Below are 72,089 nucleotides of genomic sequence, written 5' to 3'. Positions count from 1 at the left end.
CAGATTCAGTGACAATTTGGAAATTTTACGCTAAAGTTGTCTCTTTGTAAATATGTGGCAGAATAATTTCCACTGTAAAATTTTGTCGCTAATTCTACATTTTGGCCAAGGATTTAGTGATGGGTTTGATTTTTTGTCGCAAATGTTGCGGGCCAACAAGTTCTCTCTCTACATGGCAAAAACAACTTCATGTTGATAAATTATTTTTAGACTATTTTATTTTGGTAAATAGTTTTATTTATTATTTATTATATTATTTAAAAAACTAGTTTCCGTGACAGTTGAATGAGTGCAACAGAGGTCGGATCATACGACCCAGAACAAATGTGATCGACAAACGACATTTGAAAGATACATCAATTAGAAAACGAACCTCATCCAACACGCTTTGTCCTTACTCTCGTGCTTATTGAGAAAACTTACCAAGAAGTCTCTCATCTCAATACTGCTCCAAGGCAAGCACACTTAACCTTGGAGCTTTTATGAGTTGGGCTTCTGAAAAGAAGATACAACTTCTTTTCATGAGCAGTACCAATTATATATTTTATGCTTCCTCAACTGTATAGTCTTATACATATACAACCTTAGAGTATCTCTTGTTCGAGTGTAAGATCGGTCCATTCATTTGTCCCTCCTCCTAGAAGTCTTTCATGAGGCCTCCTTGTCTATGTCTCATTGCAACGACGACCGTAGTCCCTGCCCTCATCAACTCCAAGTGTCACATGCACACCAGCTTCTGCTTGGTTCATTCCCGTACCACACCATACTTGGAGAGGTTGGCTCTGATACCATTTGTAATACTCTGACTCGACGACTGACATCACGGTAACAACATGAGTCTTTCCATCACGCTTTGTTCTCACTCACGCGTTTCCTCAGAAATCTTCCCAGGATGTCACTTATCCAAATATTTCTCTGAGAAAAACACACTTAAACTTGGAGTTTTTTATGAATTAGGCTCATGAAAAGATGATGCATCTTGTTGTCATGAGTAGTACCAATCAAATCTTTTGTTTCCTCCTCAACTGTATAGTCTCATACCTATACAGTCTCAGAATATCTCTTATTCGGGTATGAGATACGTTCATTTATTTGTCCCTCCGCCTAGAAGCCTATTAGAAGCCGCTCCTTGTCTGTGCTTTATTACACCACTCATCGCTCCCCGACCTCATTGGCCCAGTGCCACACACTCCTCTACACTTCCCCATAACTTCAAGCATATTCTCTAGCCATTCCTTTGAACCCTTCAAAATATCTTCTAAATCATCGTGAGGCGGGATGTGAGAAGATCCATGTTCCCCCCTTTCAAATAAAGCATTATTGCAAGGATTGGAAATTCTCTACATTTTTAAGTATCTCCACCATACTTCAAGTTAATCAATCGTCTGACCTTCCTTCAAGAAGTAACTCAAGACATTTCTTGCGTAGCTACTATAGTATTATACTATCCACCCTTCTCCTTATGCTCTATAAGCTTGTGTTCTCTGCCTGCTTGCATAAGGGCATGAAAACAATATTTCTTCTCCCCTCTGTCATCCATGACTCCCTAATGCCTCTTACCTCCATATGCAACTTGAATCTTACCCAAATGCTCCTAATCATTCCCAGCCAAGTGACGGTTAATGTTTTGTTCGCGTTCTCTAGGCTTATTTGTACGTTGGAAGGTTGACTTGCATTTTCATATTGCGTGTTAGGATCTGATTAAGTCTTTCCTCCAATAATATGAGATCACTAACATCTAAGAATCTGACAAAGCCAAATTTGTTCCATGCCCCTCCTATCTGTTAGGAACGAACACTCCCATACTCTACCTCATTTCGGGAATATTTTCAATAGACCAATCTCCCCAAAATTGTAAGAAAAATGTGAGAAGTAGAATGGTGTTGTGAAAGGATAGTTCCTTTGACATCTTACCCACTCACTCTCACTATTTCCCTCACCCACCCATTGTTTCTTGCACTCCTTGTGTCCCTTGCTCTATCTCACTCACTCACTCACTTCCTCCCCGATCCCTCTCTCCTACGCATTGTGTTACGTTTATTGCAAGAAATGTTTGATAAATATCACATTGGATTAAAAGGTGTCGAAAGAATGGTGTTTGTATTGAAAGGTAGAGAATAGTATAAGAGCATCTCCAATGGAAATATCTAATGTTAAATACATACTCATATGAGTATCTATAACCATTGGAGTACATATTTAATTCCAACATGGCAAAGATGAGTATGTGGGAATAAATACTCCACACTAGACTTGAAATGTGAGCTTGTATTTATTACAAGCACTTACAATTAATTAAAATGTAGATAAATAATAAAATATACAAATGTGATGTTGATGGTGTGATCCACTATAGAAATTTTTAAGAGTTGTTGGGTTGGAGTAAAAAGTTAGTAAAATGGGGTAGATGATGTGGCATTATGGGAAATTGAAAAAATGATGTATAGATATTTTAGTGAGTATGATAGTTATAGATGCTCTAAGAATATGACACGTCATGTCAAAAGTTCATGTGGAGACTTTTGCTATTGTGGTGAGAAAGATGATATGGCAATGTAAGATTCAACATCTCAAAACAATATAATATAAATAGATATAGTAATTTATATTAGACGCGAAAGCTATTAATTTACATCAAAATTCATCAATCAAAAAATAATTTTCAATAAAAAATTAGAATCTAAATTTCCCCTATCTTATAAATTTCTTCAAAATTTATTAAAATTTCACTATTTTTTGTTTACTTTTAAAATTGTATCATATTTGAAAAGAAAATGAAGTTTTGATGATTTTTTGTATATGAAAATAAATAAACAAATTTACTAGTGGAAAAAAGACTGGGTCAAAATCACACATTGTGTAAACTTTTGGTGGGGGTAATCAATTGAGCCACTAATATGAATCATATATAGAGGGGAAGTTACATGTTGACCTAATAACTTTTATTACCAATTATGAAATATCCAGAATTATTGTTCATTGAATCGAATTCCTCTTTCCCAGTTGAATTTTTTAACAGGACCAGCTAGCACAGCCTAATTAGCTTTATTCCGAGACAAAGTATACAGAAGGTGTAAGTACTCTCTGAACTTCTGCATTCTTGCTCAGTTTTCTGTAACGTACTGTAGTACTACTATACAGTTATGATTAATGTCAAAATGTTCCCTAGCTAACACTAACCAATCTCTGGGCTTGAATTTTGTTGCTTTCGACAACAGTTTAAGATCTGTTATTTTCATGTACCTTTTAGTGACTGAGAAGGACAGTGACAGTTTCACGGTTTTGATGAAAGACCAATCCATGGTTGATGCGCATGCATGAGGAAGAAACTAGATAGGTCTTTTCTTTTTGCTGTATTTCATACAAACAAAGATTGAAGAATGAAACAATAGTACGTCACACAAAGCAGAAAGCACTTGATTAAAGCAGTTTTGATTTATTTACGCCTCATTTGTCTTTCTCCTTTCCATTAAGTTTTCTTATTATATCGCTCGGAATCAAGTGTTAGAGTCGAGTCCCACATTGGAGAAATTAGGGCAAGAGGGAGAGTTTATAAGGAGATGAACCATAAACCTAATGTCTTAAGATTTTGGGTTAAGATGTGGTGTCCAATATCTCCTTAGTGTTTTCCCTTGGCCTTGCCCAATGGGTCCTCGCCGTAATTCTTCCCAACAATATCTCTTCTTATTTCTCAATTTTGCTTTTATCTCTTCTTATCAATTATATCTCTTATTTCTCTCTTTTATGTTCTTATCTCTCTAAATAGGCGCCTTTTAAATTAAGGATAATTTTATGGTAAAAACCATATTTTTACTACTAACCTTTAGTATATGTTATTTACATTATGCTCATTCTATACTAAAATTAATTTCTAAAGATGCAATTAATTTCTAGAGACGTCATTTTAACTCGTGAATCATATTTTTCTTGATTCAAAGAAGATCAACACAGCCCTAAACTGATTGAAAAAATTTCATTGCATGAGAGTAAACAGATCTACATATGTCGAAGTTATTACATATAGGAGAGCAGAATCTTCCTACGATTAGAAAGCCATTCACTGCATATGGAATATGTATTCAAACTAAAGGGAAATTCAAGGGCAACCTATAATAGCAAGAGAAAACAGTAGCTAAATCAAAACATATGCATTCTCAAACAAAATATTTATTCAAATCCCGCCATAAAGTGGATTATCTAGTAACTAAATCAAGGAAAAACGTTCTCATCTAGAAGAGCTAGAATTTAGATAACCTTTGTTACTTGGAAGTGAAATCTTGGTCTCTATGTGATGATGATGGGTTTTCATTGCTGTTGGGAGAATGGAGAAGCCTAGGAGTCATCATAGCCAAGCTGAAAGATGGATTGAGAGAATTATTCACTAACAGATTTTGAGAACTCAAACTTAACATCTGATAGTGGTTGATTTGCCTTTGATCCACATCCATTGCTGTAACATGTGAAGGAATATAGGACTGTGAAATTTGAGAATTCCCAGTTGACAAAGCCAATGTTGATGGGAAAGGCACAACACTAATGTTTGTTTGGTTTGAAAATCCATGGTTTCCTCCCAGTTGAGAATTAACACCACCTGAATTCTCCCATTGGTTATAGGCATAGCCAAGTGGCATATTATTCAACAAGCCAAGGAATGAAGGATAATGATTGGCTCTTTGTAAATTATTTGGTAAAACATGTGCACTACCACCTTCATTGTTGTTGCTTCCTTGCTTATTCATCCAATTTTCTTTATCAGTGACCAATTCTTCTGAAACTTCTTTAGCCTTCAATTTCCACATAGAATTTTGGCTTGAACCTTCCCACTGGTCAACATTCCCACTTCTATTGATGTTGAAAAGTTGTTCCTTACTCATTTTTTGGCCTCTGACAGATGTTCCTTCCCGTTCATGAAACTGTAGTTGTTCATTACTCTGAGATGCGGTGTTAGCTTCATGATGATGAGGAGTAATAAGAGAAGATGGATAGCCACTAAAAGTGAAGTTGCCTGGTTGTGGAAAATTTGGGAGTGGTGGGAGTTCATCAATTTCATGCTTAGCTACATTGAGCAACCAATCAACAACCTTGCTTGGTTGGTTGAGCCCTAGCCTGTCTTGAAGGTCATATAATTGAATAGCTGTTGGCACTGATAGCCTCACCCGCCTGTCTCTTAACCCTCTTATTGTGCAAACCTTGCTGTGCCTGTCTTTTCCTCCAAAGGCTCTGGAAACTCTAACAATCCTTGGATCCTTAAGCCTTGACCATTGTGCTGGTGATGTTGATGCTGATGGAGGCTTTGGTTTTTCATGATCATCACTTGAATGACCCTCCAGTTTCAGTGGAATATTATCTGCTTCTTTTGGGATCTTATAATCATCTTGTGTGTCTCTCATTGTTGATTGTTTGGTGGTGCAGAATTTTGTCCTTCCACTTTTGTTGGATGGTTAAGTTTCTGCTCCATCATCAGCAATGAAACTGGTGAATTCTTTTTAAGCTTTTTGGATTGCTGGTTGTGTCTAGATATCTGCAAAAGAAATCAGTGTCATGAATATATTAGGAATTAGGTGGAAAATCTGCTTCTTAATTCATGAAATATGTTGAAATTTAAAACTGGAATAAAATTCATAGTTCATATATTGCCTTGGAAAGTGGAACAAATGAAACTATTACATAATATCATATAATTAAGTGAATTTTGATTTTGAAGAATTCTTTACTGCAGAGGTTGTCTGTAGCCCCTTCTGCATAACTATAACTATTGTTTTTCTCGTAATCAATAACTAAAATTGATCTAAATAGAAATTTTTTTTTTAAATTAAATAGTCTATGGGGAGAAACTGAACTTGATTTTGAAAGGATTAAAAAAAATAAAAAATGAAATGGAAGGCAAAATGCTACTATTTAACAATAATTCATATAAGTGGAGTAAGTTTACAACTGAAATATGTAATTAAAAGTGAACACATACAAATACAAACCCTAGTTAATTATAGTTGAGAAGATAATATATTTGGTAAACCCATGACATGGAAGAGCTATATATATGATACCATATATTCACCTTAAGGCAGAAAGAAGGATGGAATTTGCACTGTGTTTTTGGATACCAAGGTAGAACAAAATTTGAACATTTTTCCAAGCTTGGTTTGGCCTTGATATATTTGCAGAGTAAAGAACTTGGTGAAGAAGTTGAACCGGAGCTTGGAAAAAGGAGAAGATGCTGGAATTGAATCAAACCACGCCAACACTGAAAGATAAAGCAATGGCGCATGGGTGGACCACGTGGCACATATCCCCTATTGGTCAAGCTAATATGGTAGTCTACATCTTATCATTTATATTCAGGCATAATGAGCAATCATTTGCTTTATTACCCTAATTATATTATATATGGTTGTTATTTTTTTTATAAGATAAAAGCATATAATGAAATGAATTACAAATGGTACTTCAACCTAATACAAGAAGAGAGAGGAACAGTAAAAAGAAATTTACATAAGAAATAAATCTAAGGGGAACTACCTTTGAAGCAAGACTTTGAAAATAAAGCCTTATTAAAACTTTGCTAGTAAAACTTCATTGGAAAAACCTAGTAAGAAAAAAGAGTACAATATTTACAAAGCCAAGGGAACACCTCTAAGGAGCCAATAATACAACAAATAGAAAACTCAAATATATATGGTTGTTATATTCTGTCATTTAGTTCTCACAACCTTATGTGCCAAGATATGTGGAAAATTAAACAACTTTGACAAAGATTGATTGATGTATGTTACAATTGATCTTAATATATGTATTATATATATATATATATATATATATATATCATCATTTTGGTTGGATTTCAATTTAGTTTATGTAATCATGGGTTTTACCAACAATACCTTTGGTCGATATAGTTTATTTTTAGATTTCAAAAAAAAGATATAGTTTATTTTTAAGTATTTAATTGAGAGTTTAATTTTTAAATAGTGTTTATGAAGAATATTTTATTGTTAGAGATCTAAAAACTTAATGTTATCTTCAAGCCTCAAGATAATTAGTGTCTCATAGATACTACTTGTGAATATATATATATATATATATATATATATATATATATTATATAATACCAAAATTGTAATGATGGATTTTGTCTACTATGATTTAAGAAAAAGCTGATTTAGAAAGAGTTTCTTTCACTACAAATTAGTTTATATGCATGATTTATAGTTGGACCAATTTTCTGCACGTTCTTCCATAGAATTGACCATAATGATGACAATGAAGTTTTAACTTACTATCCTATGCAAACTATCCAATGACCTTTTGCAAGATATAATCATATGTTTGGGTGTTATGTATTCAATGATACTTATATTAATTGGTAGGAAAAGGCTAAATTAAATGAACTCAGTTAATTAATAATCTCAAAAGGGGACCATTGTTACACACTTCGGAAAGCAGCTATACACACTTTATCGGCAACCACAAAAGGTTTCGCGACTGAGCACATCACATGGGGGTTCTATAGAAGCCAAACCATAACAGCATTAAGGAAAACATTTTCCTTATAGCAAAACTTAAAAAGGTCAAGATGAGAGGGCATCAAATGCACTGTGAGAGACAAATAGCATGCAGAATTATAACCTCATTAATTAGCAGGTTTCTAATTAGGATTCACTTAATGTTGTTTTAAGTTACCATGCTTTGGAGGGCAATTTATGTAAATTGATCAACTGACGGACCATATTTTTACTACTAACATTTAGACTTAGTAAAGAGCTTGTAACCTCTTTGTAAACGCTCCTTCGCAGGGTGTGGCTGCCGCTTCCTCTGCATGGTTTGGCAGTGTTTCATCATCTCTGTTGTGTGTCGGTGTGGTTCTTGTTTGGGTTTTTCCATTCTGGTGTGTTCTTGACTATGTTTGCCCCTGTTTTGGGTTAAGGTCTACGACACGATTTTGTTTGGGAATTTCGACTCTGAGGGCCTTGTTTATCCTTGTTTCGGTCCTGCTCGTTCCTTTTCCTAGCGTGTTGTTGTTTGTGGCTGACGTTGTTGGTTGCTTTCTTGCGTTCGTGGTTTCTTTTTTGCTCTATTTCGTCCTTGTTAGCCGTTGGTTTCTTGTTGTTCCAGTCGTGATGGTTTCCTTGGGTGTTGATGGGTTGGTGGGGTATGATGAGAACTCCTCTGGTTTGGGTACTGGGAGTGAGGCTAACACTGGGGTTGTTGGAGGTTTCAACGGCATGGAGGTGGAAGTTTCTGATGGTGGTGGAGCCAAACAACATCGGCACGATGACGATTGTCGACGTTCTTCCACATTGTTCCTTCATGGCATCTCGACGATGGTGACATATATATAATCAGGTAAGATATTTGTTTTGTCCTTATAGTAGACTAATGTCTGTTTTTGTTCAACAGCGGCCAAAGCGTGGCCGAAAGTCAAGGTTTGGTTTCGTGCAGTTTTCAAATTCGAATTCTGCTTTGGAAGCTCTCTTTCGGCTGTTCATGGAAAGTGCCTAGGTGGTGCTCCTTTTTTTGAAAGAAAAAATAGGTGGTGCTCGTATCTCTGTGTCTATGACTCATTTTGCTTTCAAAGGGCAGCGTAAAGTCATTCCTACTGGATGGAGATGGAGAGTGAGTCAACTCTGGTTGCGACAGAATTGGGATTGTTGATGAAACTATGAAGATTGTGTTAGACTCTTTCTGTGGGGAGCCGACTTGTTTTGGTTTTCCTTCTTCTTCGGGTCCTGAAGGAGAAATGGTTGTGTTTTCAGTGATTAGGTCTTGGTTCTAGAGGAGCAGGTTCCGGATGCATTTCTTTGGCCCATAAACTTGAGTTAGTGCATGGTTTTTCGAAGTTCCTAATAATGTGATGGTATCTTTGCCTGACGCTGGTGGTGGCTCTTCGAGGAATAAGGATGAGGGCTCGTCATATTTGGCCTTGTTTGAGAAGGCTCTGATTTATTTGTGTTTGGTTTGAGGTGTTGGTGATTCGTATTAGTATATCATTGATGGTGAGATAAAGTTTTTTGTGGGGCCTAATTTTTAGTTGTGTTGGATGTAATGGATTGGACTACATTATGGGGGTTTGACTACCTATGTCGTGCTGAAGATTTTGAGACTAGGACCGGAGAGACTATGTTTCATTCGAGAGTCATGAGGTTTTCTCTCTCCAAGGTGATTTTATTGGTGATGGCTCCTTTATGGAGATTGAGTGTCCATCAGATACAGGGTTGAGTGGTGGTTTAGTTGTTGGTGTAGACCATGAGTTGGGTCATGGTCATGTTGCTTATGAGGTAGTAAGATGGTCTGGGGATTGCACTCAATCAACGTCTAGTGTCAGGCCATGATGTTCCCTCGATGTGATTTTCTCTCGATTTGAGCATTTATCTTGTTGTCCTTTTGTAGAGAAGGAGTACGTTAAGGGCCCAGGTTTTTATGTTGGGAGAAAAAGAGGTCAACCTAAGAAAGTCACTAAGAGAGGAAGGAAAAAACAAGGGTTTCAGGTTGTTGGTTCTGATGTCGTAGAGGCATCAGGTGTATCTTACACTGCGTCTAGTAGGGTGGATCCTGTTGATGTGTCGTTTTCTCAGTACAGGATTGTGTTTATGAGCGCGCACGTGAGATGTGAACGGTTGGTAAAGAGTTGAGTCTTTTTTGAGAATGTTCTAATGAGGAGGCCATTGAGGGTTGTGTGCGTATCCACCAATTATATGGGTCCCTTTGAGGCTTTAGTTCTTTGTAGTTTGGGTTGTTTTCCTCTCGTCTTGTTTGTTTCACTGTTGCATTTAGGGTTATTTTTAGTTGGCTTATTTTGGTTAGATTTGAGTTGTTCATGTTTTATTGTATTTGTTACTTTTTTTTCCTAGAGTTACTCAATGCACTTCTAAGGGATGATGTACTTTTTTTCCTTCATTAGGTATCTATCACAATGATGTTTTCCTTTAAAGATTTTAACGAGACACGTTCCCTAGGTGTGGTCTTTAGGGTGGTTTTGTTTTGTGGGATTTTGTTGATTTGTCCTTTTTGTGAAAGAGTTGCTCTCATGATATTTACTATATCGATCTTTTGCTGTAAAAAAAAAGGTTTACATTTAGTATATGTTATTTACAATATATATACTTATTATGTGATAAAAATAATTTGTAAAAAATACATTTTTAATACGTGAACCAAATTTTTCTTAATCCATAGTAGTTAAAACTGATTTTTTAGACAAATTTAATTCCTTTAAAATGAAGTGGTCATATTAAAGATTAAAGTAAGTCACCACCACCTTTAATTGATAAGTTAAGGGTCTATCGATTAAGGGTTGATAATTGATATTGTAATCTAAGTGCTTAGTGCTTACATATATGTGGGTTAGTATTTTATATGGAGGGTGGAACGTTGTTTGTATTTTAATTTATATCGAGAGAGATATTCTCAGAAATCTTAGAATAAAATTAATACTGGTTTTCAAAAAAATGTACAAAAACATTGGCATGTTATTTAAATTTTAAAAATTAATTTATAAATTAGTCAATGATTGTAATTACTTGGTCTAAAATGACTAAAAGCTAAATCCATTTTGAAATATAGGGGCATTAGATTTTTGTCTAAAATAACTACTTGTTTTTATCTATTGTTGATAAAATAAATTTGGTTCACAAATTAAATTTATTCATAAATTAATTATAATAAATTATATATATACTAAACGCGCGTCAATAATAAAATCATGTTGCATCCATCACATGTTGAGGTCGATCTGCGTGGGAAGTGAAGCTTAATTGTATTCCTCGCGAGTGTAATGGCGTAGTTGACTACTTGGCTAGGAAGGGTGCAGTTGCTCGGACGTCTGGAGCGTGGACCCTTGACTCCCCTGATCCTAATGTGGAGTACATTTTGTTGAAGGACTTGCTTTATATTCCTTAGTTGTCTTTGTTGTTGGTAGTTTTCCGATGTATAAAAAAAAGGGGCCCATAGAATTGCTGCGCTCAATAAAAAGGAGAGGTAAAAGAAAAAAATGGAGATAAAACAAATTGAATCACGCGAGGGCATATGATCACATGGAGGAGGATTGAGAAGACAAACAGAGAAAATCCACTTTAGATAATAACTAACAGTGAGACTCAAAAAGTTGTGGTGTCTAGTCCAAGAGCATTGTCATGCATGATTAATTGTATGTGTGTATGATAGCTACTTTGGAGAAAGGATAGCTACACATGTAGGTGATGAGGGACCAATTATATCTTTTAAAAACACCCCCACTGAGCCACAAGCAGGGCCACATATATATCTTTTGCAGAGAGATATGCATAGGGGTAAGGTGAGGCTTTTGGCTCAGCTGACACACTCACAAGGTTTTTTTATCGCATGACGCATGCTTTCTTCACGACAAAGTCAATTAATCATGTGTAAAAGATGGGATAGACACACTATTTGTACAAACATATCCTTTAGACATATCGACTAGTTATGATTTTAAGCTACTGTAAACTATATCATAATTAAAAATCTTCAGTACTAATTAATATATCTAATGAATGTCTAATACAAATAGCATGTCTATCTATATATAAGCACTAGCTAGTAAAGTATACAGAAGCAAAATGCCAATTTCCTTCTCTTCTCCTTTTGGCAAAAGACGGCACATATGCTTTCACCTTTGGAAATGGTTATATGTTCACCCTTTATGTATTTCAAGAATTTGAATAAAGAAATGGTTTATAAATTACAAGAATTTATTGTACATTAATTCTAACATAAGAAACATATTTGTGTAATTGTTCTTACGTTTTGGGGTGGAAGTTGTTCTTGTTTTTGTTCCGATTTTAACGTTTTTAAGTTTTTAAAATTTTCACTTTCTTATTCTCGGCAGTGTAATGAGATGCTAGGCGATTAGTTTTTTTTCTTTTCAAATAGCAATTTTTTATTTAAGTGATAAATTCTTGAGAACAACTCTGTTAAGTAAGTACTAGTATTTAGCCCGCTGACCCGTGCGATGCACGGGGAATTTTAATCCGAATCAACTACTAATCATTATAATTGAGTATAGATGAGTATTGATATATATGAAATAATACAATGATGTATTTACTGATCGTAATTATTTTTTATTGATGTTTTTCATGTCATATTCAGTGTGGACATTAATTGAATAGCTTTCCAATATGAACTGTGCTTCACGCTCTGTGTGTGTTGTTAGGCACCATCTTGCATATAAATGGCAAGCAAATAATGTATAGTGACAGTTATTTTTATAATTATTAGTTGTTTTCGACCGCTACTAACCGTCATTTTTCCTTCGAATGATTAAAATTAAACACACTTACAAAATCATGGAATAATTTAACCACTAACCTTATAAATTAATTATATAAATTGTAAGAACATAATTAGTAATCAATAATAGGTTTACACATCATACTTTTATCAATTGTTATTTTTACAAATATATATAGGGTTAAATTAATCATAGTAATAACTATAATAGTACGAATAAATTGTTCAAATAAACGACATTGGTTGCCTTATGAACAACATGAAGTCAATCATATAAACTACATTTTGAAAACCTGTAGATCCAGAAGTCCACCTATATAATTCTACCCAAAGATTTATTTATGTAAATTTGTCAAATTTAAAGAGAACAAACTAAAATAGATGAAAAAATCACATTTAACTTTTTGACAAATAATTATAACAAATAAATTTAAAAATAAAAGCAGCTTAGAGAACCGAAATTAGTACAATATTTTCATGATCTACTGCTCATAAAAAACCAGAATTGAAGAAATAATTTATGGATTTTGTGGAACAGTTCGATGATGAATATTGAAGATGTAAACCTAACAAATCAATTAAATAACTATAACTAAGTTGCAATAGATACAATAACTTTTTGATAAAAGGCAATGGCAACATCGAGATCACCAACTTGAAGCATCAGTTGGCATAAGGGTTCAGAAGCAGGTATTTTTATCTCCAAGAGCCCAAACCTATAACAATCAGTATCTTCTATGAATGACCATGATCCGAGGAAAGCTTGGCCCCTTTTGCCTTTATTAGATCTACTTTCTGGTCTACTTGCAAAATGTCTTTATTACATCTTCTTCTCCTCAGTATTCTAGTACATATGTATGCAATCTTACTCTTATCTGAAGACTTCCATAACCAAATCATCTTTCTCAAACTTGAGATTCCCAGAAGCCACAACTTTTCCAATATCAACAGCATCAATAGCCTGAAAAGTGTCAAAATAGAGGACAACACAATCTTAGATGAGGCCAATTATCAGTGATCAACTTCTAATTGTACTATGATTAGTTTTCAAGTACAAAAACAATGATTACCTTGCCTGGAGTTATGGGCGTTGCAAAGCTTATCACACTCTGGGAACTGATAGCTTAATGCCTTTTCTTCAGTAGCCCATTACATGTCTTTGAGAAGGTCATCGGCCAGCTGCGCTTCATCTGAGTCTTCCCTCTCATTATCTCTTCTTTTGTGTTTAATTATCATAAAAAAAGAGTATCGAAATCAGAAAGTATATAATGGTCAGAAGTAGGTCCACACCAAGTATGATGAACCTAAAAAACATGTGAAGCACCTTAAAAATTATGTGAAGCGCCCTTAAAATAAGATGAACCTAAAATTCAATACATGGTTAGATATCATCTAAGGCATACATGTTAATGCTCATGACATAAAAATTGAATTATAAAAAGAGAGAAATAATCTTAGCATCAATAAGGACCAGTTGAAGGAGAAGAAGCGCGACAAAGATTTTGCTTTCTGAAAATCCTTGGGACACGACGTAAAAGGTGAATCGTACCTGGTTTAGTACGGAAGATGACGAAATACGCTAACAATAGAAGGCTCACATAACTCTCTCTTGGCTAGTCATTGTCGTTGAGCCAAGCCTCTCACAGACTCACCCCCTCTCTCTAGAGATAAAAAAAGAAAAGACCTAGGCCAAAAGTGAGTATATCGGGAATAAAAAATGACTCTTATGAACAGTGAAATTCAGCTCAATTGGAGGCTTCAGCAATCTTTTATAATAGATGATAGTGAAAAAAATACAAAAAAATACAAAAAATATAAGCTTGTAAAAAACATAAGCACTATCACATTATTAATATGCTAAGCACAAATCTTTCTCTAAAGAAAGGCTGAGTTTTTAGTCGTAACATGTCTATCAATTGATTACCAAGATAATATAAAAGTCAACATCTTGTCCGGAAGATATGAACATATACATCAACAATACATAATAAGATAGCAAGGAACTAACCCCATGTGAAACTGAAAGTATTGAATGAAGATTTGATATGAAATCTGCATCTTCAATTTTTACAATAACGTGCATATTAGCATTATGACTTATATATCAACAAAACAGTCCAAGAAAGAAGAAAAGTAGTGGACCATACGCACAACCACATAACAGAAATAATACATAACAAAGAATTACTTTCGAGAAATGGAGGAATAGATGGTTTGAAGTTCATTTTCATTGTTTTCTAGGGATGGGATGAGAGATCTGATAATAGCAAAATCTGTTATATTATTATATAGGAAAATGATGGATTAAGTTTAGCATACACAAAGATACACTTTCAAGACAAATTGCTAACTCTATTGAATTCTAGTTTTATCACCCAGATTTGATAACCTTATAGAAGAAAAAGAACCAGTTGGGTGCTATGGTAGACAGCTTACAGTATGGTTTTAAGGAGACACAAATGTGTTATATTATCTGTTTAAATCCTCAATCCTCCTTCCTTATGCCCTGGACTGGTAAGTAGTTATCCTTTACCTAACTAACTTTATATTCACATGTTTACACCTATCATCCTCACTTCTCAAGTAAATAACACTTCAATAATGAGGAAGACATGTAAATGTATTCTGGATTTTAATATGATCTACATGGGCAAGAAATGAAGCAAACAATTTGTTCTATTGCTATAAAATACTGTATAACCCAAGAACATCTGTATAACCCAATTTTTTGCTTATGCTATAGCTATGAATTCATATATCCACTTGATTGGCATAAAATTGTAAATCAAAAATTGAACTTCTTTCACACTTGTTGCATCTATACAAAAGAAACAACTTCTCTGCATCAGAAAGTTACCTCTCATAATTCCCTTTCTATAATTGTCTATATACTATACACATGTGCAACAACACATACAAATGCTTCACTCACTTTCTCTTGATCCCTGATCACCAATAACTGCTGCAGATTTTGGTACACTCGCAGTCGACAACATATTCATGTATTTGGAAGCAGCAATAGAACATTAACATATTATAGTATAGCAGTGAACTTAATTTAGAAAGGAAGGAAAAGTAAAGTGCAACTACAAAGAGACTAATTAACTGCCTAGCTGGCAGAGGTAGTGGGGAACACATTTGGGCTGGAGATAGTGTGAGAAAGGGTATAAAAATGAGATTAAGGGAGAATTTGAGGTAGGCTGGAATTTGGACTGGACTTGGTAGATATCTCTAACTTCAAAAATAAAAGTAAGGTAACATAACATTATAACTTGAAAACCAAGGTATATTGTTGTAAATGAAATGGATAAATGCTACATTAAAGGTACCAATTAAGTTAAAGAAACAGAGATAGGAAAGAAGAAGAATATGATTAAACGTGAACACCTTTTTTCTTATTCTTTCTGATACAATAAAAAAGTTGCAGCAGCAGCACTTATGTAATGAACCTAGACACATAACAAAGCAAGGTAAACAAATCTATCTTTGGAAGGAAACAAAAAACTTAATGACAATAATGGTATTGCAACAAATATATTCATATTCTTGGAAAGAAATAATAAGTCTTCATAATTGTGTTTGATTGGGCAGCTGGATATGTCTAATACACACAAAGGTCAGAGATAATAAAGATGAAGGAAACAGAAAAAGCTTACAATTTTGAAATGCTCCATAAGCACCACCACAGCAACATAAAACTGTATCCAATAGACAGATACGAAAACACCATCATATCAAAATGGAAAACATGCAAAATTTAACCAAAGAAGGCAGGTGCTAACACACACAAAAAAGATAGATAAGCCACATATGCGCAAAAATGATATGGGAAGTTATTCAGCATACGGAGTCCAGATAAAATAACTAATAAAGTAATAGGGCTAGCTCTCTCAACAATTGATAACAAACAATTCAAACAGAGTGGTGGAATGAGGGAATGGGGATAAGAGATGTGAATATTTATAGCCAAATGGATCTGAAGAAACGCAAATAAGAGGAGAGCTTATGTGAAACCTTCCCACTACAACTCTCCATCTACAAACCTACTTCAAATCAGATTGGACATGACAGCTTCATCAAAAATCAGGGACTGAAGATAACAATGCAAACCAACTACCAAATCCCACAAAAAAGGGACATCAATTCAAAAAGATAACATTAAAAATTCGGTCATTGGGTCTCTTTTTGCCCAGATCCACCTACCAAACATATAGATTACATGCTTTGAACTGAAAAAGTTTCTTAATCCAAGCAAACTCCAATCATAATTTATATCATGATGCAGATTACAGCAAATAATGAGACTAAATTTGGTTACAACAGACTTTCCACAAGCTTGAAATATCTTTGATTATGGAACTTTAGTATTACCATAGACATCTTGGTAAAGCTGATCAGAAAATTATTGAGTAAGAAAGAAAAAAATAGAAGGGCCAAGAACCTCACATCAATACTGAAGTATCAAATGGAGGAAACACTCCTTCAGCAACCCACCTGACTTTCGTCCAGCTGAAGAACACGTGGGCTCTTATGCACCCACATCCAAAATTACATCTTGAAGATGGCAAGGTAGTGACAATTCCTTGGTTGCTCCAACACCTCATTGTTGTACACCATCAACAGTTCTGATTTCCAAACTTTAGTACATTTTCTCTTCCACTTCTCTAGAAAGAGTGAAAACAAATATAGATAAATAAGAAGGAATATGAATTGAGGGTCTTCTATGTTGCTAAGAGAGCATCTAATTCTTTCTGGCATAAAAAGATTAACAAAACATTGAGTTGTTCTTCTAGAAATTGAGAACCATCACTACTGGCCTCATTCTTTCCTTTTTATGATGGCATCAATGAAAATGATTAAGATAATTACCATAAACTTCGTTGTGAGAAAGGAGCAGCTGATCAAACTAATAGCAAGTGTTGTTGACGTTCGGCTCTAATTGCAAATGCACCCCTAAGGTCTGAGTCGGTGAACACCATTTAGCGTGACAGGGAAGGGGTGCAGAGCTCGTTGCTATGGCTCTTCCACCTCTGAGGCAAGAATGAACACTATCTAAAGCAATGTAGGATGGGAATGTGAATAACCAACACCAGTATTTATAGTCAAAACTTAAGAAACACATTGAAGCCCATACCCTTGCAATTTGAATTTCAAATTCAGCTCCAAACTTGACATCATCAAAGACTTGACAGCACCTACTCGTACGAACAAAGCATGGAGAGCGGAGATGGTGAAAGATTACGGAAAATCCGGAAAAGCAAGCTTTGAGGGTAAAGTAGTTGACCAATCCGCCAAATTGGAGGAGAAGGAAAAGGAAAAGCATGGCATGTGTCCTCATAAGAAAAGATGACATCTAATCTAGATGGGCAAAGTACTGGTGAAAAGCAACTCCAACTGGAAGCGGGCAACATCAATCTCTTTCACAGTAGCCACCGGAAACGTGGGAAGCTTCTTTCCCACCTTTTCCGGAAACGACCAGCGGCGATGACGCAATAGATGAGGCCAAAGAACGCACGCGCGCTGACAGAAGGTGATGAAGGTACAACAGAGTGGGTAGAAAGGGAGAGGTAACACGCACAGCCAGCTGGGGTTGCTTGGAGACGGAGAGAAACAGTGATGGAGAGCCAAACGATGTCGTCTCCCACAATCCAGAAAAAAAAAGAAAAAAGTAAGAAAAAAAGGCCAGGTGGCGGAAGCTCATAGGTTGTTTCTTATGAATAGTAACTGGAGAATAAGATGTAGTAGATTCCATAACAAGAATTGAGTATTCCATAACCATAGAAATTCAATATATTGTCATTTGTATCTTTGATATTTCTAGCCTATAGATAATTATTTGAATGGTTTCACCATGCATACATGTGTTCCAAGTGTTACTCAAGAAAATAATGATGAGAACTTCCTTTCTATGAACCTCGATTTGTATAAAACAATGATATAACCTTCCTTCTTCTGGCTAGCAAAACCCTATCTATGACCAACCAAACAAATGGCTCTGCGTGGGTGGTCGTTCCCTCTCCTGGCGCGTAGTAACTTCTCGTTCCATCCCTCTCGTTTTCTCCCCTTCCTTTCCTTACCTCGATCTCTTTTCTCCTTTACCTAGCTCAGCCCCCTCCCTTGAGCCTCCCCCATCGTTTTTTATCCTTTTTTCACCATACTTGCCGCCCGGAGTCTCTTTCTTTGTTGGGGGCGTGGTTCCTTACGGATCTGGCTTCGTTTTTTCGCTCAGATCTGACTTTGTTGGGTCTGGTGGTGGCTGGCTTGTTCGTGGGTGTCGGCGGTGGTTCTTGGGCGTGCAGCGGTAGGTCTGGGCGGCTTGTCTCGGAGTGGCGGTGGTGTTACTGTTTTTTATGCCTCTATTTGCAACTCCCCTGTATTATGTGAAGTTCTAACCTCGCAGCAGCCGACCTTTATTCCAGTGCTCTAGCGCCTCTTTCTCTTTTCCTAGATGTCGGGTCAGAACCTAGCGAAGGTTCACCTTCCAAAGTGTAGCCTTCGAATCATTAGAGGCATTAGTTCTTCCATAGAGCTTTTAGTACCGCAACTTGGTTTACTATCGGTCTTTTAATCTTTGGGTAAAAGGTAGGATGCATAATCTCATTTGGATCATCTTTGAGCTTCGGTTTTGGCTTCCTCTATCAGTTTCTGAGGTAAATCCAACACCAAATATTACTGTTGGGAGATGTGTTATTACCTATTGTTTCTAGAAGCTCATGACAACGAAACACAATAAAGTAATAGATGGTAACTACTTCATCTCTAGATATCGTTTTGAATTGGTGCCCTCGGAGTGCTGAATGTTGTTTATTCTCCTCCGCCTTTCTACAACTTTTGCGTCGGCGACAGATCTGGGGATTCTTCTATATCTGTTTGTGATGTGTTGCAATGTGGAGTTATGGCCGAAGACACGATGCAACTGATGTGGTGTTGTTTGTTGCCATGGTTCTGTTTTGGGTGTTATAGTTTCTAAGCTCCGGAGTGCTGCTCGAGGTCAGCAATGAAGGTGGTGAAGTTTCGAGTCAACCGTGTGCTGATCAGGGTCGTTGTTGGGTTTGACCCCCTTAGGTTTTTATGCTTTCGCTTTCAGGTTGTTGTCCTGTGTTGATTCGTGTCCCCTCCAATTGCGAGAGGAGCTCTATTTTTGTTGGGTTATGTGGCGTTTCTTTCCCATATCTCGGTCCTCGACATATGTTCCTTCTCATTGGTCATATAGTGCTTGATCCGATTTTGGACCTTGTCAATATCGCTTGCGGTTTTCCTGCATTTTGTAGGGTAGGTGTTCATTAGGTGCTTGATTTCTAAAGTTATATATTTGGGCGCACCAGAGCTATGTGATTTTTAGGTATTGTTGTGTATTATTGGAGGGGATTATGCTTACTTTGTTGAATTATGTTTGTGTCATCAACCATTCCATCTAATAAAACTTTCACTTTCAAGAAAAATAAAACAATGATATACGTAAGAATATGTTTGATATGTTGTATAGTTTAAATTTTGATATTATTAGACCTGATAGGATAAAATATGGTAAAATATATTAATATTAAAGTGTTTGGTCGTGTACTCTATAACATATTATATCATTTAAATTAATACAGTCTTTTGTTAGATGAAGTGTTGAATAATGATAGATAATATAAAAATAAAATATTTTGAAAAAAATATCTTTAATTTAAAACGCATTAATTAATATTTAGGGTCTAGGTAAGTGTTAGGTCAGGTAGGTTGGTATGAAGCTGGGCGAGTCACGTCAGGATCGATTTAGGGCTTAGGTCAACGTACGTCATGTTAAATTTAGGGTTAAGCTCAACATATGGTCATATTTAGGGTTTAGTTAAGCGTCAGGTTGGATATAGGGTTGAGGTTATTGTTGAGTCAGATTTAGGGTTTTGGTAAGTGTTATTGTGGTATCAAGTGTGAGTAAGTCTCACATTGGAAGATGAGGATAAGTTTGATTGGTTTATAAGTGTGAGGACTCATACACTCATTGCCTTAAAGTTTTGGGTGAAAGATGTGGTGTCTGGTCCACTTATGGTTTGCTCTTTAAAGCCCAATGTGGAGTTTTATCCCTCGAGGTTTAAACCTTCTCCTTTGTTTGGTCCTTTCTTTGGCCCAACAGTGGTATCAAAGCCGATTGTTGTTTGACCATGGACCATGGGCCTTTGAGACTCAAGAGCACAAGCCCAAAATGACGGCCTATGAGGTTCTGCTTGAGTACAAGTCTAGCTTTCGTTTGAGATGGACTCACACTTGAGGGGAGATTGTTGTGGTATCAAGTGTGAGTAAGTCCCACATTGAAAGATAAGGATAAGTTTGAGTGGTTTATAAGTGTGAGGACTCATACACCCATTGTCTTAAAGTTTTGGGTGAAAGATGTGGTGTCTAGTCCACTTATGGTTTGCTCTTTAAAGCCCAATGTGGAGTTTTATCCCCCGAGTTTTAAACTATATCCTTTGTTTGGTCCTTTCTTTGGCCTAATGGGTGTTGGGTCGAATTTAGGGTTTAGGTCGGTGACAAGTCGAATTTAGGGTTAAGGATGGCCTAAGGTCATATTTAAGGTTTACGTCGGTGTCATGTTAGGTTTATGGTTTCGGTCGACATCATGTAAAATTTAGGGTTAGGCTCGGTGTCGGTTCGGATTTAGGGTTGAAGTCAGGTTTAGGGTTTAGGTCAACGTTGAGTTAGATTTAGGGTTTTGGGCTGTGTTAGGTCGAATTTAGGGTTTACGTCAACAAGTAGTCGAATTTAGGGTTTAGGTCGGCTTCATGTCGGATTTAGAGTCAAGGTTGGCGTTGAGTTAATTTTAGGGTTTAGGTCGGTGTTGGGTCAGATTTAGGATTAATGAATGCGCTGGGTCGAATTAAGGGTTTAGGTTCACGTTGGGTTGAATTTATGGTTAAGGTTAGTGTTGGGTCGAGCGAGTCACATATGATCGAATAAAGGGTTTAGGTCGGTGTCATGTCAAAAGGAGAGAGATACAAAGGGGACATAGAGAGAAGAAGGAGAAGAAGGAGAATATTATTTTTTTTTTTCACAAATTAAAAATTATAAAAAATTTGTAGAAAAAAAACTAGGTTAATGGATGGATTGGATATCCATCCATTGAAAATTCACTATTGGATAGGTTGGGTACATTGTATTATAAGGATAATGGATGGACCGGGTTTTCTTAAACAATTTCAATGGATTGTTATTTTTCATCCATTACAATTTATATCCATCAAATTAATCCATTTGTCAGCTGAAACCTTATTTATGGTTTTTGAGATTTGGGTATTTCGAAGGTTGTATTGGGTTTTGCTATGATATGAGGAGGTAGCTGAGTCTGGTTTATTGTGATTGTGGATTTGGAAGTCAAATCTTAGTTGATAACGTGAAGCATATGGCTTTGGCTTTTGAATTGTTTGAAGCGTTGTCACATTTGATGTGCCTGCCTACTCCGTAGCTGGTGGTGAAGATGAAGCTGGATGAGAATTGGAAAAGGGGAGGGATGTAGGGGTGGAAATAAGTCAAGGCAAGTCAAGCCTTGCGTGGCCCAAATTTGGCCTGCATTGTGCTTTTATGGCCCAAGCCTGACTTGTGACCTGTTAACAAGCCAAATTTTAAGGCTTGGCTTGACTTATAATAAAGTCTGGCTTGACCTACAAGCCTACTTAAAAGTTTATTTAATAGACGTTAGACAATTTCATCTAAAGAATGTCGATAGATTGACGAGCTAATTAAAAGGTCGGCGAGTTAATAGGCTTTTTTATATATCATTGCATTTCCTTTTCAAATAAATAAAAAACATATATATCATTGCATTTCAAAGAACAAAATCTCAGTTATTTAAAACACAAAATTAAAATTAAACATAAACAAATCATTTAATAATAATGTCTCAAGTCTTAAACATATAAATAAAACCAATGATAATAAGTCTCAATCCCAAATAAATTCATAACAAGTTGGCCTATCAAGCCAAATAAGCTTTTATGATAGCTTGAGCTTGGCCTTTTTAGTTAATTAATGATTTTAAAAAGCTTAAGCCCAGCTTTTTTAATAAACAAGTTAAGCCAAGGCAAGCCTCTGACCAGTCAAGCCACAAGCCCCTGTTGGATGGCCTGGCTTATTTCCACCCCTATGAGGGAGAGGTGAGGGAAGGTGGGGAAGGATGTGGTGGTTGGATTGGGGTTGTAGTGGTGGAGGTCGGAAAGGAAAGGGGGAGAGGAATTAGAACAAGGAGGAGGAAAAGGACTAAGAGAATTTTTAATGACTAAATTTGAGATGAAAATTGCATGTGAATACATATATCTTATATCTTACTGATATTTTCACGTGGGGTTGTCTAAATGACTAATGAAAATGTTTGGGTTAAATAACTCATTATTCAATCACATTGAAAATAAGGGAGTTAAAATTTTTTTATTGTAGTTATTAATTTATTTATAAAAAATCTTATTGATTCATTGGGTTGTGGGTTTGTAACCCACATGAGTCATTTAGACATCCATCCACGTAGGTTGGTAATTGGATAAAAATATATGTCACATATGTTTTATGACATCATGGAAAAACAATTCAGGGTCAGAGGAATTTTTTTTCAAAAACCAGTTTTGGTTCGTGTATAAAAGGTAAAGATAAAAAACCTATTCAACCCAAAACTTTTAATTGACACATGGCTGGTATAAGGAACATGACCATGACCTCGCTTGGTCCCTTACCTTCACCTCAATGTTAAGAGAGAGATAGGAAGAAAAAGTAAATTAAAGATGTAATCTATGGGTTATAGTTCCATGCAGTGGTCTAAAAATTAAGACTCAAATCATAAATTTAAAGCAACTAAAGAGGTGAATGAAGTTAGAAAAAAAAAAAACCAAGAAGATGTAGAGAGACAAAACGAAATTCCTTCTCCTTTTTGAAAGGAAAATGGAAAAGGATTATAGGAAGACAAAAAATTTCCTCTGTGATCTGCCAAGGAGCACCTTGATACTTGTACTACAAAACACTAAATAAGGAAATTGAATAAGGCTTGCATATCTGAGCTTCTAAAGGGACTGAACAAGCAGTGGCGGGGATCTCTAGAGGATATCATCATCTGAAAAAACTGACTCATAACAAAAGCCTTATATCAGAGCTAGGAGGGGTGACATTAAAGCTGGTGACTAATCACTCTCACTTTTATGAATAGACAGGATGCTACGGAAGGAGAAGCAGAGCTATAAACATTTACATGAATCAGCATGGCTGAACTGAATTGTAATTTGATACAAAACAATGAGCAAGGTTTTAAATTTCCATGACATAGTTTTTTTTTTCTGAATAACAAAAAAAATTATGATCATAAGTCTAAAATACAACTCATTCAAGTAGGGAAGCATATAAGCAAATTCAGGGTACTGCAATGGTAATAGGAAATTTCATGGGTGTGGTTGTCTAGTGTGGTTGGATTTTGAGCTTTAACTGATAATCTTTTCTTTCCACTTTATTCGTACTTGAGAGAGATGTTCTCATCTTAATTTTTTTTTCAATTAAATAAATTTTTCTGTAAAAAAAAAAGCAAATTCAGGGTTGTCAATTAAAGCCCATAAATCAATGTATTGCAGTATTGCACCCTGATCCTTAAGGAATGAAGCATTTCTGATTCTAATAATACACTGATCTAAATCTTCAACTCCAACAACCTCAACTTCCAGAGCCATGGTCATATATCATTGTGCGAAGAGTATAGGATGTACCAATTTTAAAGTGGTCTATTAATGATTCACTAATAATAGTTATTGATTTATGATTATCAATTAATTAAAACCTTAAATACTCTGGAAGTCCCTGAAATTGTATGGTGTACGAAAATAAGTCCCTGAAATTATTTTTTTCCGATTACGGATCCCTGGGAAAAAAAATTAATCAAAATAAGTCCTTATCTGTGTTACCAGCTTATGTGGCTCTATTTTTGCACAGTCATCGATTCACGTGGCTTTTATAAATTTCGTTTATTACACATGGATTAATAAATAATAATTAAACATTTTAAGTTTAAAATTAATCCCTAAATCTAATAATCCCTAATCCTTAATCCCTAACAAATTAAATCATTAAATCATAGCAAAACTAAACCTAAAAGGCAGAAGAGGATCTCCAGAGTTCCAGCCAAGGTCCAGCGGTGGATGGGACTATGGTTCAGGATCAGGGAGATTGGTAGGGGCTGGGGATTTGGATGTGGATCCGGGTCCGGAAGTGGGTACAATATGGGTCCGGTGGTGGTGTGCGACGGTGACAGGTTTGGGGTCCAGGAGGCTCTGGTGGTGGCGACTTCAGCAGTGCTCCGACCCAACCCACACCCATCTTGTAAATTTCTGGTTGGAGGGTATGTCTTCCCCTTTGCAGATGTGGTTCTTGTCTTCCTCTCTTTCTCTGGTTTTCAGCTTCTGTGTTGTAATGAGCAAAGAAAGGGATTTACGTTGGAAGGAAGGGAGAGGGATTCGAGGGAGAGAGGTTGATGAATGGAGAGTGGAAGAGAGGAGAATTAAAGGGGGTTTGGTGGGAGTATGTGGAGGGAGGCGAGTGAATGGGTTGGGGTTCTGGGTTTTATATTTTAAGGAAAGGTGGGGATGAAGATGGATATGGTGAAGATGAAAATGATGCAGATGATGGAGGTCATGGGGATGAAGGAGATTGGAGTATGAGTGGGTTTGAGGGGATTGATTTTTTACTTTTTGGATTTTTCTGGATTTTATGTTGAAGATGGTGATGAAGATGTTTGAAGATGATGAAGATGTTAGAAGAAGATGAAGAATGTTTTGGGTTTTTAATTTTTTTATTTTCGGATTTTAATTTTTGACTATTTAATAAGTTGTAGAATTAAAAAAATTGACTAGGATATATAAAAAGTCATGTGGACATGATGACAGGGTAAAATTTGTGACACATAGGGTGAAAACACCCGTGGGGCCGTAGGGAATTATTTCGATTAAATTTTATTTCCAGGGATCCGGAATAGAAAAAAAAAATTCAGGGACTTATTTTCGTACGCCATACAATTCTAGGGACCTCCAGAGTATTTAAGCCTTAATTAAAAATAACTATATCAACAATTATTAATAGTGAATCACCGATAAACCACTTCAAAAATTAATTGGTCCGTCTCCATCATTGTGCAATTTTATTTTATTTTAAAAGATTGTGCAAATCTTTAAACCCTTGACAATGAGGTTCGATTACAATTTTAATTTAAAATTGCATACAAGCTATGTCTAATTTGATTAGGTTTCACTATCTTGAAAGAGAACATGAACAAAGCAAATTGTTCTACAAATTCAGGTCCTAGAGCCGGTTGGGTGAGAGGGACTATATAGGTGAAGTCATTCATGATTGAACTTGGGATAGCAATTTCCATTCAGAATTATTCCAATCATTTCCAAACCCCTTGGACGACCAAGGCACCACCACTCCAATCATATTAATTGCACAATTTTCAAATTAATAGTAGTCTCTATCATTAAAGGATCATGATGCGTTCTTAATGCATACTATAGTGAGAGCTTGAAAGAAACTAGGATCGAATCTTGAATTAGCAAGAGGGTGCTCTCAAATTCGTCCTTGAAAAATATAGCGTCAAACAAAAGTTCGTCGTGGAAATGGATAATTATTTGTTCACACCTCAAAATGAGGTGGAAATAGATGGAGGAGGAGAGAGATAAAAAGAAAAGAAAAAGTAAGAGAGAGAAAATATAAGATGTGATAGATGATAAGAGGAGAGAGATAGAAATAAAAATAAGTGGAAATGAAGTGTATAAAAAAGGAGGTGTGTATATATCATTGTTGAGTGTTAGCTGAAGATGAATGTATCTTTGCACTACCAAATTATTTAACTAATTTTTTTTTTGGTTATAAAGAGGACTAAGGCCGAAGCAAGAGAGAACTACACGACGGTAGAACTTGGGAATGAAACTCTCATGATACAATCAAACAGAAGCAGGTTTGAACATTGAGTAGGGGGACTCTCCATAACATAGGTATCTGTGTCCAGTTGATGCGCCATATTTGCTAAGCAGTCTGCCATTTGGTTGGTCTCTTCATGTGGTGGCAGCGCTGGACCTCAGCAGGAAAAGGTTGTGGCGGTGCTAGATCTCCATGGGTCATGGTGAAGGCGCGAGAGACCTCAGAGAAGAAGAAGGTGGTGGTGGTGAGGTGTGGTGGAACACGATGATCAGAGAGGAAGAGAAGGAATGGTGGGTCGTGGATGCATATGTGCGTGGTCGTGGCTGTGCATGGTGGAGGCTGTGCGTGGTGGTGGCTCGCCGTGGGGAAGAAGAGAAGAAAAGGTGTGTGACGGCTGGGTTTGCTAGGGTTTTGTAAAGTGAGAGTTTTAAACCTAAGGTTGAGGGTTGAGAAAGTGGGCCTGGGTTGATTGGGTTGTTTTTTTATATTTTATATTAAAGTTATTTCGATCGATTCGGTCGGGCTCCAGCCCAAACTGAAAAACCGAACCAAACCTAAATAAATCAGTTTATGTTATCGTGAATCGGTCCGACCAGACTAAATTCACAAAAATGACTCAGTTTCATCAGGTCCGGTTCGATTCGGTTCATGATAGACCGTCCTACCACATTAAAATGATAGAATCGATCTCATACTTTTAATATGAGACTCAGGTCTCATATCTTACATTTGGTTCTTAACACTTAACTTTCTTAATATTATTAGATATACTCTACTATTCTCAGCAAAGGTTTATTTTATCATAATAAGGGAAATGACAAACTTTACGAAACCTGTTTTTAAGAAATGCAAGAATGGTATTTGGCTTATGATGCTTTTTTTTTGTCCATTTTCTCTTCAAGCTGTATATGATTTCCAACAACTCCTCTCATTGGTTAAAAACACTATTCTTGCAATTCTTACCTAAATTTCTTCGTATCAGATAGAAGTGTACGTTCTAGTAATAAACCAACAGTTATCTTGTAAATGAAATCATGACGCAATTTTAAAGTTTTAGACCGAGCATAAAAAAGAAGGTCTTAAAGAAATTTTTAGCCAATAAAGTGAAAAACAACACATCTTGTCTCTGTGGGATTGAGTAGAGTAACTGGATACGTAACATGCTTGGTTGGGATATATATGTATAACTGTTTGTCCTTCACATTTTGTCTTTGAGACATTTACTTTGTCGTATAAGCGTGCGCATGCTCTTTGCTTTTGTCGGCTCATCTTTATGTTAATTCATGCAAACATATTAGGTTGAAAATGAGTTTGTATATGAAAATAAAATTAATTCACACATTTTATTTTAGAAGAGGTATAGTGAGGAGAAAGATAAAAAAAAAATGTATATATGATAGGTCATATAATGAAAAAGAAAGAGGAGATAAAAATAAAGGGTTAGCGTCGAAGCAATATCCCTTAAAGGCTTGAAGCTAATGAGTAAGGTCGGCTAAGTGGCCGATGCTACAAATTAGCGCCAGTTTAGCTGAATTTAAGTCGTGACACGACATAAACGAGGGTTGACACAAACGTCATTCCCTTAGCGTTGTTCGTACAGGCGAACTCTATAGTTCTTTTTTTTTTTACATCCAGGCGGACTCTACGGCCAACGCTAATTAGGAAAAAATTGTAAAAAAATCAAATAGCCGTACCTAGGGGTGGAAATAAGTCGGGCGGCTTATCAGGGGCCTACGACTTGGCTCGTCAAAGGCTTGGCTTGGCTTAACTCGTTTATTAAAAAGGTTGGGCCTAGGCTTTTTAAAATGTTTGATTAACTAAAAAGGTTAGGGCCAAGCTATCAAAAAAGTCTATCTGACTTGATACGTCGGTTTATTTATATAATATTTTTTATTAATAATATAAATAAATATAATAACTGAAATATACTTTAGAAACTCTAGCACCAAAATAGTATACTATTTAATTTGGTTTTCATGTTTATACAAATCATATATCCTTCCCTTATAGTTGTGTTTGTTTTAAATAAGTGTAGATTTTGTTCTTTGAAATGCAATGATATATAGAAAGACATATTAGTCCGTCGGTCTATTAGAACATAGTTCGCGACTCATTGACCTTCTTTAGATGTAATGATATAGAAAAAGACATATTAACTCGTTAGTCTATTACCCTATAGTCCACGACCTCGTGGACCTTCTTTAGATGATTGTCTGTTAAATAAGCTTTAAAATATAGGTCAGGCTTGGGCCAAGCCAAGCCATACCTTTTAATAGGCCAAGTCAAGCCTTAAAATTCGGCTTGTGAAAGGCTGCAAGCCAGGCTTGGGCCCCGAAAAGAGAATGCAAGATAGGCTTGGGTCACGCAAAGCTTGGCTTGGCTTGACTTATATTCACCCCTACCCATACCACATAATGTGAAATTGAAAAACTTATTAAAATGGTCTAGATGTATGACTATAGGAAAAAGACTCTCAAAATGGTTTCAAAGCATTTTTAAGGAACTCAAACCTTGATGATTATTGAAATGCATTTAAAACCATTTTGATGATTTTTTTGATATTGCTATAAATCTAGATCATTTTGGTAAAATTTTCAATTCATCAGTGTCACATTATGTGATACAGTTATTCAATTTTTGTATAAGTCATATTAATTCATCCACATATTGATCAATAGTCATCCTATAATCAACATGACTACAACATTTTGAAGGTATAAAATATAAATGTCACATTTTTGCGAACAATCCATAGGTATTCTGCATCGAAAACATGAGAATATTTCGATAATTTCTATATTTTGCTCTCCACTTTTACATGCAATCATCAATCACATGAACATATAAGCAATTAACAATAACGACCAAGCATCTACAAGAACAAAAAAACGGCCGGGCAGGTATTGTGACAGATTTGCTTTTGTCACTAACAAAGAAAGTAAAAAAAATGTCACATTTGGCAGCCATTTCATAAAAAAGGAGGTATCACCCCTTAGAGCGACATTTTACACTAATTTTGTAATTAAAAAATGTTACATTCATTTGGTAAAATTTTGTATAAACTACACTACCCATGTAAAAAGCCAACTTTTTCTGCTTATTATATTTAATGATTTTTAAATTGCATCATTAATATTTTCTACTTTGGTAACCATTCCAAAATCAAGAAAGATAAGCCTGCAACCCACTACTTAGCCCAAATCATCTCCACCATGTCCCTTTGTAATAAGCAATATTTGGATAAAGTTAACATGGACTTGACAAAAAAACAATAACTTGCATGGACAAAACTGAAATAGTTGCAAGGGAATTTATTCGAAGCTATATGAAATTATATTTCCGGAAATGTTATGTTTTGGGGAATAAACTATCTTCAGGTAAATTGTATAAATGTGTTCAATAGCTATATTATATTTCTAGGAATAATTTTCATAATTTTATTTGTAGTTCTTTTGATTGGCTGCATTTTGCTCAAACCATGATGTGCAACCATATGGACCAACATCTGGAGCAACATGGTGGAATTACATATGTTGCTTGTTCAGTCGTTAAAGTCAAGCTTGTTGTGAGGTTGCTAACTGTATGGTGATTCAGAAGTTTTTATCCTATGCTGTGCGTTTTATCTTCTGAAGGCGTGTTTATTTTAATCTTGGCTGAAGTAACAAGATTGATAGCGTGTGGACCAAGTCTATCTCAAATTCTGTTTTACTTGGTTATGTTATTTTATCCTGGTAAGATTTGATTCCATGAAGATTCTTTCCAGAAGTGCTGTTGTGGACTCTATGACGTTCGGCCCATTGAAGATCCAAGCCTCACATGAACGTCTATATAAAGGAGTTTATAAACCCTAGCAAAATAGGGATTCTGAGCGTGATATACTGATCTTAGGGTTTATTATTTGAGTCCTGTTGTGAGTGTTGTACCAACTTAGTGCTTTAGTTCATCAAAGTACTGAGTTGAATTTGTTTTAGTTGAGTTGTAATCTCATCAAACTGTTTTTGATAAACATGTCTTGATCACTGTGGCAGTGATTGTTAGGAGTTAGAGAAAGTTTTCTCATAGCTTAGAGGAGAAGGGCTAAGCTTGATTCACTTGTGTAATAGTGGTGAACATATAAGAGGCTCTATACTAAGGGGGAGTACTTAGGTATAGGAGGGACTTTTATGTGACCTGAGAACTATTATTTGATAGTGAATTGACTCCTGGATTGGTATCCTCCAGACGTAGGTGATGTTCACCGAACTGGGTTAACAACTCCTTGTGTTTTAACTGTTTGTTTATTTTTGATACTCTGATTGTGTTTTGTTGTGCTACACATTGTTGCAACATTGTGTATCACATCTGTCCTAGGTGAATACGAATTTCAATTGGTATCAGAGCAGGCACCCTGTTCTGGTTGGGTGAGCTCCAGGGAAGACTGATTCGGTTCCAATGGACAACTCAAAGGAAGGTGGTTCTGTGAATAGACCACCTATTCTGGATGGCACCAACTACGACTACTGGAAGGCGCGTATGATTGCGTTTCTTAAATCAATTGACAGCAAGACCTGGAAGGCTATTGTCAAAGGTTGGAAACATCCGGTCAATATACCCAAGGAAGGGTCATCTGTTGGTGAGTTGAAACCTGAGGATGAATGGAATAAAGAAGAGGATGAGGAAGCGTTGGGCAACTCTAAAGCGCTGAATGCTATATTCAATGGAGTGGATAAAAATAAGTTCCGATTGATCAACACTTGCACTGTGGCAAAGGATGCTTGGGAGATTCTCAAGACTGCTCATGAAGGGACTTCCAGAGTTAGAATGTCGAGGCTTCAAATTCTAACAACTCAGTTTGAGAACTTAAAGATGAAGGAAGATGAGACCATTTCTGATTTTCATATGAGACTGCGTGATATGGCAAACTCCTCATTCGCTTTAGGGGAACAAATGTCAGAGGAGAAGCTTGTGAGAAAGATTCTCAGATCTCTTCCCAAGAAGTTCGACATGAAAGTAACTGCTATTGAAGAAGCTCAAGACATAAGCAGTATCAAGGTGGATGAGCTTATTGGATCTTTGATGACTTTTGAAATGACTCAGAATGATAGACCTGAGAAAAGAAATAAAAGCATTGCTCTTGTCTCAAGCACAGATTTAGATGATGATATGTCTGACAATGAAACTAATGAAAGCATATCTGAAGCCATTGCTTTTCTGGGAAGAAAATTCAACAAGGTTTTGAAGAGGCTGGATAAACGATCAAGGCCAAATGTGCAAGACAAACGACCTGACAACTTCAAGAATCAGCAATTTCAAAGAAAAATGAAAGATGAAGACAAGGCAGGAAATGGCCGAGGAGTTCAATGTCATGAATGTGAGGGTTTTGGCCACATCAGGGCTGAATGTGCCACATACTTAAAGAAACAGAAGAAAGGAATGGTCACCACTTGGTCTGATGATGAATCTGATACTGAAGGTGAAGATGTAACAGCAAACAAAGTAACATCATTCATGGTTAGATGTGATTCAGATGATGGAGACAGTGACAAGGAAATCTCCGATGAGGAACTTGCTGAAGCCTATAAACTTCTCTACACTAAGTGGAAAGAAGCATGTATCTATGGTCAGCAACAAAAGAAGCAAGTCCTTGACCTTCAAGCTGAGAAGAAGAAGCTAACTGAAGAAGTTGCCTTATTGAACTCAAAAATGGAAGGAATGACCAAGTCCATTCGCATGATGAGCAAAAGCACTAATATTCTGGATGAAATTCTTGATGTGGGAAAAAGTGCAGGTGATAAGACTGGGATAGGATTTGATTATCGTGCTGTTAACAAGGCAAGTCAGAACATGACCAAGGAACATGTGCAGATTGGAAGGCAATCAAATGTTAAAATGTGGAACCACAGGCCCCAGCAATCGGTTACACATTCGTATGCTCAAGTCAGGAACTATCAAAATTCAACTTGGAGATGTCATTACTGTGGCAGATTTGGTCACATTAGACCATATTGCTTCAAGCTGTATGGATATCATATGCTTCAAGGTGTATCACGAGAAGATGAAAAGAAAAGTCCAGACAAAAGAAAGTGGAAGCCTAAGGTTAATTTTACTGCTCTCATTGCTCACACCTCTCTGCGCGCATCATCAAAAGAAGACTGGTACTTTGATAGTGGGTGTTCCAGACACATGACAGGAGTAAAAAGTTATCTTGAGAAAGTGAAACCACATGCTAAGAGCTTTGTTACTTTTGGGGATGGAGCCAAAGGAAAGATCAGAGGAATTGGAAAATTGTCTGACACAGGATCTCCAAACCTTGATGATGTCTTGCTAGTTGAAGGGTTAACTGCAAACTTGATCAGCATAAGTCAACTTTGTGACCAAGGCTTGAAGGTGGTGTTCAAACAGTCTGGGTGTGTTGTCAAAAATAAGAACAAGGATGTGCTGATGAGAGGAGCTAGATCAAAGGACAACTGCTACATGTGGACCTCTGAAACAACATCTTTGTCTGCTCTATGTTTGATGTCTAAAGAAGATGAAGTTAGAATCTGGCACCAAAAGTTAGGTCATCTGAATCTTAAGAGTATGAAAAGGATTGTTGCTGAGGAAGTAGTTAGAGGGATACCAAAGTTGAACATCCAAGAAGGAAAGGTTTGTGGTGAATGTCAGATTGGGAAGCAAGTCAAAATGTCTCACCAGAAGTTACAACATCTGACTACATCAAAAGTGCTTGAACTACTGCACATGGATTTGATGGGGCCAATGCAAGTGGAAAGTCTGGGAGGAAAAAGGTACGTTTTTGTTTGTGTAGATGATTTTTCCAGGTTCACTTGGGTAGAATTTCTGAAGGAGAAGTCAGACACCTTTGAAGTGTTCAAAGAACTATGTCTCCAAGTGCAAAGGGAAAAAGGGAGTGGGATTGTCAAAATACGAAGTGATCATGGAAAAGAGTTTGAAAATGGTCAATTCTCTGAGTTTTGCTCATCTGAAGGAATCAAACATGAATTCTCTGCTCCTATCACTCCTCAGCAAAATGGAGTGGTTGAAAGGAAGAACAGGACATTGCAAGAATCTGCTAGAGCTATGTTGCATGCAAAAAATCTACCATATCATTTTTGGGCTGAAGCCATCAACACTGCCTGCTACATTCACAATCGTGTCACTATTCGTCAAGGAGACACAGTCACTCAGTATGAACTATGGAAAGGAAAGAAACCTACAGTGAAGTATTTCCATGTTTTTGGGAGCAAGTGCTACATTCTGACTGACAGAGAACATAGGAGAAAACTGGATCCTAAAAGTGAAGTTGGAATATTTCTGGGGTATTCTGGAAACAGCAGAGCTTACAGAGTTTATAATATCCGCACGAGAGTCATGATGGAATCTATTAATGTTGTTGTTGATGATACATCCAATGAGAGAACGGAACAAGCACATGATGAAGATGATCTACCGTATGAGTGTACTGATGGGGAACCAGATGAGCCAGCAATTCAATTCCAAAATGAACAAGAAGACACTGTCTCTCAACTGCCTTTAGCTACCAAAGAACCCTCTATTAGAATTCAGAAGATACATCCAAAAGAAAATATCATTGGTGATCTGAATGATGGGGTTATTACAAGGTCAAGGGATCTAGTTTCTAATGCATGCTTCATATCAAAAATAGAACCAAAGAATGTCAAAGAAGCTCTGACTGATGAGTTCTGGATTCAATCCATGCAAGAGGAACTGGGACAGTTCAAGAGAAATGAAGTGTGGGAATTGGTTCCAAGACCTGATGATGCAAATGTTGTGGGAACTAAGTGGATATTCAGGAACAAGTCTGATGAAAGTGGTAATGTGACAAGGAACAAATCTCGTCTAGTTGCTCAGGGATACTCTCAAATAGAAGGGGTAGACTTTGATGAAACATTTGCTCCTGTTGCTCGTCTTGAATCTATCAGATTATTGTTAGGAGTAGCATGTGTGCTAAAATTCAGACTATATCAGATGGACGTCAAGAGTGCATTCTTGAATGGTTACCTGGATGAAGAAGTCTATGTGGAACAACCTAAAGGGTTTGTAGATCCAAGTTTTCCAGATCATGTGTACAGATTGAAAAAGGCTCTGTATGGCTTAAAACAAGCACCTAGAGCCTGGTATGAAAGATTAACAGAGTTTCTGATCAACAATGGTTATGACAAAGGTGGCATTGACAAAACCTTGTTTGTTAAGAAAAATGGCAGTGAACTCATGGTAGCTCAAATTTATGTTGATGACATCGTGTTTGGTGGCATGTCGAACCATATGGTGGAACAATTTGTTGAACAAATGAAATCTGAGTTTGAAATGAGTCTTGTAGGCGAATTAACTTACTTTCTGGGACTTCAGGTAAAACAGATGGAAGATACCTTATTCATCACACAAAGTAAGTATGCCAAGGGAATTGTTAAGAAGTTTGGTCTTGAGAATGCTGGCCATAAAAGAACACCTGCTGCAACTCATATCAAGCTTACAAAGGATGGGAAAGGTACTGATGTGGATCCTAGTTTATATAGAAGCATGATTGGAAGTCTTTTGTATCTCACTGCCAGCAGACCAGATATTACTTTTGCAGTTGGAGTTTGTGCTAGGTATCAAGCAGAACCAAAGACTAGTCATCTCATTCAAGTGAAAAGGATCATTAAGTATATCAGTGGTACAAGTGATTATGGCATTTTGTACTCTCACAACACTAATTCAGTGTTAACAGGTTACTGTGATGCGGATTGGGCTGGAAGTGCTGATGATAGGAAAAGCACATCAGGTGGATGTTTCTTTCTTGGAAACAATCTAATCTCTTGGTTTAGTAAAAAGCAAAATTGTGTCTCTCTCTCTACGGCAGAAGCGGAATATATAGCTGCTGGAAGCAGTTGCACTCAGTTGTTGTGGATGAAACAAATGTTAAAGGAGTATAATGTGCAACAAAATGTTATGACATTGTTTTGTGACAATCTAAGTGCTATCAACATATCTAAAAATCCAATTCAGCACAGCAGAACAAAACATATTGACATTCGTCATCATTTCATCAGGGAGTTAGTTGAAGATGGCACTGTTACTCTGGAACATGTCTCAACTGAGAAGCAGTTAGCAGATATTTTTACCAAAGCTCTGGATGCCACACAGTTTGAAAAATTGAGGCAGTTATTGGGTATCTGTTTATTTGAGGAATTATAGCAATTAAAGGGATTTTTGTGTGCCAACGGCTATTTTGTCATTACTTCTGAGACACGCTTAATCAGGAATTTCCATTGTTTCTTGATAATCTCTCCTGCAACTTCCACTGTGCAACTTCAAATCTCTGAAACTCACTCCAAAACCGTCCATTCTTTTCTTGAAGACCCGTGTTTCCTTCTGTGTGTCTTCTTCACCATGAGTCAAGATTCTAGCAAGAAACTCACTCCTGAGATGAATGCTTATGGGGTAAAGGTATTGGGTTTGAAATCCAAAACCCCAAAATCTTCAAAGGTTTCAAAATCCTCTCCTCATACCTCTGAAATCGCAATTGCTCAAGGTATTCCTCAACCATCGTCTGATCCGAGTAAGATGAAAGGGAAAAAGGCTCGATCCAAGTCAGATGCGTCCAAAGCAAAGAAGAAGATGGTAACGAGAAGCTCTGAGGGAACCCAGGGAGTAAATTTCGAGGCTGAAATCAACTCAAGTACAGGTGATGATGTTGCTGATTTTCGTATCACTGAAGTGTTGGACACTCCTCTCAAGGAAGTTTTACATGCAAATGTAGATCCAATTGTTCCATCACCAAGCAACAACCAATCAAGCCACGGTGTTGATACTGATTGCAACAAGAATTCTGATCATCTTGAAGAAGAGGTAATGGTTCCCATCTCTACTCCCTCTGTTGATAAAGATATGCATGTCGAGGATGTTCAGAATGTCATTGAGAACTCAGAATCTGATGAGGTGTTGCTCAACACCCTTGGTACTTCTGCTTCTGTTGCTTCAAAGAGGAAAAAGATGACTGTTGTTCGTAAGTACTCTACGCGTTCCTCTGGCAAGAAGTTAGGTTTGGGTTTGAGTGAAAACAAGAAGCGCAAGAAGGTCATTATTCTTGATGATGATACTCCTGTTGTCCAGAATGTCAAGAGAAAGGTTCACAAAGACAATGCTGCTCCTGTTGTTGCTGAGACTCCAATTGAGGAGTTGGATAAGTCAGATACTGGTCCTGCTGCTCAGAAGCGTAAGATTGGGAAACGAATTCCAGAAAATGTGCCTGCTGCTCCTTTGGATAATATTTCTTTTCACTCTGAAGAGAGTGTTGGCAAGTGGAAGTATGTTTATCAGCGCAGGATTGCTCAAGAGAGGGAATTGACTGGTGAGATTCTGCATTGTCAAGAAATCATGAAACTTCTTGAGGCTGCTGGGTTATTGAAAACTGTTACTGAGATAGGTGGCTGCTATGACAAGTTGGTGAGAGAATTTATTGTGAATGTGACTACAAATTGCACTGTTTCTGGGCATCCTGAGTTCAGGAAAGTTTTTGTGCGTGGTAAGTGTGTCCATTTTTCACCTGAGATCATTAACCAGTATTTGGGAAGGAGCACTGTTGCCACAGGAAATGAAGAGCTGTCATTGAGTGCTATCACTGAAGAACTCACGGCTGGTCAGAATATGGTATGGCCTGCTAAAGGATTGCTGTCTTCTACTTATTTGAGTGTGAAGTATGCTATCTTGAATCGCATTGGTGCTGCAAATTGGGCTCCTACTACACATAGCTCAGATGTTTCTTCAGGTTTGGCCAAATTAATTTATCTGGTTGGAACTCAAACTCAGTTTGATTTTGGTGAATATGTCTTTGCTCAAACTATGAAGCATGCTGAAACTTTTGCTGTCAGGCTTCCTATTGGTTTTCCTTGTTTAATTTGTGGGATTATTTTAAGTCAACATCCTCAAATTCTCCTTGATGATGAGGTTCCTAGCAAGAAAGCTAGTCTTCTCACTATTGATTCCAGGCTGCTAGCTGGTGCCCATGTTTCTGATGTTGCTGATTTGGCTGAGATGACTCAGGGGGAGGGTACTTCCTCTCAGAAGACTCCTGAGACTCCTATTGCTGCGCTTATTGCGGTGTCTAAGATGCTTCAGGACACAATTACTAGTTGTACATTGAGGAAGAAGAATGTGGACACTCTCATTCTGCAGTTGACTAAAGGCAAGAGGCCTCTTGAAGACAATGCTGCTGATGATCAAGATGCTGCTGGTACTTCTGATGATGACACTTCTGCTAGTGCTTAGTGTATTTGTTCCTTCTCCATTCAATCTGGTTGTAATATTTTGTTGGCTTCTGCTGACTCTCTGCACCCTTTGACAAATTCTGCTAATAAGGGGGAGGTGTTGAGTGTTTTTGTTATTCAGACTAAGTATGGTATTGGTATTCCGACTCAGTAGTGTGTTCAGTTCATCATATGCTGTGTGCGGTTTTGTGTTAATGGATGAGTATGGTTGTTTTTGCATATGGTTGTTTTTGCATTGTTTGGCTTTCTAATCATGTTTTAGCAAAAATTTGCCAAAGGGGGAGATTGTAGTTCTTTTGATTGGCTGCATTTTGCTCAAACCATGATGTGCAACCATATGGACCAACATCTGGAGCAACATGGTGGAATTACATATGTTGCTTGTTCAGTCGTTAAAGTCAAGCTTGTTGTGAGGTTGCTAACTGTATGGTGATTCAGAAGTTTTTATCCTATGCTGTGCGTTTTATCTTCTGAAGGCGTGTTTATTTTAATCTTGGCTGAAGTAACAAGATTGATAGCGTGTGGACCAAGTCTATCTCAAATTCTGTTTTACTTGGTTCTGTTATTTTATCCTGGTAAGATTTGATTCCATGAAGATTCTTTCCAGAAGTGCTGTTGTGGACTCTATGACGTTCGGCCCATTGAAGATCCAAGCCTCACGTGAACGTCTATATAAAGGAGTTTATAAACCCTAGCAAAATAGGGATTCTGAGCGTGATATACTGATCTTAGGGTTTATTATTTGAGTCCTGTTGTGAGTGTTGTACCAACTTAGTGCTTTAGTTCATCAAAGTACTGAGTTGAATTTGTTTTAGTTGAGTTGTAATCTCATCAAACTGTTTTTGATAAACATGTCTTGATCACTGTGGCAGTGATTGTTAGGAGTTAGAGAAAGTTTTCTCATAGCTTAGAGGAGAAGGGCTAAGCTTGATTCACTTGTGTAATAGTGGTGAACATATAAGAGGCTCTATACTAAGGGGGAGTACTTAGGTATAGGAGGGACTTTTATGTGACCTGAGAACTATTATTTGATAGTGAATTGACTCCTGGATTGGTATCCTCCAGACGTAGGTGATGTTCACCGAACTGGGTTAACAACTCCTTGTGTTTTAACTGTTTGTTTATTTTTGATACTCTGATTGTGTTTTGTTGTGCTACACATTGTTGCAACATTGTGTATCACATCTGTCCTAGGTGAATACGAATTTCATTATTTAAATCTGAATTAAAAAAATCTAAAAACATGAAGAGTATGGGTCTTGCCCCGAGGCCGTGCTTTGAGGAAGAGGAGAGCATTTCTTTGCTTTCTTTTAGGTTTGGTGCTCCGGATTCAAGGGTACTGGATGGGGCTTTGTTCCTGGAGATTCTGTCTTTGGGACTAGATTGTAGCAGAGCTTTGGCGATGCCGATCGATGAAGGTTCTGAAGTTGCCTTGCCTAGGAAGATAGGGCATCCTAAGAAGGTGAAGCCAAGAGAAAAGAACATCGAGGAGCAAGTCGCTTTGGTCGGAGAAGATTCAGGAGTTCAGAATACTCCTACTGCTTTGAATGAGGGTTCTTTGGTTGGTTTTTTGTGTATTTTTCTCTTGTAAATTTGGTAGGCTGGTGGATTTTCCTTTTGTTGGGGTTGCATCGCTTTGGTTGGTGGTTATTTTTTTTGTTTTAATAACCACGCTCCTTCCTTGTCCCCTTTTGAGCTTTGTTCCCAGAGCTTGTTATTGTTTAAATGTAGCTTTTCCCATAAAAATATAAAATTCTCATCTTTTATCTTGGAAATAGATTTCAAGGGATTAAATTATGCCTAAAAATATGTATACAAAACTTGTGTGAAATACGATACAACATTCTCACACATACTTTCTAAAAAAAATTAACATACTTTGAAACAAATATACTTATACCTATATATTAATTAAGGGTATTGCATGGGTCTATAAAAGTGTATTAAGGGAATAACATGATAATGGTATATCATTATACTCTCTCACCCCTTATGCTCATATAAAGCATTGATTTATATTTAATTAAGCTTGGAAGGGTATGTATTGGGAGTAATGTTGCTCTCAAAATATGCTTAGTTTTGTTATACAGTTGTAAGGATTATCTATTCGCAAGAGTGATTATGCTTAGCTGAACTGACGTTATGGGCAGGATATTTTTATTTATGCTGTATTGGTGGGATTATAGTGGATCACATTATTCTATCCAATAAAAGTTTTACTTTTGAAAAAAGAAAAATATTAAAATCGTTTTTTTTCTCGATCCAGATAACTCATTCTTCAACGTTCCAAGTTTGTAGAAAAAATGGCCGCAGTGTAAACTTCAACTAAAAATAGTTATATATTCAAATAGTGGAACATTGTTGTCGCATATTGTGAAGGACGAACCGTCGCAGTATTTCTGACGGAAAATTCTGTCGTCAATTTAGTGACGAACTGTTCCGGCGCTAAACTGGTGACGGAAGATTCAGTCGCTAAATTGGAGACGGAATCTTCCGTCGCTAAACTGTAGATGGACGTTTCCGTCGCTATCTGGTGACGGATATTTCTGTCGCTAGTTTAGTGACTGAAACTTCCGTCCCTAGTTTAGTGACGACATCTTCCCTCGCTAATCTGGTGATTTGGGGACGGCTTCTTCCATCGCTTTCTTGTGACGGCCTCTTCCGTCGCTAATTGGTGACGGACGATTTCATCATTAATTTGGTGACGGTAAAATCCGTCGCTAATGTCGTGACGGACGATTCCGTCGCCATAACGGTCACGGTCTCTTCTATAGCAAAAATGTGACGGATACGTCTGTCGCTAACTTTGTTTCGGGTTCTTCCGTCGCTAATTTTGTGACGGACGGTAGCAACTTTGTGACGGACACCACCGTCGCTAATTTGTGACGGAATAATCCGTCACTAATTTATGACGGACGGGCGGTAGCATTTTTGTGACAGAATATTCCATCACTAACTAGTGGCGGACTGTTCCGTTGCTATTATGTGACAGATCATTCCTTTGTTACATTATGATGGATCGTTCCGTCACTATTTTGTGACGGATTTTTTTCCATAATTTTCAAAATTAAACTATTTCGAAAAATAAGTTAAATTATTCTATGGATTTTTTCACAATTACCATCCTCTACATAATATTTTATTTATTTTCTTATGTTAAAAGTCATTTAGTGATTACAATATGTATTTCATGCAAAAGCTAAAGTCAGTTTTATATATTGAATTGATATTTATTTTACTTATCCATATCAAATCATTCATACTTATACATACTATTACTATGTCACATAATATTTAAATAAATATGGATCAAAATAATCATATATTATTATAATTATTTAAAAATATTTTTTTTACAGTAATTATTTAAAAATATTGGTTATGTCATAAATATAAGTGTTATATTATATTTTTTGATATTTTTTATGTGACATCTTTATATTGATATATAAATTATGTTTTGATATTGAATATAAATTATATATTTTTTAGGATGAATTAAATGTAGTGTAAATTTTATTACAGAGTCATCAAATTGAATTCCGTCAAATAAAAAAATATTTTCTTGTTTTAAAAATTAAAATAAAATTAATCATTTCTCTAACATATCATGATGTTGGAAGTGGAAAACTGTTTTACAGTGTCTATGCATGAGTGAGGTGTACCAATAATGTATAGACACTTAATATGATAAGTGTTGACTAGATCTTTTTTACATTATTTATATTATGACCCCAGCTGAATTATAGTTTATCAGATATGACCTCACCCTTTTTTTTTTTTTTTTTTTGATACATCGGAAGATTAACAAGTAAATAAAACGAACTAACTAAACCCAATAATGTCCTTCAACAGAAGGACTTCAAGCTCCGGGGAGGGGGTAGCCAACGCACTGTAGCCAGCAACGGGGAGAAGAGACCCTATCTTCGCCAGACAATCTGCTACCATGTTCACGTCTCGACAGCACCAAAAAAGCTCCACTCGCCAGTTCCTTGTCATCAAAGCATGGATTTCACGCAGCACCCACCCATGGGCATGAAAGCTTGCACGGCTAGGGTCAGCTATCGCATCAATCAATTCTTTGCAGTCAGAGTTGCAAACCAGCTTACGAGTACCGTTGTCCCAAGCTAACCGGAGACCATCCCTCAACGCGAGCGCCTCAGCAAGGAAGGAGCAGCTAGCAGCTTCCAAATATTGAGATATGAAGCCATTAACCCACTTCCCTCGCATCTTCTCTATAGCTCCCGTCACTATTAAGCTTCAAGAACTCTGGAGAAGGAGGTTGCCACCTATCAATGAGAAGGTGATTATCACTATGAATCAGATCAGGTTCCAAAATGCGAGTTACATCATCATGCTCATGGCATAACCTCCTCCAAGCACAATCCAACGACCAAGGGTGAGGATCCAATATCATGTTACACCGCCATTTCCAGACGTTCCACAAACCAACCAGAAAACGAGTAGCATGGCTGCCACGAGCCTGGGATTGGATCCAGGATGAGAGTTCCAAATTCCAAAAATCTTTCCAAGCCCAAGCGCCAAGCTTTCCCCAAAGCTCCTTCGAGTGAGGGCAGTCACGCAAACCATGAAGCTCATCTTCACGAGGACCAGAACAACGAGTGCAAGCTTCAGAGGAGGCCAAATTGCAGCGAAAGCGATTAGTGTTGACAGGCAGAGCGTCGTGCAAGCAAAGCCAGACAAAGACACGAATCTTTTCCGGGACAACAAGCTTCCAAACCCACGACCAGTTCTGGACAGCTGCTGGCAATGGTGTGCGATCCCGAAGCCAACGATACCCCTCCCTTACGGTGTACCTTCCATCATTAGTATGGTTCCAAGTCCAGTTATCAGCTGCAGCAGGGTTCAGATGAGGAGTCACCCTAGAGAAATAGGCTTTTAGCTCATCGGGCAACCACGTATACAACTTGTCAAAGTTCCACTGGTTGTTAACGACCACATCACGCAAGCATAACTTGGTATCCGTAATATGAACAAATGGAAGCAGCTCTCCCAAATTCCCTTCACCAGACCAGTTGCTGTACCAAATCGAGGTGTCCCCCGATCCCAATCTGAAATGAAATCCCGCTTTAAGCTGGTCACGGGCTTTGATGATGCTCTTCCAAACGGGGGAGGCATTGTTCCGGCAAGGGACAGAAATGATAGAGTTCCCTTGAAGGTACTTATGGCTAAGAGCTTGAACCCACAACTTGTTAGAATCAGTCAAGAGATGCCAAATTGACTTACCAAGGAGGGCTGTGTTTTGGTCACCCATATCTTTCACACCCAGTCCACCATTTTCCTTATTCTTGGTGATAGTTTTCCACTTCACTAGATGCCAACCTCGATTGCCATTCCCTTTGGACCAAATGAACCGACGCATGGCCTGATTGATGCTATTAGTGATGCTCCTAGGAAGCCAAAACACTTGCATTGTGTAGGTAGGTATTGAAGCCATTACTGACTTTGTGAGACAAACTCTCCCTGCGAGATTAAGAAGATTAGTTTTCCAAGAGGCTAACTTTCTTGTGATGTTCTCAAGAAGATAGTTAAATTTTCCCCTGGACATCCTCCCCCCTGAAAGAGGGAATCCCAAGTACTTTCCGAGGTCACGAACAAAAGGAATCGGAGCAATTTGCCGGATTTCATCCCGAACCGTGGAGCAAACACCTCTAGAAGATATCGCTTTGGATTTGCTTATGTTAATCTTTAGACCCGAGCTATCACAAAAGGCCTTCAGAGTGTCATCCACTAACTGGACTTGTCTCGTTGTAGCCTGACAGAACAACAAAACATCATCTGTAAAAAATAGGTGAGAGATAGGAGGGCCCTTAGAAGCAATCCTGATTGGTTTCCACTCACCTGAGTCCACTAAGTGGTGGATCTGTATGGACAATCTCTCCATGCATAACACGAACAAGTACGGAGATAGAGGGTCACCCTGACGGAGCCCACGTCCCGGCTTAAAAGTAGGCAGACGAGATCCATTCCAAAGGATTGTCAAGTTGGAACCACGAACACAACTCATAATAAGATCGATTAGCGGCCTAGGGAACTCAAACAAGTCTAAGGTCTCTTCCAAGAAATCCCAAGATACACTGTCATAAGCTTTTTCCAGGTCAATTTTGAATGCCAAACTCCCTTTCCTTGCATGAGAGTTATTCATGTAGTGGACGATTTCTTGAGCTAAGATAGCATTGTCCATAGTGCCACGGCCAGGGAGGAAACTGTTTTGCATGGGGCCAATCAAGTGGGAAAGAATAGGACGCATGCGATTCACAATTACCTTAGTGATGAGCTTATAGGTCACGTTGCATAAACTAATTGGTCGGAGCTCCTTGACTGACGAAGGATTATCAATTTTTGGAATGAGAACTACAAGAGTATCCAATAAATGATTATTCACACTAGCTGTATCAAAAGCATCCTTAACCACCTTCCACAGATCCTCGCCTACCAGGTCCCAATATTTTTTAAAAAATACCGGATGGAACCCATCTGGTCCAGGGGCTGAGAAAGATCTCATAGACATAAGAGCTTGTTTAACTTCTTCTGTGATCACCGGGAAACTAAGAATCATTTTCTCGGCAGCCTTTAAGGATGGAAATCGCTCATGGTTGAAAGCATCTGCCACCCGAGGAGAACCAGCAGCAAAGAGAGATTGAAAATGGTTGAGGACCTCCGCGGCTAGCATCCCTTGATCTGAACACCAATCTCCATCCGCAAGCTTCAAACGATGGATGCGATTCCGACGCTTGCGAGTTACAACATGAGTGTGAAAGTAAGCGGTGTTGCGATCTCCAAACCTCACATTATTCCCTCTAGCACGCTGAAACCACAATGACTCCTCTTGTTTCAGAATTTGATTATATTCTAGCTGAAGTGCAGCATCAAGTTGAGTCATGTCAGAAGTAACTCTAAAGTTTAGCTCCCGCTGGACCCCTCTTAATCTCCCTTCAACCCAACGCTTCCTCCGCAAGATGTCCCCAAAGACCTCTTTATTGAAAATTTCAGAATCCTTCCTCACACAATCAAGCTTTGTAGTGATGACATCGTCACCACGCTGCCATGCCTGTTCCACCACTCTTTTGTAATTCGGGTGCTCAGCCCAGGCGGCAACAAACCGAAAAGGATGGTTGGAAACTGCTCTAAGTTCAGGTCCACCACATTGCACTAATAACGGGCTGTGATCTGAATGCACACGGGTAATTATTTCAACGGTTGCATCTGGAAACGCTGTTCTCCAGTCGATATCACTCAGAGCCCTATCAAGTCGTTTAGAGAGGATCAACCTGTTGTTTCTTTTGCGGAACCAAGTAAACTTGCCACCTACCATGCCAAGGTCAATTAAATTACAATCATCCAGGACAGTTGCAAAGCGTTGGGCTCGATTAGGGTGGAACTCACCTCCCCTAACTTCTGAAGGAAACAAAATTTCATTCATGTCCCCAATTAGAAGCCAAGGAATAGAGATAGAAGCACGAATGGTAGAGAGGTGTTGCCACAAGATGTCACGCTGGGATGACGCAGGGGAAGCATAGACAGCACTGCAGGCCCAAGACATGTTATCCTGCCAAATTTCAAACGTTACCGCTTGAGGATGATGATGGAGAAGACGAACTGAGAGGCTAGAATTCGATCGCTTCATGACCCAAATCCCTCCACTGAAGCCGTTAGCTTCCGCCACAAAGGATGAGGTAAAACCCAAAGAGTTCCAGAAGAAACTGGCTTGGGCATATTGACATCTAGTTTCAAAAAGGAAAATGAACTCTGGTTTTTTACTCCTAATCAATTCCTTGATGAAGAGTTTACCAGACTCGTGCATGGCACCACGCACATTCCAAGCAATAATTCTGCAATCTTCAAACCCTATCATTAAGAGGATTTGAGTTAGTAAGGGGGCTTGCCCCTTGTTCACATGCATGCTAAGTTTGGATATGAAGAGAGTCATGGAGCCCATTTGCACCAATTCTCTTGTTGTAATCGTCTTCAATCTCTCCTGCTTGCATAGTTTGGCCAAAGACCATACTTTCTAGCTGAGATGCTTCCCACGTCGAGTCGTTAGGAGGATCTTTAGAGGAGCTGGCCATCACTTGTGTCCCACCTGCCTTGTCAGCCTCACTAGTTCGAAATCTTCTCTTTTTATTCTCCTGTGGGGCCACTTGGGTAATAGGCTTGGTAATCCCCATCACAAAGACTGGGTCCACCTTCCGCATGGAATTCACAACATCTGATTCCTTGGATTTGTTCACCTCTTTATTGTGCACCGGTTTTCCATAACTGGCTCCCTTACTTCCAGGCACACTTTTACGGCCTTGATTGCTGGGAGGTTTTTTCTTGCGTTTAGTAACTGTCATCCAATCACCTAATAATTCAAAATCCTCTGCAAGCTTTGTTTCCGGGATTGTAGCTTTCACATTATTAGTTTCCTTTTTCGGTGCGCCTGCGGAATCTTGCACCATCATTGCATCATTAGTTGGGCCCGGGTTACCTTCCTGAACCATTGGTTCCTTCTGACCCGGATCCCCCATGGTTGGAGCCGCCACCTCATGAGGGCTTGGAAGGTTTGCAGTGCTCGGAGCAATTTCTTGTGCTAGCGCCGTCCTCGCCGGAATAAGGGCTTTGCACTCACGACTCCTATGACCATAGCACCCACATTTTGTGCATATGACATGCAACCCCTCATATTCTACCTTGTACCAGTGACCCTCCAAGCATACCTTCCCAACCACAGCCTGTGTGAGATCAAGCTCCACACAAATTCTCGCAAAACGACCTCTTTCCGCTTGGAGCGTGTTCCTATCAATTTTCACTGGCCTACCAATTACTCTGGCCACCGAGAGCAGGTAGCTTTCATCATAGAATACCACATTAAGACCCGGGATGCGTATCCAAGCAAGAGTCGAATTAACACGCGTCGCAGGAGATATGAACTCTCGACTCCACGTCGAAACCGCTAGATAGTGGTCGAAAATCATCCATGGTCCCCCATTTATCACCTTCTCCCTATCTTCCTGCATGTCGAACTTCACCATAAAAAACCCATTGTCTACATCAAGCATATCAAAGTCTCCAGCAAGCTTCCATGTCGCAGTCAATTTCTGCTTCATGATACGGTATCCCAGTTTTTTACCCAACAAGCAAACAACTAGAGATTCCTTCCATGGAGCACACATATCCTCAAGAACCTCTGTATCAGTGGTTATCTGCGGTAAAAGCCTATTGCCTTCCACGAGTGATACCTTCATCTTTCCTTGATCAATAAGATCCCTGTACTCCTTAGGCGCAGGAGCCTTGATCCCACCAAGTAGCTTATCGCGAAAGGACATGCGGTGCTTTGGTTCGTCATCCGGCGGCGGTGTTTTCTCGCCCTCAACTTCCATCGCAGCCATCGGCGACGGAAAATCAGTACTAACGGCGGCGCTCGACCTCACCCCTTTTAATAATTATGTATGTAAAACTTACCACTGGTTCTTTTTTAAGCCTATGTGATATTAATACTTCAAACCCTTGGTATAAAGAGGTAAAAAAGCAAAGAAACATAAAAAAAAACAAGAAACGAAAACAGAACAGGGGAATTCAGAGAGAAAGTCAATCAACCCCACAACACAAATAATGACAGCCAACAACATAATCCCACCCAATTTAATTTAACCAATTTAACCCTTCAACCAGTAGACCATACAGCAGCAGGTCGATCATGAATCCCTGCAAGGATGAGGCAAAGTTCGAACACAGCAAACAAAACAAAGATCCAGAAATCGCAGAAAATTTGTGGCTTGTGTTCTCTGTCGTTCTTCCCTTTGTGTGCACGCCGTCAAGCTTCGTTCTTCCTTGTGTTCGCCGTGAAGGCGTTTTCTTCCATGTCTTCGCCGTTCAGCCGTATTCCCTATTCTTCCATTTTTGTTCGCCGTCTACTGGGACAGATTTGGGGATTCCTCAAACCCAAATCCTTCGAATCCTAACTGGAACCTTTCTAGGGAGCCCCAATCCACGAACCCGATGCAGATTCAGTAAATTGCCCACAAAAACAGCAACGTATTAATCACAATTCGAAAACCAGAGGCGAAGGGAAGAACAGAACGTATCCGGAAGGTGAGGTGAAATGGGAAGAAGAGAAGGAACCCTAAAACCAGAGGCAGAATGAAAAGAAGGTGAAAAAGGTGAAACATGATGAACATCTCTGAAACAAGGTGAAAGAAGGTAAAAATATTAATCTCATTCAACATCCAGTTTTTTCACCTATCTATCATAAGGGCTGAATTCAAAAAATAGAAGGTACTGGGGTTAGTTTATAATTACAATAAATCTACAAGGTTGATTCAGAGTTTCAAGAAATTCACGATATTATTAATAGATAATCCAAGTGTAATTTTGTTAGTGGTACATATCACTCCTGTATTTGATCCATAAATTTTTTGCTTGTACCAGAAGAAATGTCATTTAATCCAATCTAAACTAAAAATCTGACCAAAGTGGTTGAGATTTGAATTTATAGATGACAAAATATGGGTAGTGGGTAGTGGGTAGCTGAGATATTGCACCAGAGTTTTATACTTGTTACTGCCGGGCAACATAACCAGAAAGAAGATAAGGGAAAGCAATATGGATACGACACCTTTGCGGCCAAACACATGCTACCTTCTTTGACATGTAACTTGCTACAAAATCATGAAAATCACACAAGTTTGCCCTGTTTCACCAGCTTCAGCTTCAGGATCACAAAAATCACTTCCCCTCACCTTCTTTGACATCCTCTGGTTAAGGTTACCCCCTGTTCAACGCATCTTCTTCTGTTGGGGACCAAGGAGATCTTGGACACCACATGTTAACCCAAAACCTTAACCCATTAAGTTTATGGGTCCATCTCCTTATAAACTCTCCCCCTTATCTTGGCTTCTCCGATGTGGGACTTGACTCTAACACTTGATTCTCAACAATCTCCCCCTCAAGTGTGAGTCCCTCAACCACATCACCCATGGTCCTCCCGTCTGCGGAAGCTATCCACCTTGCACCTCCGTTCGCTGCCAACGGAACCTGGCGCCTAGCCACACTGCTAGGAAGACTTTCGACACAAGGAGCCGTCATGGTCCTACGAACCATCGGCTCTGATACCACTTGTTGGGGAGAGTCACTGAGAGGACCCATGTGTCAAGTCAAGGTGAGACACCAAGGAGATCTTGGACACCACATGTTAACCCAAAACCTTAAGGCATTAGGTTTATGGGTCCATCTCCTTATAAACTCTCCCCCTTATCTTGGCTTCTCCGATGTGGGACTTGACTCTAACACTTGATTCTCAACATCTTCTATGAATTCCCTCATCCAACCCATCTCTTCTTCAATACCCTTCTCCCTAAGCTCAAACAATCACTCTCTCTTGCACTTGGCCACTTTTTCCCTCTCGCTGGCACCCTCACTTGGCCTCATGAATCCAACAAACCCATCATCAAGTCCACCATTGATGACAGTGTTTCACTCACTGTAGCTGAATCTGATGTTGATTTCAATCATCTTTCAGGTACCCATCAGTGTGAAGCCACAGAGAGTCACCATCTTTTATCCAACCTTACCATATCAGATGAAAAAGCTTCAGTCTTGGCCCTTCAGGTCACTCTGTTTCCAAACTCTGGACTTTCCATTGGAATCACCTCACACCATGTTGTTCTAGATGGTAGAACTTCAACAAACTTTGTCAAATCATGGGCTTATCTATGCAGCAAGCTTGGAGAATCATCATCAGCATGTGATTTGCCTCCTGAATTGATTCCTTTCTATGACAGGGGAATAATCAAGGATCCATGTGAATTGGATACAAAATATGTCAATGATTGGTTGAAGCAGGGTGGACCCGACAACAGAAGCCTCATGATTTGGGATCTGCAAGTTCCAGAAGGTTCAAGTAGAGGCTTGTTTCATCTTTCTCGCTCAGATATTGACAAGATCAAGCAATTAGTACTGTCCAAGCAGAAAGGAGAGAAGAAGAAGAAGAATCTTCACTTGTCAAGTTATGTATGTTCTGTTGCATATGCCTGGGTTTGCAAAGTGAAAGCAGAGGAAATTGAGAACAAGTATGTGATGTTGGGTTTGAACATTGACGGCAGGCACCACTTAGAGCCACCTCTTCCTCCAACATATTTTGGAAACTGCACTGGGCTAAGGCTTGCAATTGCTGAAACAAGAGAGATAGTGGGAGAAAATGGAATGGTTGTGGCTGTGGAAGTGCTGAATGAGGCTTTGGAAACTCTGAAGGATGGGGTGTTGAGTGGAGCAGAGAATTGGTCATCATGGTTGCTTGATGGGCTTGTTCATTTTGATGTGAAGACAATTGGGGTTGCTGGGTCACCAAGGTTTGAGGTTTACAGCACTGATTTTGGATGGGGAAGACCAAAGAAGGTGGAGATGGCATCTATAGATAAAACTGCAGCATTTTGTCTTTCAGATAGCAAAAATGGTGATGGAATTGAGATAGGTTTTGTGTCCAAGAAAGAAGCAATGGAGGCCTTTACTTCTCTCTTTGTCAAGGGCCTTGCATAGTTGCATCTTGATTCCCCGCATGTGTGCAGGTAGATTCAGTTGCTTTGCAGAAGTGGAATTTCTGTAGCTTTTCATATGACAGGTTCTTTTTTTTCTAATGTTTTCTTCATGTGGAATAATTCAGCAATTTCGGTACCGAAAATGATTAGTGTAGCAGAAATCTGTAGACACCCGAGTGATAAAGGAAGAGAAGATAGAGAATTAATGAATGTGATTGATGAAGTCGTATGATAAGAAAAGAGAAATACAGAGAAAAATGAGAGGTTTGTTATTGTATGATGTCTAACTGTCTGTGTGATAAGAAAGCAGGTTTTCAGTATGCAGGGGTTTTCACAAATGTCTGGAAGTTATATAACTGGGTGGGGATTCAATTGGTGCTACCTGCAGATCCATAGCAGCACTTGTGGGTGTCTGTAAGTGCGAAGGGGAATTATGTCTATTTGTCTCTTTGGACTGCAGTTGTATGGTCATTATGGTTACTTAAAATAGCATATTGTTTAGGAATGGGGTGAATATTGAGCTAGTTTAGCATATTGTTTAGGTCATTAAGAGCCTTTCATGTTCTATAATAAATCATTCACACTTCTCTTCCACCGTAAGATAGGGAGAGAAATGAGTGATATGATAGATGATATAATAGAAAATGCCGAAAGAGATAGGGAGATAAATGAGTGATATAATAGTTTGTGATGTTCCTTTTCTCTAGCAAGACAAATTTCAGTATCTCAAATTACTCATGGCATAGTCCTCCATGAAATAGAGCAATGAAGAGGTCCATGACATGTTTATTCAGAACAAGCCCAACTTCAACACCACTATTCCCATCCTTGCTCTCTGCCAATCCAATTGTTAAACCTCTATCTACTGATGTTATCTCCACCTTAGAAGGTTTTCCCCAACCAAAATCAATCCCATAAACACCAAGTTGGCTTGACCCTGCAACTACAAAAAAAAGTATGATAATTGTTCAACAGAAAAGGATGATAGGTTTCATAAAATTTATTAATTGATGGTATAAATAGAAAAGACGGCTTTTAGGATGAAAGATAGTAGGTTTTTCACTTATGAAAGAGCCACTTTAACTTATTGTAGCAAGTGGCAGTGACCTGATGAGAAAAAAATAAATAGAAAATGAGTGTTACAAAAAAGCCCTCTCTCCACCCACCCTCTTCTCTTCTCTCAACCCATGTGTCTCCACCGTCCCCATTCCCCCACCACCTTTCTCCTCCCTCACCTATTTCCCCTATCTATGCGGGACCACTCACTTCCTCTCTTCCTCAATCTCTTTCCCCCTTTGCAAGCTCCCACCACAAATATCCTTGAAATGGAGACTGTGGAATACGCCACTCTGAGCTTCGAAATCCTTATGATAAACAATCACCACTGCTAGAGTTTGGGGGAGAAAGATGGAAAAAAAGAAGAAGAGAGAGAGAGACACCGATCCTTCCACGCAGAGGAGGTGGATTTGAGGGCGAACCTCGGTTTTTCCTACGACGGTTGGAACAATGGCTTACAGTGGCCTCGTGGCGACGAGATTGGAGAATTTGACACTCTATTCCTCCTCTGCTCTTGTTTTTTGAAAATTGGCTAGTGGGTTTTTAACGTACCTATATTTAAATTTGGTAGTGTATTTTTGTAACATGCTAGAATTTAAAATCCTAGTGTTGTTATTGTTATCTCTCACTTCCTCAAATGCACTCCACCATCTTCTTCACACAAAAAAAAAAAAAAAAAACTCATTACCAATTGTATTCAAGCTTCCTACTCTGTCACTACCCTATAACCAACACTATCTTTTTCAATTTATCCACCTTAAAACCACACCCCTATCTATATATCTATATAAGGTGGAAGAGCCATCATTTTTTCCTTCATATTATACCCACATTTCCTCTCACATAGCCCCATCAAACAAAACAAAGAATACCATAATCCTGCCAGTTCAATATTATCCATGCTAGTTTAAATTCTGATATGTTAAAAATAAACTACGGAATTCTAAAAAAATATGGTATCTTAAAAACACACTACCAAATTTTCAAAAACTCAATATCTTATAACCATACAATTGCTTTTTAACTCTGATATGCGACAAAAGCACACTACTTGCGCAATTTAAATCTCGATAAGTTAAAAATACACTATCGGAATTTTGAAAACCCAACTATAGGATGTCCTTCACAACAGTATTAGTCCTTCTAAGTTCTCTTTAATCATTCTCTTTCCTCTCTCTTCCCCATTCCTCTTCTGCTTCTCCTTCAAGTCAACACTCAACCTGCACCATTATCACCTGGTCACCATACAACCTCCACATCCTTCCTACACCTCATTCAAACATCTCCCCTTCTCCTTCCTCATTTTATCTGCTCCCATTTTCTTAATTCACTCAAACTAACGGGGATGACCAATAATTTTTTTTTTCCGTTCACAAGAGTTGAGTTCGAATTTTAACACTTGCTTAAGGGACAAAATGTTGAACCTTCAATGACTATCATATCTCTTATTTATTTCTATTCTATTACTAAATGTTTTTTAACTGTAAGGTGGTAAAAGAGTGTGTGTTAGGCTAGTGGGCCAACATCCTGTCTGCTGGATAGCGTTCAAATCGGGATGTTGGCTACTACGCTATAAGGAAATAATGTTGCACCCTCATTAACACCAATTGGTTTTGACGTAGTGGTAAGCACGTGATCCAAAAAGTGGTACCAAAGCAAGTTCCATTTCAAACGTTATCCAGCAAACAAGATGACCCACCTGCCCAACAGTGTGGATATATTAATTTCCTCTAATAATTCGTTATTCTTTCTCATGAACTTTAACCAATCACTTATTAGTTAGTTACGAGAAGAGAACATTTTTATGTAAAAAAAAATGTCATATGTGGGAAGACAACATTTAAAAGAGGTGTAAATTTTATTTTTGTATTTCATGTACACAAAGCCTAAAAGATTAGTGGCTCGTTTGACACGTCGTATTAGGCATGATAGTATAGGATTATACAATATATTATGGATTTATTTATTGTTTGGTGCTAACATTGTATTGTACAAGCTTACAGGGCGCCATGTATAGAGTTTTTGGGGCCTATGGCGAAAATATTAAAGTGATTTTATTTTGACAAGAATTTGAAAGACACCTGATATATCATATCAATTATCAATTTTTATATTAATCTTCTAGTTTTTTGAACTACGAAATCATTTATCAGAGTTTTATACAGCAAAATAAATAAAAAGAGTTATGAACAACAAAACCAAAAACACAATGAATGAAACGATGTGAGATTTTACAACACTTTAATGTCAAATATCTCATTTAATAATTTACTTTAACGTGAAAAAAAAAATTCTTTTTTTAGAGAATAACTATTATGGGGAAGAAAAATTATTTTTTTCAGTTGTGAGAATGTAAAAATAACATAGATTTTATTTAGTTATTTTTTGGAAAATGTAAATTTGTTAATACAAAATACTACTACTAATAACTACCAAAGTTGCACTTCTAAGTTCTCACGTTGCATTTCCTATGTTGCCATTGATATTACTTAGTTTTTCATTATTTTATTACATTTCTTAAGTCTTAGTAGTATATCTGCATGTGCTAATTTTTTTTGGGGCCTTAAATATATTGGGAGGCCTTAGGCAATTGCATAATTGGCCTAGTGGTGCACACAGCCCTGCAAGCTTATACATCAATCTCTTCTTATACATTAAAATGATTGTTTATTTACTCCACCCTATGAATGATTGATAAGGCATGATAAGAGTGTGATGTATAAATTACATGAAAATCTTTAATCTACCACCACAACCCTCCACCATATCTACAACCACAACCCTCCACCATCGCCACCACCACCACCCTCCACCATCGCCATCATTGTCGCTTCCACAACCACCCTCCACCACTACCACCACCACCCTACAACATTGTCACCACCACAATACTCTCCACAAACATCATCCAGCACCACTACCACCACCACCACCACTACATCCTCCTCCACCAACATCGTCATCACCACCAGCACTATCTACCGCCACTACCCACCACCACCTCTATAGCCATAACCATTGTCACTGTCATCGTCACAGCCACCTCGACCTCCACCGTCATCTTAACCACCCACAACTACCATCCTCATTTTTATAATATTTATCAATATCTAATATTTTATGAAACATAGGTTTTGTATTAATTTAAACGAAATGATAAGTTATACATTATATGACAAAACATTACATAGTATTAAAATTTGATCAGACATGCATAATACTATCAGGCTTAATACTATCAGGTCTTATACTATACACTATATGAAACGGATAAATCTAAAATCAATGTTTAAACTTCAAAAAATCTTTTACCATGGTTAAATTGGTCTCTGAAAGTGTTAGGTGATAACAAGTTCATCCTTAAAATAATTATTACATTCGGTCCAAGATTGTGTAAAAATGTTGATCAAGTTAGCTCTTGTGTTTAGATAAAACGTTAGTCAAGTTAATTTTTGCAGGAACTAACTCGACCAACATTTTACACAATAGAGGGCTTGACTATTTCTTAAGTTCAATGATAAACTTATCGGCGCCCAACACTTTTTAAACGAAAACTTATATAAAATTGTGTTTTCATGTACATTCATCATTCATAGACTACTACAAAATACATACATCCCGAGATACTCTTTTTTGTTTCTATGTATCTATGCTAGACACATTTTATATATATATATATATATATATATATATATATTTATATATATATATATCACTTATTCTCATATTTTCCTATTTCTCTCTAAATCCACTTATTGGGTGTACAACAAATATCTTTCCCATTGTGTAATGTAAGACAACTGAAATTGCAAAAGCAGTTACTATGAAAAGTAATGAATACAAGATAATCAAATCATACCAAAAAGTGTTCTCAGTGCTGCATTAAAAAGCAGCAAACTTGTGCACCTGCACTTTGTTTTTCCACTGCAAACTCAAAACCTTGATATCTCAGCTCCTACTCCTTCTCTTTCTCTATAGCCAAAACAATTTCTGTATCTAGGCATCTAGCTCCCATCACTCATCACAAAGTCCTCCATGAAACAGAGCAATGAAAAGATCCATGACATGTTTATTCAGAACAAGCCCAACTTCAACACCACCTTTTCCATCCTCACTCTCTGCTAATCCAATTATCAAACCTCTATCTACCGATGTTATCTCCACCTTCACAGGCCTTCCCCACCCAAAATCAATTCCATAAACACCAAATCGATTCGACCCTGCCACTGTAAGCATCTCAGCCCGTTCACTAGCCAAAGCCACAACTTTAGAAAACCCATCTTTAGCCACTTCAAGAACACCTTCTTCACCTAACTTTTTTACCTTATCATGAATGCCCTTAGCAACTAAGAAAAGCCCTTCTTCCTTGATAAAATTCATTGGCTCTGTATCCACTATCTGGCTCCACACACAGTTCCCAATGTAATTATCAGGGATTGGAGGCTCTAACCTTGCCCTGCAATCCACAGTGAATGAAAAAGCGAATTTCTGCCTTTCCTTTTCAACCCCATGAATTGCTTCGGCCATGCAAACAAGCACATAGGAACAAGTGAGAACAAAGGATGATAATGTTTGTGGCTTTGAAGGAGGGACCGAAACCGAATCGATTGATTCTCCTTCTCTGTTGAAGTCTTTTTCCCACATGGATAACACCCTTTTCTTTATCTTCTCCAAATCTCCACGTGTGAGCAAGAACCTTCCTCTAACTGAATCCTCAACTTTTGGTGGAAATGGTAGAATCTTTAAGGTTTGCTCGTTGCTTTTCTCAACTGGGAACATCATGGACAAAACCTCTGTCCAGTTTTTTGCAAATGGTATGCCGAGTTCTGCTGGCTCTCTGTCTTTGATGATTTTCCTGTCAAAGAAGGGTTCAAAATCTGGCAACAAAGAGGGAGATTCAGATTCAGATTCTTCACTGGTTTGACATAGATAAGCCCAAGCCTTGAGGAACAACGTTGAAGACTTTCCATCAAGAACAGCATGGTGTGTGCTGATTCCAATAGAAAAACCTCTGTTTGGGAACAGAGTGATTTGCAGGGACATAACAGAAGCAGAGGAATCGGTTGATTCCAAGTGGGGTATGAAAGAACGAGACTCTGCAGCTTCATGGAGTGTGTTGTACTCTAAGATATGGTTGAAATCAGTGTTGGACTCTGCAACTATCAATGAAACACCATCATCACCAGGGGTGAATTTGACTAGTGGTTTCTCTGATTCTGAAGGCCAAACAATGTTTCCTGCTAGAGCAGGGAAGTGTTGGAGGGTAAGGGAGAGTGAAGTTTTCAGCTTTGGAACCACTTTGAGGAAGAAAAAATATGGGTCTGATTCTGGATTTTGGAGATTGTAGAAGAAGATGCGCTCTACCGGGTGCAACCTGAACCATAGCAAGTCGAAGAAAATGAGAGGAAAACATGCTTCGGTTGCAGATGGAGGAGCAACCTTGCAGTTCTCGTGGATTTTGATGCTGTTTTTGTTGTTCATAGAAGCCATGGAAAACAGAGGCAGTGTTGCTAAAATTTTTAATGGGGTATCTATAAATAAAAATGAGTGAAATTGCTATAAAAGAAAAAGTGAAGTGTAAATGTATAATAATTCTATATTATATTTATTTATCAATCTATCTATCTATAATTTATATAAAATAGAAGTTTTTGCCGTTTTTGTAAGATAAATAATGCGCAAGTTTTTTTTTTGAAACTATAATGCACAAGTTATTTTATTTGAAAGTTAATTTTCAGTTGGACAAATTTAATTGTCCACGGTTTTAATCATAAAGAGTTGTATGAGTTTTGGTTTCACCTTAATGCTTCCCACGTTCCTTTCGTTTTTAACAATGAAAAAAGTAGTATCATTTAATCTATTAACCAATTTTTACTTAATTTAGATAATTCAAAGCCCTTAACACAACAAGAAATCGGGGGTGTCTATAAATAAAATTGAGTTAAATTGCTATAAAAGAAAAAGTGAAGTGTAAATGTATGATAATTCTATATCATATTTATATATCAATCTATCTATCTATAAATTATATAAAAAAGAAGTTTTTGCAGTTTTTGTAGGATAAATAATGCGCAAGTTTTTTTTTTGAAAGTTAATTTTCAGTTGCGCCAATTTAATTGTCCACGGTTTTCACCATACAGAGTTGTATGAGTTTTGGTTTTACCTTAAAGCTTCCGACATTCCTTTTGTTTTTAACAATGAAAAAAGTAGTATCATTTAATTTATTAACCAATTTTTACTTAGTTTAGATAATTCAAAGCCCTTAACACAACAAGAAATTGGGGGTGTCTATACATAAAATTGAGTGAAATTGCTATAAAAGAAAAAGTGAATTGTAAATGTATGATAATTCTATATCATATTTATCTATCAATTATCAATCTATCTATCTATCTATCTATCTATCTATCTATAAAATATATAAAAGAGAAGTTTTTGTCGTTTTTGTAAGATTAATAATGGGCAAGTTTTTTTCTGAAACTATAATGCACAACTTATGTTATTTGAAAGTTAATTTTCAGTTGCACCAATTTAACTGTCCACGGTTTAAACCATAAAGAGTTGTATGAGTTTTGGTTTTACCTTAAAGCTTCTGACGTTCCTTTTGTTTTTAACAATGAAAAAGTAGTATCATTTAATCTATTAACCAATTTTTACTTAGTTTAGATCATTCAAAGCCCTTAACACAACGAGAAATGGGGGTTGTCTATAAATAAAATTGTGTGAAATTGCTATAAAGCAAAAGTGAAGTGTAAATGTATGATAATTCTATATCATATTTATCGATCAATCTATCTATCTATCTGTAAATTATACAAAAGAGAAGTTTTTGCTGTTTTTGTAGGATTAATAATGCGCAAGTTTTTTTTTGAAACTATAATGCACAAGTTATTTTATATGAAAGTTAATTTTCAGTTGCACCAATTTAATTGTCCACGGTTTTAACCATAAAGAGTTGTATGAGTTTTGGTTTTACCTTAAAGCTTGCGACATTCCTTTTGTTTTTAACAATGAAAAAAGTAGTATCATTTAATCTATTAACCAATTTTTACTTAGTTTAGATCATTCAAAGCCCTTAACACAACGAGAAATGGGGGGTGTCAATAAATAAAATTGAGTGAAATTGCTATAAAGCAAAAGTGAAGTGTAAATGTATGATAATTCTATATCATATTTATCGATCAATCTATCTATCTATCTATCTGTAAATTATACAAAAGAGAAGTTTTTGCTGTTTTTGTAGGATTAATAATGCGCAAGTTTTTTTTTGAAACTATAATGCACAAGTTATTTTATTTGAAAGTTAATTTTCAGTTGCACCAATTTAATTGTCCACGGTTTTAACCATAAAGAGTTGTATGAGTTTTGGTTTTACCTTAAAGCTTGCGACATTCCTTTTGTTTTTAACAATGAAAAAAGTAGTATCATTTAATCTATTAACCAATTTTGACTTAGTTTAGATCATTCAAAGCCCTTAACACAACGAGAAATGGGGGGTGTCTATAAATAAAATTGTGTGAAATTGCTATAAAGCAAAAGTGAAGTGTAAATGTATGATAATTCTATATCATATTTATCGATCAATCTATCTATCTATCTGTAAATTATACAAAAGAGAAGTTTTTGCTGTTTTTGTAGGATTAATAATGCGCAAGTTTATTTTTGAAACTATAATGCACAAGTTATTTTATTTGAAAGTTAATTTTCAGTTGCACCAATTTAATTGTCCACGGTTTTAACCATAAAGAGTTGTATGAGTTTTGGTTTTACCTTAAAGCTTGCGACATTCCTTTTGTTTTTAACAATGAAAAAAGTAGTATCATTTAATCTATTAACCAATTTTGACTTAGTTTAGATCATTCAAAGCCCTTAACACAACGAGAAATGGGGGGTGTCTATAAATAAAATTGTGTGAAATTGCTATAAAGCAAAAGTGAAGTGTAAATGTATGATAATTCTATATCATATTTATCGATCAATCTATCTATCTATCTGTAAATTATACAAAAGAGAAGTTTTTGCTGTTTTTGTAGGATTAATAATGCGCAAGTTTTTTTTTGAAACTATAATGCACAAGTTATTTTATTTGAAAGTTAATTTTCAGTTGCACTAATTTAATTGTCCACGATTTTAACCATAAAGAGTTGTATGAGATTTGGTTTTACCTTAAAGCTTCCGACGTTCCTTTTGTTTTTAACAATGAAAAAAGTAGTATCATTTAATCTATTAACCAATTTTTACTTAGTTTAGATAATTCAAAGCCCTTAACACAACAAGAAATGATCATTTTGAAGAAATATATAGTGTTTGACTCAAGGTTGACGCTATTTTTTGCTCTTTAATGTCGGTTACACTAATTAAAGAGTAAAAGAATCTACTTAACAATATAGTCAACTTACTTTCTAGTGGTGTCTATCACGAAGAATGCTGAAACAACTGGTCAACTTTGTGTTAGTTATGAAAATTGCTAATGTGAACTAGGTTACTGACGCCACCTTCGAAGTGACCCATCTCCTTCCTCGCCCTCTTTGTCCCTTGGGACACCAGCTATTTCCCCTGCATTCAGTTCTGCCCAAACGCCACCCTTTATGACTACCATCGATTCTGCAGTGGCGCTACTCTCTAGCTTTTCCATCAGCTCCACGGCAGCGTGACCAATCCCATGCCCCTTCCCCAATTTTCATCCCCTTTAAAGTCGTAGTTTTCCAAAATACCCTCTTTTTCATTGTTTCCTTCATTTTCAAATACTCAGTATTATTTTGGCTAGTGTGCATTTAACATACTCATTTAAATTTGGTAGTTCTTTTTTAACATACTAGAATTTAAAATCCAATAATTTTTTTTAAAAGCGCACCGGGGAATTGATTTCGTTTACCCCTGTTATGTTTCTACCCGCTTCAATTATATATGAAATTAATTAAATCTGTTCATGGTGTTAAGCTTATATGTTTACTTGCTAATCCCTTAGTCAAACACCTCTTCTAGTTAATTAGTGATAGTTAATTCCTTAGTACTTAATCCTAATTAACTTGAGATTCAATTTTATGTTCGGGCAAACAGAAATGAATTGCTACCCTTATCCCTAAGGCGTAGAGACCCTTATTCAATTTCTTCCAAGATCCCTATCATCTACCAACTTTCCAATTGTGCAAACGGTAGCATGAAATCCTTTCGCGATCGGATTCAATAAAAATAAAGAAGAAATTCATGAACTAAAATAACCATTCATATATAACTGAAACATATCAAAACATAGTCTAGAGTGAACTACATCAAACCCCCAGTACAAAAGAGGATTAGTTCCTCATAGTCATAGGAAACAATTCAAGAAAAAGGTAGCAAAACATCAAAAATACAATAGAAACATGTAAGGGATCCTAAAGAACTCAAAGCTCTGCCTCCAAAAGTCTATCCCAATGTTTCAACCTGAAAAGATCTCTAAAATTGGTTAAAAACGCACTTAAATAGAGTATGGTTGTTATTGCGCGCAAATTCCATGAAGGATCTCGCGCAAAACTGGCGCAAAATATTCCAGAAGCTACTTCCTTTGCGCAAATGCGCGAGATGCAAGAGGAAATTGGTGCAAAACCGGCGCAAAGAAATCCAGATTGCTCCAGACTTAGAAATTCTTGTCTCTCTCCCTTTATTTGCTCATTGCTTCCACATCTTCTCCTAAAATAACAATAAAGGAAAATAATTAAAAACCAATAATAGAGATTAACTAAAAGATAGAATAAGATAACGAATTCAAATAACTTGATTAAATCCTAATGAAATCTATAAAAATAACATACAAATAGAGAAAAATACTAAAACTAAATGAAAACATTAAAATGCATGAAATAAGCCTAAAATGTCCTAAAATGAACGAAATATCCTAAAAACTATATTAAATTACATGCAAATAAATTAGGAAAATAGCCTTAAATATCGGGTCATCAGACAACCCTATCTTCTTCAATTTATCCACCTTCAAACCAAACCCCCTATCTATATCTGAGGGAAGAGCCATTATCTTTTTGTTCATATTATACTCATCTTTCCTCTCCTAAAGCCCATCAAACAAAACCACGACTCCAAGAGTACCACAATTCTACTAGTTCAATATTATTCATGCTTTCCATTTCCACCATGAAGGCCTTCTTCTGTATTATCATCATCCTCATTATTACGGTTAGAAGTGTCACATTGGTTAGAGATATGGTCAAACAAGTGTTTATAAAGGATAGAGCAATCTTCAACTCTTGAGTTAGCTTTTGGGTTGAGTTACGCCTCCCAAATTCTAATATGGTATCAAAGTCTATCATAGATCCATTTGTTGTTGAGAGCTCCCATATTTGGGTCACCCGTTGATGTTCATTCCACACTCCACATGTCCAGTCCTAGGCGTGAGAGGGTGTGTTAGAAGTCTCACATCGGCTAGAGATATGATCAAACAAGTGTTTATAAAGGGTAGAGAAACCCTCAACTCTTGAGTTAACTTTTGGGTTGAGTTAGGTCTCCCAAATTCTAATAATCACCAAATAAGACTCATATTAGTAACACAACACCATCAAAACAACCACAACCTCCATAACACCTCAAACCCCTTCTTTAACCCCTCAACACCAACACTTTGTGACCACCACGAACACTCAACGTCGCTACCCAAACCCCAACTAGAAAGAAAAAGAGGGGCAGTGAAGGAACTAGAAAAAATAACATGAGGGGGCCAAAATAAGATAAGATTTTAAACATAAATTAAAACTTTTAATTAGCAATAGATACATATATGCACACAAAATAATACATATACTTATTAAAATAAATAAATTTTTGGCTTAATTGCAGTTTTGGTCCCTCATCTAACACGATTGTGCAAAAGCAGTCCCACATTTTTAAAACGAGCGGTCAAAGTCCCTAACGTTTGTGCCGTGAGCTAAATTGGTCCTTCCGTCTAGTTTCCGATAATTGACTAACGGAAAAGCTGAGGTGGCCTTCATTAATTGACATGGCATCCCATGTAAGCAATCCACATAGATAAATAATTATTAAAACATTATTTTTCTCCCTAACTCCTGAAATGATTAAGTTAAATAATTAAAATCTAAATAAATCACTAATCTTGTAACCAAAAAAAAAATCACTAATCTAAATCCAAGTTAAACACATTATTCATCATTCTTCTTCAATCTCTTACTCCAGATCAAAACCCAGACAACAAAATCTTCATCTTCAACCTCTTCTTCTTGTTCTTCCTTTCTCAACCCCACCATCTTCTTCCTCTCACCACCACAACACCACCACCACCAACAATCACAACCAGAAACAGGAGGTGAAGAAGAAGACACCACCACCAATCACAACTATCATCTCACCAAATTCCCAAATTTGCAACCCCACCGCCATCCCCACGTGTGAGCAAGAACCTTCCTCTAACTGAATCCTCAACTTTTGGTGGAAATGGTAGAATCTTTAAGGTTTGCTCGTTGCTTTTCTCAACTGGGAACATCATGGACAAAACCTCTGTCCAGTTTTTTGCAAATGGTATGCCGAGTTCTGCTGGCTCTCTGTCTTTGATGATTTTCCTGTCAAAGAAGGGTTCAAAATCTGGCAACAAAGAGGGAGATTCAGATTCAGATTCTTCACTGGTTTGACATAGATAAGCCCAAGCCTTGAGGAACAACGTTGAAGACTTTCCATCAAGAACAGCATGGTGTGTGCTGATTCCAATGGAAAAACCTCTGTTTGGGAACAGAGTGATTTGCAGGGACATAACAGAAGCAGAGGAATCGGTTGATTCCAAGTGGGGTATGAAAGAACGAGACTCTGCAGCTTCATGGAGTGTGTTGTACTCTAAGATATGGTTGAAATCAGTGTTGGACTCTGCAATTATCAACGAAACACCATCATCATCACCAGGGGTGAATTTAACTAGTGGTTTCTCTGATTCTGAAGGCCAAACAACGTTTCCTGCTAGAGGGGGGAAGTGTTGGAGGGTAAGGGAGAGTGAAGTTTTCAGCTTTGGAACCACTTTGAGGAAGAAAAAAGATGGGTCTGATTCTGGATTTTGGAGATTGTAGGAGAAGATGGTCTCTACTGGGTGGAACCTGAGCCAGAACAAGTCGAAGAAATTGAGAGTGAGACATGCTTCGGTTACAGATTGAAATTGTGATAAAAGAGTAAGTGAAGTGTAAATGTATGATAATAATCTATCATATCATATTAATCTATTTATCTATAAATAAATTATACTATAAAAGAGAAGTTTTTGTCGTTTTTAGGATTAATGTACAAGTTATTTTATTTGAAAGTTAATTTTCAGTTGCACCAATTTAGTCGGTGGTTTTATCATCCTTTGTTGGTTGTCCACGGTTTTAACCATAAAGAGTTGTATCAGTTTTTGTTTCAGCTTAAAGCTTCTGACGTTCCTTTTGTTTTTAACAATGATTTTACTAGTTTTAATTGGTTCATTATGACATTGAACATCAGTTTTCAATCTGAAAGTTTATGTTAGAGGAAAAAGAAAAGAAAGCTTCCTTAGCTTTTTAAATGGCCGGAGGCTTTATAAAGGACTGAGGATTTTTCAGTTGTAAAAATGGGAAAAAATGAAAATTACTACCTTAACGTTTAGCTTCCGTGCAAATTAACCTCTCACTTTTTAAAATGTGTATTTTCAAACCTTAAGCTTTTTGAAGTGTGCAAATCTAACCATCTATTAATATTTTTGTTAAATTTTAATAAATTTGTCACATGACATGCACATGATTTTTTTTCTCTTCCAAAATTACCCCTTATAAAAACTCATCAAATAATGTTATGTTCACACCTCTAAAATGAGGTGGAGAGAGGTGAAGGAGGAGAGAGATAGGAAGAAAAGAAAAAGTAAGAGAGAGAAAATATGAGATGTGATAGATGTTAAGAGAAAAGAGAGAGAAATAAAAATATGTGGAAATGAAGTGTTTAAAACATGAGGTGCGTATATATCATTGTTAAAAACTCATCACATTCTCTGCCACTCCATCTAAAACCTAGACCAAGCAAGAATTCAACATAAGACCAATGAATTTGGAAAAAACAAAAACACAATAGACACGTCAAATTTGAGCTACAACCCTAAAACCACAGTTGAGCATGAAATGATTACACGAGTTCTTTGACCTTTGATACAGATTTAGTATTTGTCAATTGTGGTGAATATTTCAATTCTATTTTCCTATTTACGTTATTTTTCATTTAGTTGAAATGCTGAATGATATTGATGTTGGTATTCTTATTTGTAGACTTTAAAATAGTAATGATGAAGTTAAGTATTTGTAGTTTTCCAAAAATGGCTAGAAATGAAAACCGATATACATAACATGCCTAGCTAATGGTGAAAGCTACAGGAAAAAAACTAATAAAGTAGACGAGTTTTTTAATGTACCAAAAACAAACTAAAAGAGTAGATGAAAGCTTAAGCTACATAAAAAAGTAGTACCTAATAAAATACTAAACTTGGCAATAAAAAAAATGGTGGAAAAAATTCTGGAACGTCAAGTATTTTTTTCACACAACAAAGATTCCCTTACAAAGGGTAATTTTAGGAAAGAAAAAGTCATGTGCATGTCATGTGAAAAAATATATTAAAATTTAGGTTTGCAAATTTCAAAAAGGTTAAGATTATAAATACACCTTTTAAAAGGTGAGGGGTTAATTCAGACGGAAGTTAAACATCAAGGTAGTAATTTGCATTTTTCCCTTAAAAACAAGAAAAACCCTTGATTTTCAACTCAATTATGAATATTGTTGTAGAGATTTCAGCACGTTTATGTTCTGAGTGCACAGTACCTTACAAGCAGTTGTGTTGACCTTGAGGAGAAAACCCGGACTAGATTGCACTAGACGTCTGCTGGAATTTTGCTTTTAAGGCAGTGGTTCGTCCACAGCGCGGTTTTTTCTTCTAATTTTTTCAACAATTTGGAAGCAAAATTCATTATTATTTTATCATGTGGCCCGGGTGAGCCTGTGTGAATTCCGCCCGTCCACCGTGTCATGCTACTACCGCCTTTGGCAACTGAAGCGTCGAAGAACCATTGGACGGCAGAACGACAACAATTATAAAAGGGATCACAGTGAAGATTTCTAAGGAAATTTTCTTTTTGGGTGTTTTTAACTTTCTATTGGTTTTACTTTGGTTTCCTTTTCCATTGGATTTTATGAAGAAATCATGTTCATTTTTGTGATTACCAATTGCATCTTCCTCTCCCGCTTCTCTTCAAGCTACCACCCAACCTCCACCACTATCACTCAGCCATCACACAACCTCTACATCGTTCCTACACCTCATCCAAACTTTCCCTCCTCCCTTTCCCTTCCTCACCGCATATGTTCACAATTTCTCATTTTCACTTAGATTTTTTTTTTGCTTTGACCAAGGTATCTTCACACCCGGTAGTTGTAAGACCAATTGCTCGCCACACGATCAACGCAGTAAGCGATAGGGGTTGACGAATAAGTTTTTTTCATTCAAAAAAATTAAGATTCGAACCTCCAATCAAGGACAGATGCACATGTAACAGCATGGGGGCACCCCACTGTTTTTTTCTAAAACACTAACATTAGTATTATTTAATATTAAGTGTATAAAATTGCCCCATGTAATATTATTTAGTATATATATATATATATATATATATATATATATATATATATATATAATTGCCCCCATGCTTTAGAGTTTAGAGTTTTTATACTCCTATGTTCACTTGGTTCTCATTTCCCATAAGCTATTTCAAGTTTTAACTACAGTGTGAGCTTGTGAGATAGGTGTGTTGGAAACAAAAAGAAAATAAAAAGTAATAGGGAAATTGTACTAATTTACTCAACATTATTGAATTCAAATTTCCTTTATTATTTAATCACTCTTATTTTATCGGAAACATAAACTGACCTCTAATAAGGTTTATGAATATTGCAATGACCTCTCTTTAAATTTATAATCATAGCACAAGACATCCCTCAATTATTTTAAATGGTACACAAAAAATGAAATGTTAATGCATTTTACAAAATATAGGAAAAGTCATTGTAATAATGATAAACCTCATAAAAGTTCAATTTAGTGAATTTACCCAAATAAATACTTATGAAAAATACAAAGCTGAATATGTGTAATTGTTTTGCGATTTCACATGCTTCTATGACTCGCACATAATCAAACCTCAATATCTTCTAGCTTAAAATGACGTCTCATTTATGGCGTACATGTTAATATTTTATCTTTCCAATGTTATAAATTTATATGTATATGTTGCCCTTACAACTAAAAATTTCTGGATCCGTTCATGCCTCCAACTACTTGCTTAAGGGATTAAATGTTTAACCCTCACCAACTACCATATCTCTTATTTATTTCTCTTATGTAAGGTTGTACAAGAGTGTGTAAACATTATCTTCCTTTTAAGTATAAGGTGATAAAGGAGTTTGAAGACATTATTTTTCTTTTAAAATTCGATATTCTTTCTTATGAACATTAACCTATCACTTATTGATTAATTATAAGAAGAAAACATTTAAAATAGTTAAGAATTCTTTTTGTATTTCATGTACACACCGGTAAGTGAGGATGATGTTAAGTCATCATGCCCCAAATGCCCTGGGTGACACACATGCCACAATGGTTGGGACACTGGATTGTGTAAAAGATCAAGGACCAGAACTTGAATAAATAAGAAAATACAAGGACTACTTTGTAATAATTAGTTAGTTAGTTTTTTTTTGTTAGTTAGTTATCTTAGCTGGCATACAGCTCGCAAGTTTGTTAGAGACTAAACATAGTTAGCTATGAATTAAGCATAGTATAAATAAGAAAACTCAGTGTATTGTGAAAATTGATTGAATACAATTGAACAATTCAAGTTTTTATCATCTTCTTCCTCTCTGAATCTCTCGGGTTCTCTCGAATTCAATGATTAGTTTCTTCTTTATTCCAGTTCTGGTCTTTGATCTTTTACAGATTGCGATCCTGCGATGGTAAGCTAACTCCAAAACCCATCCTCAATTTGGATTAGGCTGCAACTCTCCTGAATGAAGCCGGAATCGCTAGTAATCATCGGTCAATTATACGATGGACAGCAATGAATACGTTCTTGGGCCTTGTACAAACCACCAGAGTTAAACTTCCATTTGTCCATATTTCGAGAAAGAATATCTCTTGTTTTTCATTACCATTCACGTAAGAATGAATACTATGATTTTCATTTCGAATAGACATGAATATATTCATAGAACATCTGCTCTAAGATAGATAATGGATAAATAAGAGTTCATATCATTCCAATTGCTTTAAAGAATCTCTAGAATTATGGAAAATGTCGGTCATGTTAGTTACTATGTTCAGATAAAAAAGTTAATTTTTGTAAGTCAAATTAATTTTTGTAGGAATTAACTATACCGACATTTTCCATTTTAAGAAAATGCATGAGTACTTCCTTAAGTCCACTAATAAATTAGTCAGCGCCCAACACTTTTACAATAGAACTTATACAAGTTTATGTTTTGTGTACATTAATCATTCACATAGTATTACAAAATGCATACAGCTTGGCACACTTTTTTTTCTTTCTTTGTAAAACTCTTTTTTATCACATGACATTATAACATCTACTATTACTAATTTCTCATATCTTTTTATCTCTTAAATGATGTACAATCATTGGATGTACAGTTGTACACCATCAATATAAGACAACTGAAATTGCAAAAGCAGTTACTATGACAAGAAATGAATACAAGATAATCAAATCATACCAAAAAGTGTTCTCAGTGCTGCATTAAAAAGCAGCAAACTTGTGCTCCCGCGCGCATTTATTGGTTTCACTGCAAACTCAAAACCCTGAGATCTCAGCTCCTACTCCTTCTCTTTCTCTATAGCCAAAACAATTTCTGTAACCAGCTCCCATCACTCATCACAAAGTCCTCCATGAAACAGAGCAATGAAGAGATCCATGACATGATTATTCAGAACAAGCCCAACTTCAACACCACCTTTTCCATCCTCACTCTCTGCCAATCCAATTGTCAAACCTCTATCTACTGATGTTATCTCCACTTTACAAGGCTTTCCCCACCCAAAATCAATCCCATAAACACCAAATCGATTCGACCCTGCCACTCCAATCATCTCAACCCGTTCACTAGCCAAAGCCGCAAATTTAAAAAACCCAACTTTAGCCACTTCAAAAACACCCTCTTCACCTAACTGTTTTACCTTATCATGAATGGTCTTAGCAACTAAGAAAAGCCCTTCTTCCTTGATAAAATCCATTGGCTCTGTATCCACTATCTGGTTCCACACACAGTTCCCAATGTAATTATCAGGGATTGGAGGCTCTAACCTTGCCCTGCAATCCACAGTGAATCCAAAAGCAAATTTCTGTCTTTCCTTTTCAACCCCATGAATTGCTTTGGCCATGCAAACAAGCACATAGGAACAAGTGAGAACAAAGGATGATAATGTTTGTGGCTTCGAAACCGAATCCATTGATTCTTCTTCTCAGTTGAAATCTTCTTCCCACATGTATAGCACCCTTTTCTTTATCTTCTCCAAATCTCCACGTGTGAGCAGGAACCTTCCTCTAACTGAATCCTCAACTTTTGGTGGAAAAGGTAGAATCTTTAAGGTTTTCTCGTTGCTTTTCTCATCTGGGAACATCTTGGTTAAAACCTCTGTCCAGTTTTTTGCGATTGTGATGCCAAGTTCTGCTGGCTCTTTGTCTTTGATGATTTTCCTGTCAAAGAAGGGTTCTAACTCTGGAAGCAAAGGGCGAGATTCAGATTCAGATTCTTCACTGGTTTGACATAGATAAGCCCAAGCCTTGAGGAACAACGTTGAAGACTTTCCATCAAGAACAGCATGGTGTGTGCTGATTCCAATGGAAAAACCTCTGTTTGGGAACAGAGTGATTTGCAGGGACATAACAGAAGCAGAGGAATCGGTTGACTCCAAGTGGGGTATGAAAGAACGAGACTCTGCAGCTTCATGGAGTGTGTTGTACTCTAAGATATGGTTGAAATCAGTGTTGGACTCTGCAATTATCAACGAAACACCATCATCATCACCAGGGGTGAATTTAACTAGTGGTTTCTTTGATTCTGAAGGCCAAACAACGTTTCCTGCTAGAGGGGGGAAGTGTTGGAGGGCAAGGGAGAGTGAATTTTTCAGCTTTGGAACCACTTTGAGGAAGAAAAAAGATGGGTCTGATTCTGGATTTTGGAGATTGTAGAAGAAGATGCGCTCTACAGGGTGGAACCTGAGCCAAAGCAAGTCGAAGAACATGAGAGGGAGACATGTTTCGGTTGCAGATTGAGGAGCAACTTTGCAGTGCTCGTGGATTTTGATGCTGCTGTTGTTGTTATTCATAGAAGCCGTGGAAAACAGAAGGAAGTGTTGCGAATTGGTGGAGGAAGTGAGGAATTGTATTTGGCAAAAATAAGATATAGCACTCATCAGTGTGTGTGGTCGGTCGGTCTTTATTATGGTCTGTCTGGTGTAAAGCAAGTAGGCGTAGACATCAATAGAAAACAGTTATGATATACATACCACATTCAGTGTGCACCACTAGGAACACCTACTTTTGTAGGTAGAAAATGGAGGAAAACCCAATTTTATCAAATGTTGTATATGAGGTTAATCTTAAAAGTTGTTCTCGAATGATAGATCAAGTGATAAGAGTTAATGACATATGAGTTGGGGTGAAGAGGTTTAAAGATCAATTTCTAGAGAGTGTAATTTATCTTTTCGATGTAAAAAAAAATGTTAATTTTAAGAGTTTAATTGCAGTGCACTGACAGTGTAAAAACCACTTTACACACATCCAATAATTTTCATACCTTTTGCCACGTCAGATTAAATTTTAAAAATAATTTCATTTAATTAAAAATGCAAAATAGGTCACGCACAATCCCACTTTTGCAATCCTCTTGCTGCTAACCTCGTCGTTCATGGTGGTCACCGCCATGTCTCCAACGACAAACACTGCCACATCTCCATTGTCCATCATCATGTTTCTCGAGGAGCCAACCTCTAGTTCTAGACTACACCAAAGTGTTCATGGTGGTAAAGGAGCTGCAGTGAATCACGCTCAAAGCAGTAGCAACATGGCCAAACCGTCTTCGGTGATTCTCATACAAGCCTCATCATCTTCTTCTCCGAGTAAGGGCACTCCTTACCAGAAAACAAGAACTACTATGAATCGGATCTCATCCGCGACATAGAAGGACACCCTAGAATAAATCTCGATGATGCCGATGAAGGCAAGGTGTGACGATGATGACAACGAATATACTGCACATGTGAAAACAGGTGCAGGGTGGGGATAGCGAGACTTAGTTTTAGAGTATTGTTAGGATTCAGTTTTATTTTTAGTTTTTGAAGATTAATTCAAACAAAAGACATGCCAAAATGTTTTAATATGATTGACTGAAAGTGTAAAAGTTCTTACAGTATCAGAGCATATCCTTTAAACTCTAATTTTAGTGGGGTGTTTGAATAAAGTTTAAGTTAAATCATCATAATCATAACTAACGCTAATGCACGGTCAGTGTAAACTTTTTTTTACACAAACATTCAATGATGGGCCGCCAAATTAAAAAATATGTTTTAATTTAATTAAAATAAAGAGAAATATAAATGTTTTTGAATACATGGAACTAGATATTATACCCGTGCGTTGCACGGGTTTATTTACAATATTTTTTAATATTATACGAAAATTACTATGTGTAATTATATAAATAATAAATATTAAAATATTTCTTCAATACAAATATAACAGAAAAAATTATTGTGTTTAGACATCTAAATAGCAATATTAGAGTTTTTTTGATGCATTAATTTACGTGTATTAGAGTTCTCTTTATGTAAATAAATGATATTACTGAAAATTAATAAATATTTTTTGAAAAGAAAAATGTTATTAATAACATTAGAAAACTTGAGAAAATATTTTTACTACTATATAATAGATTAAAAAACATATTTGAAATTATTTTTCAAATAATACACACATGCAATATATTTAATGGCAAATATCTTATAAAGACATTTATTTAATTTGAAACTATTTTTCTATATTTTTCATTAATAAATTTTTTCTTTACTATTATTTAATTTAAATCAGTGATATTATCTACGTATAAATATATTTCTTAATTTTTTTCTCTCAATTTATGATTGATAGTTAATATTCTAACTATTTTTAAGTACTACGTAATAAATTATTCTTTTGTATAAGAAAATGGAAAGTTGACAATTAATAGTTAATAATAAAGTGAATAACATAAAATATTCATCAATAATTTATTACTATCATTATTAAGAAATAAAGTTAATAACTATTTCTAACTATCTTTCTTTTTTTTCAACCTTATGTCGATAACTAACTGAAATGAAAAGAAAAATTTAATTAATCTTGCCAGTAATGTTGAACTCAAGTCATTTTGTTTTGACAGTTAGAACTCAAGTCCAATATTCCTTTTTATATATATATATATATATATATATATATTTAATTTATTAAGATGATATCTAACTTTAGTACTTAATTTTTTATTTATACGTAAAATGAAGTAATATGTTTTATTGGTTAATTTTTAAAATTCATCAACTTATGATTAATAATTAAAATAATAATTTTAAGTATAATATATAAGAATTTGATTTTTTTTACCATTATTTGTAAATGTAAAGTTAAAATATTTTACTATATATTTTTATTAATGTAAAGGTAATCAATTTAAATTGTTATTATCATTATTCCAAATTTGTCCCCAAGTGATAATTAATAGTTAAAATTTAATCAATATTAAAAATTATTTTAAAGTATGGGAAATTGAAAAGTTTAACAATTATTAATTAATATAATAAATAATAAAGTAGATGTAGTTATCTTTTAGTTTTATATATTATTATCAAATGTATTTAATACAAAGGTGGTAATCAATGCAAAAAAGTTCAAGTCTCCTTTACATATATATATAGATTCAATTATAAGACGTCTGTGTGAAAGAAAAAAATTACACTGACTGTGCACAACCATTAAACTCATTATTATTAGAATTTAAT

General features: G+C 36.7%; 5 protein-coding genes, 1 long non-coding RNA gene and 1 pseudogene across 7 annotated transcripts; 2 read left to right on the top strand and 5 right to left on the bottom strand.

The window, feature by feature from the left end:
- Nucleotides 1–3,959: 3,959 nt before the first annotated feature.
- LOC130728619 (transcription factor TCP17-like) lies at nt 3,960–6,269 on the bottom strand. 2 transcript variants are annotated; one of them, XM_057580133.1, is made up of 2 exons: nt 6,048–6,269; nt 3,960–5,521 (listed from the first exon to the last, which is right to left on the bottom strand). In XM_057580133.1, exon 2 carries the CDS (start codon nt 5,388–5,390, stop codon nt 4,260–4,262), a length of 1,131 nt encoding a protein of 376 aa, XP_057436116.1. In that variant the 5' UTR covers nt 5,391–5,521; nt 6,048–6,269; the 3' UTR covers nt 3,960–4,259. The 2 variants fall into 2 exon arrangements, with proteins under 2 accessions (XP_057436116.1, XP_057436115.1); XM_057580132.1 differs by having other exon boundaries at nt 6,059–6,269.
- Nucleotides 6,270–12,771: 6,502 nt separating this feature from the next.
- LOC130728618 (uncharacterized) lies at nt 12,772–17,299 on the bottom strand. The gene is made up of 3 exons (XR_009015718.1): nt 17,116–17,299; nt 13,317–16,910; nt 12,772–13,207 (listed from the first exon to the last, which is right to left on the bottom strand). It is a non-coding gene; the product is annotated as an uncharacterized LOC130728618 (long non-coding RNA).
- Nucleotides 17,300–35,535: 18,236 nt separating this feature from the next.
- Nucleotides 35,536–37,413, top strand: LOC130716211 (uncharacterized). Its single transcript, XM_057566415.1, has one exon. It carries the CDS (start codon nt 35,536–35,538, stop codon nt 37,411–37,413), a length of 1,878 nt encoding a protein of 625 aa, XP_057422398.1.
- A 9,503-nt stretch (nt 37,414–46,916) lies between these two features.
- On the top strand, nt 46,917–50,220 carry LOC130728617 (phenolic glucoside malonyltransferase 1-like). Its single transcript, XM_057580131.1, has 2 exons — nt 46,917–48,201; nt 48,718–50,220. The coding sequence occupies exons 1-2, from the start codon at nt 48,084–48,086 to the stop codon at nt 49,947–49,949; spliced, it is 1,350 nt and encodes a 449-aa protein (XP_057436114.1). The 5' UTR covers nt 46,917–48,083; the 3' UTR covers nt 49,950–50,220.
- Nucleotides 50,221–54,941: 4,721 nt separating this feature from the next.
- LOC130728616 (phenolic glucoside malonyltransferase 1-like) lies at nt 54,942–56,567 on the bottom strand. Its single transcript, XM_057580130.1, has one exon. It carries the CDS (start codon nt 56,492–56,494, stop codon nt 55,019–55,021), a length of 1,476 nt encoding a protein of 491 aa, XP_057436113.1. The 5' UTR covers nt 56,495–56,567; the 3' UTR covers nt 54,942–55,018.
- A 5,502-nt stretch (nt 56,568–62,069) lies between these two features.
- LOC130716191 (malonyl-CoA:anthocyanidin 5-O-glucoside-6''-O-malonyltransferase-like) lies at nt 62,070–63,203 on the bottom strand (the record flags this gene model as incomplete). Its single annotated transcript, XM_057566396.1, has 1 exon — nt 62,070–63,203. A coding segment is annotated over one exon (846 nt), but the record flags the coding sequence as incomplete, so codon positions are not given.
- A 4,319-nt stretch (nt 63,204–67,522) lies between these two features.
- LOC130716171 (uncharacterized) overlaps nt 67,523–72,089 on the bottom strand; it is an 11,319-nt pseudogene continuing 6,752 nt past the window's right edge.

This window comes from Lotus japonicus, chromosome 1 (assembly GCF_012489685.1).
Source record: "Lotus japonicus ecotype B-129 chromosome 1, LjGifu_v1.2".
NCBI classification, from domain to species: Eukaryota; Viridiplantae; Streptophyta; class Magnoliopsida; order Fabales; family Fabaceae; genus Lotus; species Lotus japonicus.
Note: the sequence above shows the minus strand (reverse complement) of the source record. Positions and strands in the feature narration are given on the sequence as shown.

What these genes read in the sequence shown, in the direction of transcription:
- LOC130728619 (XM_057580133.1), bottom strand. Translation starts at nt 5,390, where the DNA reads ATGAGAGACACACAAGATGATTATAAGATCCCAAAAGAAGCAGATAAT.
- LOC130728616 (XM_057580130.1), bottom strand. Translation starts at nt 56,494, where the DNA reads ATGGCTTCTATGAACAACAAAAACAGCATCAAAATCCACGAGAACTGC.
- LOC130728617 (XM_057580131.1), top strand. Translation starts at nt 48,084, where the DNA reads ATGAAAATCACACAAGTTTGCCCTGTTTCACCAGCTTCAGCTTCAGGA. An exon ending in ACCCCCTGTTCAACGCATCT is followed by an intron (nt 48,202 to 48,717) that starts TCTTCTGTTGGG and finishes TGATTCTCAACA; the next exon opens with TCTTCTATGAATTCCCTCAT.
- LOC130716211 (XM_057566415.1), top strand. Translation starts at nt 35,536, where the DNA reads ATGAGTCAAGATTCTAGCAAGAAACTCACTCCTGAGATGAATGCTTAT.